Source organism: Anolis sagrei, chromosome 1 (genome assembly GCF_037176765.1).
Source record: "Anolis sagrei isolate rAnoSag1 chromosome 1, rAnoSag1.mat, whole genome shotgun sequence".
Classification (NCBI taxonomy): Eukaryota; Metazoa; Chordata; class Lepidosauria; order Squamata; family Dactyloidae; genus Anolis; species Anolis sagrei.
In genome coordinates, this window is record NC_090021.1 from 48,174,775 (window position 1) to 48,246,863 (window position 72,089).

Consider the following 72,089-nt stretch of genomic DNA (forward strand, 5'->3'; position numbering starts at 1 on the left):
ATGTTTGATTTTATACCTATTTTATAGGGCCAGGAAAATTCTTCACTTCACTTCACTTCACTTTATTTCTTAATTAGTCGCTCTCCACCAAGGTGCTCCGAGCAACTTACAGTCTAAAAAAGCATTTACACAATATAAAAACATTCAACATAAAAACATTCAACAGTGACTGGCAAATTAGATCTGATTACTTAAATGCACAAACAAACAGCCAAGTCTTGAGTGCCTTTACAAAAGGTCGCAACTCCGACATTGCTCTAATGTATGGAGGCAATTAGTTCCACCGAATTGTAGCATAGGTCGAAAAAGCTCTACACCTTGTAGCTTCCAGGTGTTTCTCCCTAGGGCCCGGTATATATAGGAGATTTTCCTGGGTGGATCGAGGTGACCACTGATGGAGAAAAGGAATGAGGCGGTCCCTAAGATATAAAGGTCCTTGGCCATTTTGAACTCTAAATGTCAGAATCAGTATCTTGTAAGAGATCCGATGTTTTATTGGTAGCCAATGCAGTTGTTGTTGTAATATGGGATCTTATAGATGATCCCGCTAGCAGCCTGGCCGCTGCATTTTGGACCATCCGAATCTTCTGGGTCATTGACTTCGGAAGGCCGGCATATAAGGCATTGCAATAGTCCAACCTCGTGGTGACTGTTGCGTGGATTATTGTTGCCAATGCTTCTACCGAAAGGTAGGATGCCAATTTCCTTGCCTGGCGAAGATGAAAAAAGGCCTGCTTACTTATGGCAGTGATCTGGGCCTCCATCGTCAGCGATGAGTCCAACACAACCCCAAGGTTTTTAACAGTGGCAGACGGAACCAGAGCTTCCCCATCAAAATCAGGCAGAGACTGGATTAATTCTGGCAGCTGGCCAGGCCAGAGTATCTCAGTTTTAGCAGGATTCAAGTAGAAACAAGTGGAAAAAGTTTCAGAAACCGAGACTAGATGACCCTCGTGGTCCCTTCCAGCTTTTTAGATTCAGGGTTACCATCCCCCATCCGAAGAAATGAGCATTGAAGGCCCGCAGCCACACAACCAGCACTTTCCCTGTCCGTTCGAATTATCTCCTCAAATAAATCAAGGTATTTGACTTGCTGCAGACAATTAAAGTTGCTGTCAAGGAGATGAGAGGAAGAGTCTCAAAGGGTCCATTAGTGGCCAAAATGAATAGATACGCTGCTGTGATGGGTAAATGGAAGCACACATAGGGAGCAGACCCATCTCGAAAAAACATTTTCCAGCAGGCAAGCAGAAAGAGGGCCTTTCAGAGGGACTTCCATAGCCTTTCTTACAACAGGTTATTCCATCTAACACAATCTCCTAAAGCCCCTTTGAAATGCACTCCTCTTCTAGGTCTGGAGGCTTCCAGTTTCAGAAATTATTTAGTGAATCTGAAAATGCCTTTATAGTTTCAAAATAGAAAGAAATCCAGCAGCACCTTTGAGACTAACTCGGTTGTTTTCATATGAGCTCTCACGCATATCAATTTGCTCCTTCAGATAAAATTTAGATTTCAAAGAAACCAGAATCTCATAGCTGGGATTCTTCAGGGCATTTTGATATATACCATCTGTGTTAACATCTATTGCCTGGTTACCAGTCAAAATAGTCAGGGCTCATATCCTGCCGTAAGGATTTCCCTTAATTGAGAAACAACAAAATACCAGTAATGATCATGGACCCCAGAAAGGTGGGGGCAGGTAGCCACAAGAAATATGCCAGCCATGGCAATTATCAGGCATCTTGGTCCCCAATGCTTTTATGTAATTGAGTGTTCTTAGGAATTATCAGTGAGAAATGTACTAAATGACCCAGTAATTTACCCTCTTCTTACTGTGCCTAGGGTCCCCTGGTGGCGCAGTGTGTTAAACCGCTGAGCTGCTGAACTTGCTGACCGAAAGATTTGCGGTTCAAATCCGGGGAGTGGGGTGAGCTCCTGCTGTTAGCTCCAGCTTCTGTCAACCTAGCAGTTCGAAATCATGCAAATGTGAGTATATCAATAGATACCACTTCTGCAAGAAGGTAACGGCACTCCATGCACTCATGCTGGCCACATGGCCTTGGAAGTGTCTACGGACATCGCTGGCTCTTTGGCTTAGAAATGGAGATGAGCACCACCCCCAGAGTTGGACACAACTAGACTTAATGTCAGGGGAAACCTTTACCTTTACTGTGCCCAATACCTGATTCTCTACGTTTCAAGCTTGGTAGATACACATGTTTTTTCTTTCAAAAGTATTATGTATGAGGTTTTGTATCTTCTAACCTATCTCCACAGATTTTGCTTTTAACATAGTGTATAAATGAGATTTAGTATTTTTTTCCTCATTGCTGATATAGTATCTGTATTTTTTAAATTTATTCTGTGCTGTAATGTGTATTTTCTTTTGATATTGTTTTCATATTATTGCTGCCTCAGATGATTATTGTTACTTATTTGCCATCCTTTCAATTCTTTTATATTGTTTCATTAGATAGTTTACACCATATTTTTATTTCTTCTTGATGGTGCAGTGTGTTCCCCTGCTGGTTGCAGAGAATCCCCACTTTTGGTTTAAAATTTTCTTTGATTTCTTGGTTCTTGCCATATAATCTGGATTATCCAATCAGATAGTCCACATTATCTGCTTTGAACTGGATTATATGAGTCTACACTGCCATATATTCCAGTTCAAAGTAGATAATCTGGATTTTATATGACAGCGTAGAAGGGGGCAGAGAAACAAGAAAGAGGTAATCCCAACAACACACACTGGGGAACCCTCAATATACAAAAATAGAAGTCATGAGAAATTTTGAAATTATCTCAAACAATGGTAGAATATAGGATGACAAAAAAGGATGGTTTTTGTCCCTTCTTAGTCCTAATTTTTTTATATACTGGTTTTAAACCACTTCACTAACTAAGATTAGTTTATACCTTATTTTATTTTTCTGGTTATTTAATATTTAATGTTTATTTTACTTAAGTGATATTTGTCTTTACTGTTCTAATGTAGCACAAATCCTATGTCAAATCATACTACGTATTTTTGACATTGATATTGAAATCTGAAATATATACAGATACTTTACTATGCTTGTGGTCCCTTCTGCACTGCCATATAATCCTGATAATTAAAGCAGATAATAAAAATTATCTTCTTTGAACTAGATTATATGAGTCTACACTATCATATAAGCCAGTGCAAATCAGATAATTCTGATTTTATATGGTAACGTATAAGGGGCCTGATTTCTCCTATTTAGAAATGTAATTTCATTACACTATGTAGTTGTCAGTCCATTTACATTTCTGTGTTGAACTGCATTATTCTTTGATACAATGCTTGTTTCATGTAATTTTTGAAGTTGGGCTTAATGTCCACACAGCCCTACATCCCAGAATATCAAGGCAGAAAATCCCACGTGACCTGATTGTGGACTCAGATAACCCATTCAAAGCAGATATTGTGGGATTTTCTGCCTTGATATTCTGAGATATAGGACTATGTGGAAGGGCCCTATGATTTTAATTGCATTTCACAAATATATGAAGATGTCTTAAATAAAAAACAGTTTAATTAAAGAATTAAACCATACTGTAGATATTTCCCCATATGTAAAGTGATATTGAGAAATAATGTTTATTCCTCTCCTAAGAAGTACTGAGTGAAAATGGTAGAGAAGGGGAATGTGGCTTCATGTCCCAGAAATCGGATTTAAAAATACGGTGCCTCTCCTTGGCAATTTCCTCACATTTTATTTCATTTCCTGGAGAGAAAGTGCTAAATTATTTAAAGAAAGGCTTTCCCTGGGAAGGGGAATGAAAATGAGGGCACATCTGGATGTCACCCCAATGCACTTTTATCACTTTCAAAGTGATGTGCATCCTGATGTGAGGGAGTGTCAATCTCTTTGCCATGGCAACATGGATGAGTCCCCACTGCCTCCCTCCTCGGCAACCTGAGAGCTTCTTTGCTGGACAAAAACTAACCTAATTATTCACCAAATGCTTTTTAAAATAGTAATAGATTACTGACAGAGCTTCTGCCCTCAGAAGAAACATGTTATTTCCCTTTCCTTTTCCTCTCCTCCTCCTCCTCCTCCTCCTTCTCCTCCTCCTTCCTCTTCTTTTTACATTTTGAGGAAAATATCCAAAAGCTCGAGGAAACATACTGTGAAATCATTGAGATATTCTTCACTGATTCTAATATAGGTGTTATTACGGTATTCCTGTTTGGATTTTTTTTCTCTTTGGCCATTCATTCCCCCCCTAATTTATAGGGCATTTTACTATTATAAGGAAGGCAGGCCTGGATTTAATCTCTGCCTTCCCAGCGTTTCCATGGGAACAGTAGCAAAACTGAGGAGCTTGTGAATTTCACAGTCTGCCACAAATCCACTTTCCTTCACCTAAGTAAATGCAGCCTGGAACATCAGAGGTAGAAAAAGAAGGATGGCTTCTGTCCTTAGGTGCCATGGACGCATTCATCCTGAAACAGAAAAATGAGGACAGACAGGAAAAGTTCAGCTGCTGACCTTTCCACCTCTGTTTCCTTAGAATCTGCTAATCCAAAAATGATTTTTATGAAGCTGTTGAAGTATTTTACATGGATTTGCTTAAAAAATGCATATGTCTGAAAATGAGCAAAATCAGATATTCATTCCCTCCATCATGTCCAATAAGAAAGCAAGAATAACTCTCCTAAATCGGACCAAGGGTGTGTGCAGCCAGGAAATCAGGAGACGCTTACTTCTTGGGAGGAGAGCAATGTCCAATCTCGATAAAATAGTAAAGAGTAGAGACATCACACTGGCAACAAAGATTCACATAGTTAAAGCAATGGTATTCCCTGTAGTCACCTACGGATGTGAGAGCTGGACCTTAGGGAAGGCTGAGCAAAGGAAGATAGATGCTTTTGAACTGTGGTGCTGGAGCAAAGTTCTGAGAGTGTCTTGGACCGCAAGAAGATCCAACCATTCCATACTTCAGGAAATAAAGCCTGACTGCTCATTGGAGGGAAGGATATTAGAGACAAAGTTGAAGTACTTTGGCCACATCATGAGGAGACGGGAAAGCTTAGAGAAGACAATTATGCCGGAGAAAATGGAAGGAAAAAGGAAAAGGGGCCGACCAAGGGCAAGATGGATGGATTGCATTCTTGAAGTGACTGGCTTGACTCTTAAGGAGCTAGGGGTGGTGATGGCCAATAGAGAGCTCTGGCGTGGTCCATGAGGTCACAAAGAGTCGGAAACAACTGAACGAATGAACAATGACCTCTGTACCTTATATCAGGCGTCCATCTACTGAGATTATGACTGGAGCAGTGTCTCTTTCTTTATCTTGTCCAACAAAACAAAACACAACGCAGCAGTTCTGGAGCATTTGGTATATGGCTAAATAACTTCAAATTGAATTGAACAGTCCAAGATTTCTTTCTGTTGCTAGCATGGTTGACAACCAGTTTGCCTTCTTTCAGCCCTCCAGATTTAAGTGAATGAAGCAAGGGGCATGTGAACCCTTTCCTTTGTAGTCTGAGGCAACATTAAGTAGTACTGGTGTCATAATAATGTTTAATAATAATAATAATAATAACAATAATAACTTTATTTCTTACCCGGCTCTCCTTGTGGTTTTAGGTAGGTTACAGTATAGCTAAAAACACATAATAAAAATGTAGTAATATGTTGAAATTAATTACTTGGGATGGCCATCAGCAATAATGGATTCAAAAGCAGCACTACTTTGAAAATAAATGCCTCTCAGATCTTTATGTGTCTAAGTGCTGTCATACAAAATAGATTTTATATTGGGTTTGTTGAATGGTTTCCTTAGTAACAATCTCATACATGACAATATGCTCCACTACCTACTTTAATAGGTGCATCTTAACCATTGTTGCTGATCTATATTTGCCTGTCACGAGCTATTTGTTGTGTCATTGTGCAAACAGCCACTCATAATATAATTGCATCTTGAGCTTTTGTAGATCGTTATTTGTTGATGGCAACCAGCCTAATATAACTGGCTAGAGCCCTGTGTAAGGGCGCACCTAGTGTAAAGGAATTTTATCTGTTCCTATGTGATATACATTATTAGCCCAAACATTTAAGAGACACTGCTGGTTCCATTACAGTAGTCTTTACTCCCAGCAAGGGAAATTTTTAAGAGAGGACCCCAAATGCATTGCTGGTTGTCTCCATGATGCTTGGGGATTTTCCAGTGAGTATTCTGGCTTTTCCTACCTTTATCTGACTTTACTCCATTTTTACCAGAGTATCCCGTGGCTTTTCAGCACTCTGGATAGCTCGATTGGGTCAATTTTAGCCCAATCCTTTGTCCAGATCAACACTGCACCAGATGGCAACAGATGGTTCATCCTCATTTTGCCACTGTCACTCCCTCCCGGCCACAAAATTATGTGCAAGCACCTGATTGTCGCCTGTTACATCTGCTAACGTCATAACAGGGCATCAATGCAACCAGCAAGAGAGAGATCCATCTCCCCTTCTGTGCCAAGAAGGATGTAATCCATGTGTCTACTGTCTGTAAAAAGAACCTGCAGTTTGACTCACATACACAGGAAGAGATATGGGGAGTTTTATTTGAACCCTATAAGCATTTGGAGCACCAGCTAGCTCCATGGAGATCAGGACAGATCCTACTATTAGAGAGAGTGGCAATGGCCTTTGCCAGACAGTCCTGTCAGGCAGTCGCAACTATCAATTGGTTGTGTCTCCTAAACTACAGGTAGTGAGGATCCTAATTCTTTGACATTGTTGAAGGAAGATTAAACTGTTTGGACTGAGGGGCTTTGGTGGAAAGCAACTACCTGTCACCAGTGATGAAGTAAGATTCAGCTACCAGACTAGTTGACTTCTATCGGTGGACTGAGAAGAAAATGACATGTTGCCCTTTACTACCATTAGCAAAATATCTTTTGTTGGAGCTTGTAAGGAATCAGTGAGCGTGTTTGTCAACTGTAAAATAAGATGCATGAAGCTGATTGGTCGGGCTATGTCCAGGGAACAGACTGAGCCTGGGACTTTTGAATACCATTACATTTTTGTTGAGGCTTCAGCTATGCAGGTGCTTGGAGCAGCAGAGAGAAAAAACAGAAGCAGAGAGAGCCAGAGTTTGGTGTGTGCTCCCACTTCTTGAGCTCCTGAAGGAGTTTAACTCTATGGACAAAGAAAGACTATCTGAATGAATTGTTTATTGTACTAGCCATACGCCATGACATAAAATATACAACCTTTAAAGATACAATAAGCACTTTCCAATACAAGTATTAAAACAAGTTCCATATACTAGCTCTTTAAAATTATAGTAGTGACATAATAACAATTACAAATGTCTGGTTTGTATCATCCCAAAGAAAGACTATTTTAAAATCCATTATTTTAAAAAGACATTATGTGAGTTGATACAGCTGATCACATTGTACATATGTTGTTCTGAACCATGAAGAGTAAACTACTTGTTATTCATTGTTCATCTGCGTGGCATATTTTCTTTCTCTGGCAAGGCAGTGTGTGGGCTGATCAAATGTGAACTACGTGTGGTTTATTTTACATTACGCCACACTTTTGACCATGCTCCTGAAAATCTAATGTAGAAACAACTGAATAGACTGGCTGTTAGAGGATTCAAACCGTGCTTCAGCTCTTCCAATGCTACAATTGTATATCTGTATATAAATGCAAATACTACCAAATACCAAGAAAATTTTAGCTGCCTTCTCACAAACGGGATAGCAAGCCAGTGTATGTAACTGCTATTTTCCTCGATCTTTTTCCAACTGAAAAAATCTCAGATGGCACACCTGGTAAGTCGTCTTAGAAAGAGATTTCAAATAAGTGATTTTGTCAACTAAAAAGCCCTTGTCCCTGGTTACCATCTCCCTCACGGGTGGTGCCAGTGGAAACCCGCAAAGAACTTTCTGAGACTGTTATTGCATCTATAAATTCATGTGGGAGAATGAAGACCTTACAGTACCTCAATCCCCAGTAGAGAGACTGAATAAAAAAATAAGCAGGCCAACCCAACCAGAATAATGTTCATGACTAAGACACGATAGCCGAGCTGCAAATAAAATGGAATAAAAACCCTGAGCTCCCAAAAGGCAGATCTGGGGAATGAGATTCTTTCAAGCACATGACCTCCTTCTACCTCCCCATGGGACTACTGTATGCACACACCTGCCAATGTGGTCAACACAGAAGCAACATCCTGGAGAATAAAAACACCAATGCCGAAAGCCCTTTAAATGGCATCAGTGCCAGGGAACAGCTGGTTACCTGGGTAACCCTGCACAGCTCATCACTTATTCATGGAGCCTTGGCGTGCTGCTGAGCTTTGGAGCCCATACTTAGCGTAGTCCCTTCAGCACCTCTCGGGGATAGCATCCTTCCGTCTTCACAGCTTCTAATTCCTTCTCATCTCTTTATTCTTTCAGGAAGCAGATGGGTATGCCTGCCTTCCTGCTTGCCTTCACTAAAGCAGTTCCTCTGCCCAGAGCTAGATTTTCTTGTTTCCTTTTATTTCCCAAGCCTTTGTTGGGAAATAAAAGTCCACACCTGATATTTTGAATTTACCATGGTGGAAAGGGGATCTTGTTGTACCTCAGAGACTTACTCAGAGAGAGAAAGAAGTTGATAGCACAAGTTTTCATAGGCTGAACCTATTTCCTCAAGTGTGTGGAGTAAAGTGCCTAAGAACAGTCATTTGTAGGCCAACTTGATTGATTGCCATGCATTGCAGCAAGGAAAAAGCCACAGGGAATTTATGAGAATGGCAGGGGAAGATAAGGGACAGGTGGCAGCAAAATACTAACCTGTGATTTAGGTAATTTATAGAATGGTGAGTTTACTCCTTCCAGTATCTGATTCTTCTTTGCTTTGTGGGGTGTTTTTGGTTGCAAGAGGCTGAGCACACTGCACCATAAGATGTGCTTTGGAGACCTGTGCAGGATCACCGATCCTGTGCAGGATCACCGAGCCAATGCATTTATATGCCAAGGAAGCTACACAGTCCAAAGATTGTGAGGATATCATGGGCAACACACATCTGTCAGCTGATATACTACTTCTGCCTGCATATGTTGTAAAACAGTTTCTCAGCCTGAAGGTCGGGACCCCTGGGGGGTCACGGGAGGCGGACGGTCAGAGGGGTCACCAAAGACCATAAGAAAACACAGTATTTTCTGTTGGTCACGGGGATTCTCTGTGAGAAATTTGGCCCAATTGTCTCATTGGTGGGGTTCAGAATGATATTTGATTGTAGGTGAACTATAAATCCCAGTTACTACAACTCCCAAATGTCTGTTTTTCCCAAACTCCATCAGTGATCACATTTGGGCATATTGAGGATTCATGCCAAGTTTGGTCCAGATCTATCATTGTTTGAATCCACAGTACTCTCTGGATATAGGTGAACTACAACTCCAAAACTCAAGGTCAATGCCCATTAAACCCTTTCAGTATTTTCTGCTGCTCGAGGGAGATCTGTGTGTCAAGTTTGATTCAATTCCATCATCTTTGATTGTAGGTTAACAGCAACTACAACTCCCAAATGACAAAATCAACCACCTACCCCCCACCAAATTTGGTCCAGTGAATGAAATACATCCTTTATATCAGATATTACATTATGATTCATAACAGCAGCAAAATCACAGTTATGAAGTAGCAACAAAAATAATTTTATGGTTGGGGGTCACCACAACATGAGGAACTCTATTAAGGGGTCACGCCATTAAGAAGGTTGAGAAATACTGTTGTAAGAACTGTGCCCCTGCACCTTCTGAGATGTCCCAAAGGACCTGCGGGCATGCTTTTCTTGGTTGTTACTATCTCACTGGTGATGAACATGCGTACGTCCCTCTGTCTGTACAGATAAGGACTTCAGTGTTACAGTTCATGGGTGGGAATCATGCAATCATCTGGGTGTCTTAGGATTGCAACTCCCAGCTATCCTAACCAGCATAGTCATTGTGAAGAAATAATGGGAGATGTGGTCTGGTAACATCTGGAGAGCTACAGGATTTCCATCCCTGTCCTAATCACTATGAACAAATAGAGCCCAGGAAATACTGTTTGGACTTGTGTGCCTTCAAGTGATTTCTGAGATCCTAAGATGGCCCAATCAAATGATTTTCTTGACAAAAATGGTTCAGAGTGGCTTTGCCCTTGCCTTCCTTCGACTGGGAGTGTGATTTGCCCAAGATGAATCAGTAGGCTTCCAATGTCCTGTTCCAACACACCACTACACCATGGTTCACTTCAGCTCCAATAAGTGGCCATGCTGGTTGGAGGATTTTCAAAACTCTGGTGGAAGTATACATGAGCCAGACAACCAGAAATGTAGTTCCAGGGGACCAAAATGATAGCATTGTCCCCCTCAAATAAGAATCATGTCCCCCAATGAAATATTCCTTCAAGTCTCACATGTATAGAATTGCACTATTTTAAAAATTTTGTTCGGCATTTTGGATATACAGTTTAGACTCCTGAAGAAAAGGAGTGTGCAAAGAGGCTGAATTGAAAAGTTCTAGATGGAAAGGATTTTCAGTGTCATACTCTGCAGTGCTGGAATTTTCAAGACTGAATTAAAATTTCATGGGGAGGGGCAGAATTCTTATTTGGGGAGAAAAAGGTTCTCGCCCCTCCACCCAAGGTATACCCTCCTGACATGCAGTGTCAAAATTAAAGGCATTTCTGCTTTTTCTTTTTGGTGCTCAAGTCCTAGCATGGAGCTCCATCTGCTGATGGGCTGTGGCATTTCACCGACACAAAGGATCTTAGAACATTCTCAAGCCGCCTGTCAATTTATGGTGGCCTCACAAATTTCATAGGGTTTCCTTAGGCAAGGAATTCTTAGGTATGTTTTGTCAGTTTCTTCCTCAGAAATGCAGCCTGCAGGTAGTTGGTAGTGATATCTTGTCTAAGTACTAACCAGAGCTGACTTTGCTTAGCTTCCAAGATCAGAGGGCATCTGGTGCATTTTCAAAACAGATGAAGAAATGTGTGATAGGCTCTTGTAATCTTCATGTTGGAACATCTGCAATGTTAGTAAGAGCTGTATTGCTGATCCATGCCCATTCCCCATAGCTATTTTAATTTAAATTTATTGAAATTGAAGGATCCCCTCCAGCAGACATTGGGTTTCTATTTGCAGCACAAGGCATGTCGATACTCAAACATAGTGCTGGTATAGTTCAGTGAGTAAAATACTCTAGATGTGTTTACTTCTGTAACAAAAAATTTGGTACCAGAGGCAAAAATAATATGGAAAGAGCAGAGATAGGCTCTTATCCACATGTTTCAGCAAACCTTTTATTCAAAATGTAGTATGTGTACATGGAAAATAAAACAACTATGTCACATCTATCTTTCATAAGTCAGAAAAAGTATTTGGAAACATCTAAAAGTTTTGAAGATAAATAACATTGTATTCTTTTTTAAGAGGCTGCTTAATTAGATACAGTGCTGCTGAACAAATTGAAGCTGTTTCGATATCTTCTTGGGAATGGCAATTTTCTATCACCATAATCAAGGAGGATGTATAAAAAGTTACCTTTTGAATTACAACTCCCAGAATCCCCCAGCCAGAATGACCACTATTTGCAGCCCAAAAACAATGTTTTTGAATTCTAGCATCAAGCTAGTTTTCCATTAAAGATAGCTGATTCAGTCAGGATAAAAAAGCCCAGGTATTTTAATTAATTAGTCATTAACAAAGTTATTGGAAGAGAGAATAATTTTAATGCTCACACAAAGCAATTTTGCTTCTTTCCTAGGTGAAAAATGTCATATATCTGCTTTATGTGATATATTTTTAAAACTTGGTGTATAATTAAGAACCATATGTTGTCGTTTGGAATATTCTATGTATTTAATCTTGGTTTTAATTTTTTTGTAGATTGGTAGTGCCTGTGTTTGTGTTTTACAGAAGCAATCTTCTGCTTACAGGCAAATTTCACAATCTGTTCATCAGTAAATCACTGAGAAAGTAACTATCGGAAATGCAGCCCTGAAGAATTATGTGGTCACTTTTGGCAGCAGCGATGAGTGTTTTCTCCAGAAGTAGCAGTGAGCATGACCCCACATAACTGAGTCACCTCAAGTTACATTCGGATTTCTTTTTCTTGGAAATGCAAAATACAGGCTGAAGTTTCACTCATAGCAGGATTTATTCCAGTGGTATATTGGAGCCAGGATGTAACAGAATCCATGCATTGCAACTTTATGATAAGAGAGAAAGCTAACCTTAAAAGCTGTGGCACAGACACCAAGAACTGGGAAGCCCTGGCCCTTGAGTGCTGTAGCTGGAGGCCACTATTACCAACAGTGCTGTGGAATTCAAAGAGGCATGAATGGAGAGCGATAGGGAGAAATGTGTCAAGAGGAAGGCTCCTCAAGCAAATCCCCAAGGCTCTACTGGAAGTCAATCATACTGGGCCAGGAGGGATTGCAGATGATAATGGTTTTATTTATCATATCAGGAGCAAACCAAAGGTACAGTTGTAATGTATTTTTTTTAAAAAAAAACACAGTTTAAAAACTTGGCAGTTATCCAAAACATAATCTAGGGCCGTTCCATTTGTCAATTACATTTATTCGTAGTCACTGCTCCAATTACTTGTCAAAATCTTGGTCCCAAAGCCATGTCTCACCACTGGGACCACCTTGACTGGCTTGTGCCAGAGTCTTAACAGTTCGATCTTTAAATCCTCATATTGTGTCAGCTTTTCCAGTTGTTTCTCTTCAATCCTGCTGTCACCTGGGATTGCAACATCGACAATCCATACTTTGCTTTTTAACACAATCGTGAGGTCAGGAATATTGTACTCCAAAACTCTGTCTGTCTGAATTTGGCTATAATAGCAGTTTATGACAGTTCGGTGTGTGGCGTTGAAAATTTCTGCCACTTCTGTAGTTGTTTTGCTTCCAGTTGCCCTACAGGCCGATGCCCTGGTTGCTCAGTAGCGGGTCCTGGTTCCTGTAGCCCACTTGTTGTCGGGTGCCCAGGAGAAGCACTTGTCGCGGTCCTTATTATCCTGGGTGATGACCAAGCCAGTATAGACTTCTTTAGAGTTTGTTTCACCATATTTAAATGGGTTGGGTGCACTTAGTTCTACTTCTCAGTTGAGACCACTCTGGCTTGGTTGAACCTGCTGGTAATTTTATTTACTTACTTATTTACTTAGGCCATCCCTCATTGGCCGAGTAGGATAGTCTTCCAGGATCAGTGTTCTGGTGGGTCTGTAGGTGACTGTGGAACCCTATTCTTGATCTGTATCTTCTCCCGCAGTGAGGGCATTAGTTTCCAGGTGGAAGGCGGTCTCGGTCGGGGTTGGCTTGACGTGTCTTCCTCTTGGCATGTTTCTCTCTTTCACCCTCCATTCGTGCCTCTTCAAATTCTGCAGCACTGCTGGTCACAGCTGACCTTCAGCTGGAGCGCTCAACGGCCAGGGCTTCCCAGTTCTCCGTGTCTATGCCGGAGTTTTTAAGGTTGGCTTTGAGCCCATCTTTGAATCTCTTTTCCTGTCCACCAACATTCCATTTTCTGTTCTTGAGTTTGGCGTAGAGCAACTGCTTTGGGAGATGGTGGTCGGGCATCCGGACAATGTGGCCGGTCCAGCGGAGTTGATGGCGGAGGACCATCACTTCAATGCTGGTGGTCTTTGCTTCTTCCAGCACGCCAACGTTTGTCTGCTTGTCTTCCCAAGAGATTTGCAGGATTTTCCGGAGGCGGCGCTGATGGAATCGTTCCAGGAGTTGCATGCGACGCCTGTAGACAGTCCACGTCTCGCAGGCGTATAGCAGGGTTGGGAGGACAATTGCTTTATAAACAAGCACCTTGGTCTCCCTACGGATGTCTCGGTCTCTGCTTCATTCGGAGAAATGCTGCACTCTCAGAGCTCAGGCGGAGTTGTATTTCGGTGTCAATGTTGACTTTGGTGGAGAGGAGCCTGCCAAGGTAGCAGAAGTGGTCAACATTTTCTAATGTTACACCATTAAGCTGTATCTCTGGCATTGGAGAAAGGTTGGCTGGTGACTGCTGGAACAGCACTTTGGTTTTCTCGATGTTCAATGACAGGCCGAGCTTCTCGTATGCTTCTGTGAAGGTGTTTAGAGTGGCTTGTAGATCTTCTTCTGAATGTGCACAGATGACATTGTCATCAGCATACTGAAGTTCTAAAACAGATATTGCTGTAACCTTGGTTTTGGCTTTACACTACTACCAGCACAGCTCCCAACATCATAGAAGCAGTTAAGCCCCCCCCCCCCCCCGCCAATGACAAGGTGGCACCCGATGGGGGGATTATTGTTGTTGTTGTTTCTCAAAACCATGAGAAAGAGTAGGTTCTTGTGGGTTTTTCCGGGCTATAGGGCCATTTTCTAGAGGCATTTCTTCTGACGTTTCGCCTGCATCTATGACAAGCATCCTCAGAGGTAGTGAGGTCTGTTGGAATTAGGACAATGGGTTTATATATCTGTGGAATGGCTGGGGTGGGGCAGAGAGCTCTTCTCTGCTGGAGCTAGGTGTGAATGTTTCAACTGACCACCTTCATTAGCATTGGAAGGCCTGGCTGAGCCTGGGAAAATCTTTTGTTGAGAGGTGTTAATCTGTGCCTGGTTGTTTCCTCTCTGCTGTTTTGCTGTTGTAATTTTAGAGTTTTTTAATACTGGTAGCCAGATTTTGTTCATTTTCATGGTCTCTTCCTTTCTGTTGAAATTGTCCACATGCTTGTGGATTTCAATGGCTTCTCTGTGTAGTCTGACATGGTGGTTGTTGGTGTGGTCCAGCATTTCTGTGTTCTCAAATAATATGCTGTGTCCAGGCTGGTTCATCAGGTGCTCTGCTATGGCTGACTTCTCTGGTTGAAGTAGTTCCCTTGATGTATAGCAGGAACACTTTTCCTCTGGGTGGACCTTCATCAGCCTGGACACAGCATATTATTTGAGAACACAGAAATGCTGGACCACACCAACAACCACCATGTCAGGCTACACAGAGAAGCCACTGAAATCCACAAGCATGTGGACAATTTCAACAGAAAGGAAGAAACCATGAAAATGAACAAAATCTGGCTACCAGTATTAAAAAACTTTAAAATCACAACAGCAAAACAGCAGAGAGGAAACAACCAGGCACATCTTAACACCTCTCAACAAGAGATTTTCACAGGCTCAGCCAGGCCTTCCAATGCTAATGAAGGTGGTCAGTTGAAACATTCACACCTAGCTCCAGCAGAGAAGAGCTCTCTGCCCCACCCCAGCCATTCCACAGATATATAAACCCATTGTCCTATTTCCAACAGACCCCACTACCTCTGAGGATGCTTGCCATAGATGCAGGCGAAACGTCGGGAGAAATGCCTCTAGAAAATGGCCCTATAGCCCGAAAAAACCCACAAGAACCTAGTGATTCCAGCCATGAAAGCCTTCGACAATACAGGAGAAAGAGACTCCTGGTGGTTCCAGCGTTGGCTCCCACTTCTGGCCGCAAGAGGGCGCGGGCGGGCCTTCCCTCGGAGGGAGGCGGGTCTCGGTGCTGCCTGGGCGGAGCCTGCTGGCGCTGGCTCGGCGGACCTGCAGCTTCGGTGTTTCCCTCCGCGAAGGCGCTCTTGTCCTCGGCATGCGGCGCCTTCCTGCTTTCTTTCCCGGGCCTTTCCTCCGCTGAGCGCCTTCCTCCCCGGCTGCCATGGCGTCGTCGTCGTCGTCGAGGGCGGCGGTCCGCTGCTCCTCTCTGGAGGACGGGCAGTTCGACTCGGGCCTGGGCTCGCTGCGCTCCTTGCAGGGCCCGCTGGGCGAGGGCGAGGGAGAGCCCCCTTCCCCGGCTCCCCGAGAGGCCCCTCCGGGCAAGGAGGCGCCCGCCGAAGCCGACGAGAGGCTGGACTCCAGCTACGGCTCTGCCTCCTTAGTCGAGGCCTTGGCGGCGCTGAAAAAGACCCCCGAGAAAGAGGAGGAGGAGGAGGAGGAAGGAGAAGAGGTGGATGGGCCCCAAGGAGAAGAACGCCTCAGGCAGCAGCTGCTGGAGACCTTCACCTTCGTCTCAGAAGAAGGAGATACGTGAGTGACAACACTCCCCTCTCCTCCCCAATTTTAAGTCCCATTGCCCTTGTCTTTCACATCATTGGGCATCATGGCTAGAACTGATGGGAGTTGTGACACAGCAACATCTGGAAGGCTGCAGTTTGTCCTGTAGACTCAGGATAGTTTTGACTTCAGATCCAAGGCTTCTGCATGGCCTGCCTGATGTTCAAATGGGCTTTAACTTTGCATTGTCGAAGGCTTTCATGGCCGGAACCACTGGGTTGTTGTGTTCCAGAAGCATTCATAGAATCATAGAGTTGGAAGAGACCTCATGGGCCATCCAGTCCAACCCCCTGCCAAGAAGCAGGAAAATTGCATTCAAAACACCCCCGACAGATGGCCATACAGCCTCTGTTTAAAAGCTTTCAAAGAAGGAGCGTCTACTACACTCCTGGGCAGGGAGTTCCATTGCTGAACAGCTCTCACATAGAATCATAGAATCATAGAGTTGGAAGAGACCTCATGGACTATCCAGTCCAACCACCTGCCAAGAAACAGGAAGATTGCATTCAAAGCACCCCCAACAGATGGCCATCCAGCCTCTGTTTAAAAGCTTCCAAAGAAGGAGCCTCTACCACACTCCGGGGCAAAGACTTCCACTGCTGAACAGCTCTCACAGTCAGGAAGTTCTTTCTCATGTTCAGATGGAATCTCCTCTCTTGTAGTTTGAAGCCATTGCTCCATGTCCTAGTCTCCAGGGAAGCAGAAAATAAGTTTGCTCCCTCCTCCCTGTGACTTGCTCTCACGTATTTATACATGGCTATCATGTCTCCTCTCAGCCTTCTCTTCTTCAGGCTAAACATACCCAGCTCTTTTAGCTGCTCCTCATAGGGCTTGTTCTTCAGACCCTTGATCATTTTAGTCATCCTCCTCTGGACACATTCCAGCTTGTCAATATCTCCCTTCAATGATAGTCATGTATAAATATGTGAGAGGAAGTCACAGGGAGGAGGGAGCAAACTTGTTTTCTGCTTCCCTGGAGACTAGGATGCGGAGCAATGGCTTCAAACTACATCTGAACATGAGAAAGAACTTCCTGACTGTGAGAGCCGTTCAGCAGTGGAACTCTCTGCCCCGGAGTGTGGTGGAGGCTCCTTCTTTGGAAGCTTTTAAACAGATGCTGGATGGCCATCTGTCAGGGGTGATTTGAATGCAATATTCCTACTTCTTGGCAGGGGGTTGGACTGGATGGCCCATGAGGTCTCTCCCAACTCTTTGATTCTATGATTCAATTGCGGTGCCCAAAATTGGACACAATATTCCAGATGTGGTCTATCCAAGCCAGAATAGAGGGGCAGCATGACTTCCCTGGATCTACACACTATATTCCTATTGATGCAGGCCAAAATCTCATTGGCTTTTTTTTGCCGCCACATCACATTGTTGGCTCATGTTTAACTTGTTGTCCACGAGGACTCCAAGATCTTTTTCACACGTACTGCTCTCAAGCCACGTGTTTCCCATTCTGTATCTTTGCATTTCATTTTTTTCTGCTTAAGTGGAGTATCTTGCATTTGTCTCTGTTGAAGTTAATTTTGTTAGTTTTGGCCCATCTCTCTAATCGGTTAAGATCGTTTTGAATTCTCCCCTGATGTTTCACCTGCATCTATGGCAAGCATTCTCAGAGGTTGTGAGGTCTGTTGGAAACTAGGAAAATGTGGTTTATATACCTGTGGAATGGCCAGGGTGGGAGAAAGAACTCCTGTCTGCTCGAGGTAGGTGTGAATGTTGCAATTGGCCACTTTGATTACCATTGAATGGCCTAGCAGTTTTCAAGGTCTGGCTTCTTACTGCCTGGGGGAATCCTTTGTTGGGAGGTAATTAGTTGGCCCTGACTGTTTCTTGTCTGGAGTTCCCCTGTTTTTGAATGTTCTTCTTTATTTACTGTTATGATTTATTTATTTATTTACTTTGCTTATATACCGCTGTTCTCAGCTCGAAGGCGACTCACAGCGGTTAACAAACAGTAAAAACAGCAGTAATTCGATGCAACATAAACAATTAACTTAACACATTATCCCCTAATAACAATAAGCAATTAACATACACAATTATTACAATAACCATGTCCAATCGTCTCATCATCCAAGCATAGATTTAGAGTTTTTTAACCCTGGTAGCCAGGTTTTGTTCATTTTCATGGTTTCTTCCTTTATGTTGAAATTGTCCACATGCTTGTAGATTTCAATGGCTTCCAGGCAATTAAATGTTAATCAAGGTGACCAACTGAAACATTCACACCTACCTCAAGCAGACAAGAGTTCATTCTCCCACCTGGGACATTCCACAGCAGCCGGGGGGGGGGGGGGGGGCTTGATGGGCTCCCCCCCCCCCCAAATTCTCAGGGTGGTCCGCGAGAAGGCCTTACTCTGGTACATTATTTAAACTGTTATGTTTATTCATATCATGATCTGATCATCATGCTCAATATATCCCATATGCATGGGGGTATTGGGATAATGATATAAAAGGTTTGCTAGGGTAGATCCTCAGTCCCCCCCAAATCAAACTCAGCCCCCCCTCCCCCGGAATCAAAATCCTGGCTACGGACCTGTTCCACAGATATCTAAACCCCATTTCCAAGTTTTCAACAGACCTCACAACCTCTGAGGATGGCTGCCATAAATGTGGCAAAACATCAGGAGAGAATGCTTCTGGAACATGACCATACAGCCCGGAAAAGACAACAACCCAGCTTTAAGCTTTCCCCAACCTCAGAGGCACAAGGCCACTTGAACTGCCATGGCTCAATCCTAGGAAATTCTGGGAGTTTGCAGGTTTACAAGGTCTTTAGTCTTCATTCGGGAGCATCAATCTACAACATCTTTGATTCCATTGCATTGAGTCCTGGCACTGTAAGTGGATCAAACTGCATTCAATCTACAGGGTAGATGCACCCTAAGGCTCTAAGGAAGTAACTCTGGGATTAATCTTTTGGAGTCCAAGTTTAGTCAAGTTGCATTTCCATGGCAGAATTAATGGCACTTTTACACCACTTGAACTGTCATGGTTTGATGCTATAAAATCCAAGGAGCTGTAGTTTCTCAAGGTCTTCAGCCTTCTCAGCCAAAGGTGAGGCTGGTGGCCCACTAGACTACAACTCCCAGGATTCTTTAGCATACAGCCGTGGCAGTTAAAGTGGTGTCAAAATGCATTCTCATGAATGAGATTGGACTGGATGGCCGAAGAGGTCTCTTCCACCTCTATGATTATATTGTGTAGATGACTCTTTGCTCTCCCCCCCTCCCCCCCGCAGAACGGATGGGTTTAAGGATCCTAAGCAGTTGGAATCAAGAAGAGGGAAATACACGTGTTGTTTTGTCAGTTGTCAGCACCCACCTGGAATTAATATATTTTGACACAAGCTGCCGGGGCTCAATGCTGTGGAATTCTGGGATTTGTAGTTTGGTGAGGCACCCATACACTTTGGCAGAGAAGGTTCAAGGTCTTGTGAAGCTACCACTTCCATAATTCTATAGCATAGGGTCATGGTAGTGAAAGTGGGGTCAAACTGCAATCCTTCTATAGTGCAGATATCCCCATACTGCAGGGTGAAGGAGCCTAGACAGTGTAAACACACACACACACACAAATCTCTTAAAACACATTATTTTGTCTCCTGCACACTTATCTGATCTCTATAAGAACATCTTGTTGGGGGAGTGGGCTTAATAATAAAAGACCCTCCTCATGAATGTATAGCAGAGTAACTTACCAGCAGCAGCGTGACCCAGCTAAAGTGATAAAATGAACAAAAACACACAGACCAATGTTATCTCATCCATAGGAGGCCTTTCTTTGTAGTAAAATAATATGGTTACACTATTTACAAGAACTAGGTTTCCATAACACACACAAAAAGCCTAAATACACAGTAGCATTACACACAGCCGCATTCACACTGGAGCTTTCTCACACGAGGCTTCTCTCACACAGAGGTTTGCCTCACACTCCTCAGGACGACACTAGCTTTGGCCTGCTGACTCTAACAGGCTTTGGCCTACTAACTCTTTGAGTGCTTGACTCACACACACTTTTGAAATAAAAATATCCAGTTAATTTTTAATATTTCTGACAATTGTGACGTTTTTCCAAAGTGTTATGTGATTGGGATCTGGAGCAGATGTCGGGGAGAGAGCACAATATTGTGAAATATCTGTTTCTCTCCCCTCCCAACTTCTCTTGAGTCGGCACAATTAGATTAGTGCAAGTGTTCTTTGGTTGGAGTTGTTTGTTTACTTATTTGTACAAATGCTGAATAGCTTGGCATATATATAACTGCTGGGATCAGTTGTTATCAGCTTTTTCATGGTTTTGTCTGCACTACAGTCCTGTGGAATAGGCTAGATAAGGGGAGCTTCTACACTGTAGAAATAATGCACTTTGACACTACTTTTTAACTCCTGTGGCTCAGTGAAATGGGATTCTAAGATGTCATTTCGTGAGGGACCAGCAATATCTGAATGGGGAAGACTTCATAAAATCACAGTTCCAGTGATTATGTAGCATAGGGCCATGACAGTTAAAGTGGTATCAAGCTGCATCCATTCTACAGTGCAGATGCAGGAAAGGAGATATGGAGACCAGAGTGAATTTGAATGGCTGTCTGAATCAGAGGAGGTCCCTGGCAGAAAGCCACTTTGTCTCCAAAAAGCAATAGATTGCTGTTCTTGTTTGTAAGGCTGTGAATGTACAGGGATGCAGAACCATTCCCCCCATTCCATGCTTACCCTTCGAAATTAAAATAATTTCCCCCTCCTTTTAAAAAGTAAAATTGGGGAATCCCACATAGTACAGCCTATTTTAAGTGATCTGTGCTTTTTATAGCCGCCCTTGTAAGCTCTAGAATGGTGTGGGGGGGGGGGGGGGAGCCTTGCGAATTAGTGTGAAATGCTGATGTCTTAATCCCACATGATTCCTACTTCTGTGATGTGGTGCAACTGAGTTTCCCTCATGCCTTCCCTCTGAGGCATCTGTTCCAAGTTAATGTGTGTGGTTTTGCATCTTGTGGCTTTCAGTTAGCTGTTTTTCCGTGGACTATAAACAGGCCAAATGTGACCTTGTACAACTGGAGGTGTGGTGGGGGAGATTCTTCTCATGAAGGAACCGCAAGCTGCTCTAGAAATATTAAGTAGACTCATGAGTCCTCTTTATCCCAAGTTTGTTGGTAAGCTTGAGGTCCATTTATACTATCCTAACTTTTTAAATTCCATGGTTTAATCCTGTTGAATCGTGGGATTTGCAGTTTAGGGAGGGGCATTTAGAACTCTCAGCCAGTGCCTCATGAAACTACAAATCCCAGGATTCCATAAATTGAAATCTTGGTGGTTAAAGTGGAATCATAGTGTTATAATTGTGTAGCAGCTTTTCTCATCCTGCGGGTCGGGGTCGCAAGGGGGTTTCAGAGGGGCCGCCAAAGACCATCAGAAAACATATATTTCCGATGGTCTTAGGAACCCCTTTAGCAGAGATGGCTGAAGATCTCTCCGCCTATCCTTCTCTTCCTTTTTGGAAACAGAAGGCAAATCCTCCTCCCAAAAGCCCTCCTCTGCTGTGATTGGCCAGCCTCTCAGCCAAAGGGAGGGTTGTTTCTGAAACTCCAAGCGGACAGGGGAGAGCAGGCGTGCTCGGTGTATGGCAGTATGATGCGCATGTGCGGGCGAGGGAGAGCATGTAATTGGGCCAGACTGGTGGGAGGCTTGCACCAGCGAGTGTCTTCGAGGTATGGGGGTTCTGTGTGGGAAGTTTGGCCCAATTATATCATTGGTGAGGTTCAGAATTCTCTTTGATGGTACGTGAACTAAAAATCTCAGCAACAACCACTCCCAAATGTCAAGATCCATCTCCCCCAAATTCCACCAGTTCTCACATTTGGGTATATTGAGTATTCATGCCAAGTTTGGTCCAGATCTATGATTGTTTGAATCCACAGTTCTCTCTGGATGTAGGTGAACTACAACACCAAAACTCAAGGTCAATGCCCACAAACCCTTCCAGTAATTTTCTGTTGGTCATGGGAGAACTGTGTGCCAAGTTTGGTTCAATTCCATTGTTGGTGGAATTCAGAATGCTCTTTGATTGTAGGTGAACTATAAATCCCAGCAACTACAATTCCCAAATGACAAAATCAATATCCCTCCCCCCCAACTCCACCAGTATTGATATTTGGACGCATCGCGTATTTGTGCCAAATTTGGTCCAGTGAATGAAAATACATTCTGCAGATCAGATATTTACATTACAGTTCATAGCAGTAACAAAATTACAGTTATGAAGTAGCAACAAAATTAATTTTATGCTTCACCACAACATGAGGAACTTTATTAAGGGGTTGTGGCATTAGGAAGGTTGAGTAACACTGTTGTGTAGTATGAATGGGTCCCTGTTCTTCTCTTTCTATCCTGTTCTTTGGGTACAAACTTCTAGGAGAAGGAATACCTGTCTGTGGAAAAGGAGATGCAGTGCTAATCTCTTGTGACATTCATACCTTGCCTCCTCAGCTCTTCTTCTGCTCTCAAGTGCTCCCCCTCCCCCCTATCATTTAAAATTAATTATTTTCTCATTCAACTCCCAAAAATGATCATACTAGCTGCAGGATTCCAGGTGCTATATCTAGAAAAAGAAACTATTCCAAGCTGTGTGTTCTCCAGAACTGGATGTGAGAGCAGAAGAATACCTTCCTTGAGTCTTGGGAGAAAAGTAGGATAAAAAGGTAGATAAGTGCATTCTGGGAGAAAATATAACACAGAGAAAGGTTTACTTCATCTCCTTTCTGTCTTTCCCTTTTCTGCATAACCCACCCGCCCCTCAGTTTTTCAGATATCTTTGGTGCGAACCTCTAAAATATGGACCTGGTGCCATCATGATTGTTACTGTTGGCTCTTTAGTTCCATTGGTCATTGTTGATCCTGGGTCTTTCAGTGCATCTGCATTATAGAATTAATACAGTTTGACACCATTTTAACTGTTGTGGCTTAATGCTGTGGGATTCTGGAAATTGTAGTTTTGCAAACTACAATTCCCATAATTCTATAGCATTGAGCATGACATTTAAAGTCATGTCAAACTATTCATTCTACAGTGTAGATGCATTATTATTTGCCATATTTACATCCTGCCCTTCTCATGCCGAAGGGCTGCTGGGAGTTGCAGTCCAAGAACATTCCACCTGTTGCCCAGGCTTGCTGCCTGGGAATGAGAGACCAGAACATTTGGAGTATGTGAGATTGCGGGTGTTTGTCTGTAGGTTGTTTTGTCCTATGGAAGTAACTGGTCACAGTATACGTTTGTCACATTTTGTCTTCCATAATGTGATGTCCTCGACCTGGAGGAGACGCTGTTGCTGCTCCATCTCCTTTTCCTTTAATTTAAACCCCATTTTCCCCCTCATCTTTGGACTCAAGACAGTAGTCCAGTATGTTGCTTTTGTAGTACTTTCAAGAAGAGAAATCATACTCATCAAGCTCATCCCCCGCCCCCTTTTTGGTTCCTGGTCTGTGGAAAGGAGGAGCTTCTGTCCTTGGACTAAAGAGCATTTCTCATGGAAGACCTGTGATTCTTTTATTAAGTTGTTTCTCAGTAGTCTCCACTGGGAAATATCACTTCCTTGTAACAATAGTTATGTTGAAACAACAGAAGTTTGTGGCTTCGGATTTCTACTTCCTGTTTTTTAAAGCAGCCATGAGGGGCTGGAGTTGGTTCTAGAGTGGATCAGTACTATTCTCCCATCCATGCTTTCCAATCAGTAAAAGGGGTTGTGCCTGCTGGATGATTGTGGAAGTTATAGTCTTAAAATGTGAATTTTGACTAAGCCAGTGTTTCTCAACCTGGGGGTCAGGACCCCTGGAGGGGTCACAGAAGGGGTGTCAGAGGGGTCGCCAAAGACCATCAGAAAACAGTATTTTCTTTTGGTCATGGGAGTTCTGTGTGGGAAGTTTGGCCCAAATCTATTGTTGGTGGGGTTCAGACATCCTCACTGTTGATATAAGAATACAATGTACAGCTGACTTAAAAACTTCAAAGATTTTAAAGGCACTTCTATGACATTGTTCTATCAGTGTGGTCATTTTTAGCTGAATATAAGGGAAGTACTGTTTGTGCTATTCTTTCCACTTGATTGCAAATATTCCAATAACAATGTTCATATTACGCTTTGAATGAGTTTGAATATATTTAAACAAAGTGTACTAACCAGATAATGTTATTTAAATCAGCGTGCTTTTTCCCTGGTTCAACGACAGCTTTTCTTTTTCCTCATCATTCTGCTGGTATGTCTGCTGGGAACTTTAGTCCAACATTATTTGGAGAGTTACATGTGGCTTATCCCTGATTTAGAGCTTATCCGTTTAACAGTTTTGACTAAGATTTTTCTTCATACAGGGAAACTGCATATAATGCAACAAAGCTAAATTACAAAGAAAGAAAAATAAAATAGGTGGAAATAATATACAAAATAATATGGATTGATAAATAAGAAAAAAGATAGAAAAAATAAAAGTGACTTCCAGTCTTCTTTCATTTTTAAAAAGTATATAATCTGTTCAAACTTTGCCTATCTATCTCAGTAAATCCTCCTCCTCCTTTCTATAACATATTCCTACTAAAAACAAATTCAAAACTTATAAAACCATATATATATTCTGTAGAAAGGCAATGCAGAACTAGTAATTTTATCAGCTACTGTTATTAATCATCTTTTTTGTGTGTCAGGAGCAACTTGAGAAATTGCAAGTGAGAGAATTGGCCGTCTGCAAGGACATTGTCCAGGGGACGCCCAGATGTTTTACCATCCAGGGAGAGGCTTCTCTCATGTCCCTGCAAGGGAAGCTGGAGCTGACAGATGGGAGCTCACCCCGCTCCCCGGATTCAAATTGCTGACCCTTTGGTCATCAGTCCTGCCGGCACAAGGGTTTAACCCATTGCAAAAAAAAAAAAAAAATCATCATCTCCTGAATTTACCTAAACAAAAGTATTCTCCCATTCTCATTCTATTTTTAACAATCTATCATATCAAATATTAATCTTTTCATCTTTTTACTAAGAGTTTTCCCAACTCTATCCCATCTATTTCTCCTTCCCTCTAATTCAGTGGTTCTCAACCTGTGGGTCCCCAGATGTTTTGGTGTTCAACTCCCAGAAATCCTAACAGCTGGTAAACTTTTTGGGATTTTTGGGAGTTGTAGGCCAAAACACCTGGGGACCCACAGGTTGAGAACCACTGCTCTAATTCTTTTCCAATTATGTCTCCCAGCAGCTGTTTCCAAAATACCACTGTCTCCTGCTGATATCCTTTAAAATTATCTAACCTTCCAGTACATATGTAAATCAAAGATTAATATAATTTGAAAACAGTTGCTAAAATTACATATACCAATTTCTTTTACACTAAACGAACATTAGACATTAAGCAACATAAATGACATTTTTGTTCCAATAAATCTAATCTTTATTTCCTTTTGCATTTATATCTCAAACTTAACCTTTGAGGTTTCCCCCCAAACTTTTGCAACTATACAAGCTGACCCAGAGTTTAGAAAAACCCCTTTTTTGTTCTTTCATGTTCAGACAATGTAGTTACTGAAGTTTTACTCCCCTCCCCCTTTTATATATATTGCAGTTCTCTCATGAGTTACATATTTCAGCTGTAATCTATTTCTTGGATGCCAGTATTCAACTACTGTAATAACTGCATTCCTTTCTGAACTGCTGAAACTAAAATGGCTGAGCAACTTATATCTCTCAATGAGCTGCATACTCAGATGTTAAATTATATGTCTTGGCTTTCCAGAAATTAGATTGCATTTTCGGGGAGGGGAGGGGGGTGAGGTTTGTGACTGCAATCATGCATTATGGAACCTGTTTGTTTTGGATAGAGCTCTCTAATCTACAACGTATTGGTTAGCAAGTTCAATGGGGATCTTCTTTACTATCTATAAAACAACAGTTGATTACATAACATGAGTAGAAAGATGGCAAGGAAGGTGATGATGAAAAGAGGAAGGTGAACGGGTTGACCATTGGGCAGACTGAGACAGTTGCTTTGGGTGTTTGATTTCAGGTGTTACAAAAACACAATAAATTATTTTCTGTTTTATTGCAATTCAATCACAGGGAGAGATGCTTGTGGAATTTTTCTCTTACCAGGTTTCAAAATAACTTGGCCAGCCTTGAGTTCTGTGGATCTAGACCAGTGGTTCTCAACCTGTGGGTCCCCAGATGTTTTGGCCTTCAACTCCCAGAAATCCTAACAGCTGGTAAACTGGTTGGGATTTCTGGGAGTTGTAGGCCAAAACACCTGGGGACCCACAGGTTGAGAAATCACTGATCTAGACTTAGGCAAACAATACTATTTCTCATTCTACCTGAGGAAGATAAATATTTTGGAGCTGGTTCTGGAAGAAAACTGCAATGGTCTCTTGCTCCAACCACTGTAGGAAGGCGGTTGCCCTGATTTTGCTGTTCAAGGATAGATTCAGAAGATCATTGGAGTCTGTCTGCCATTTTGCTTTGCCTCACACAAAAGATCAGACCTTGTAGGGTTCATTTTATGAAGTGTGGGATTCCCCCTGTGCTCCCTGCCTCCGATTAAGATGCAGTGAGAAAATAATGTGGAAACTGTGGTAGCTATTTTAGTAGTGCAGAATACACATGTGGTCTCCGGAGGGAGGCTGAGATGTCAGGGAAGCCTAAACTCTTATTATGTGGTTAGTACTGTGTACTCTCCTGATTGATGGGAAGTCATGTGTTGGTGACGTCTAGACCTGAGGCGTTTAAAAATAGATATGGGAAGGTCAATGAGTTTATTTAAAGGTTCTCTTGGAGGGGCTTTTACTCTTCATGTGGTGATGCCTGTAGGTGAGCAGTCATTGAGACTACTGAAGCTGATGTTCTCCACTTGGGCTTCTTGCTGATTTTTTTCCATATCAGGAGCAACTTGTCAGAGAATTGGCCGTCTGAAAGGATGTTGTCCAGGGGACGCCCAGATGTTTTACCATCTAGGGAGAGGCTTCTCTCATGTCCCTGCAAGGGAAGCTAGAGCTGACAGACGGGAATTCATTCCGCTCCCCGGATTCGAACCACCAACCTTTTGGTCAGCAGCCCTGCCAGCACAAGGGTTTAACCCATTGCAGCACTGTAGGCTGATGTGCTGGACTATAACTCCCATCAACCTCATCAACAAGGCCGGTGCTGGTTGGGTTATGAAGGATGTGGTACAATGCACCTGGAGAAAACTAGCCTGTGTAAGGTTACCATAACTTAAAATTTGAAGTACGTGGCTATGTTTAAGTCTAACTTGATGAGAGGAGGAAAATAAATTTGTGAAGCAGAACTGCAGCTTGTGATGCAGGGTAGATTGGTCAATTAAAATGTTTTAAATCACCTTAAAACATATACTAGAATAATTGAGCAGACCACTTTTAATAGTGCCCGTATGGTGCATGGTTTGAATCTTGGACTAGGACTCAAAGAGGTCACGGTTGAATCCCTGCTTGGCCATGTAAATGCACAGAGTGACTGGAAAAATCACTCTCTCTCAACAACCGAGGAAGGAAATAGCAAACTGCATTAAAAAAAACTTGTCGAGAAAACTCCAAAAGTCACTTGCCTTAGAGCAGTGGTTCTCAACCTGTGGGTCCCCAGATGTTTTGGCCTTCAACTCCCAGAAATCCTAACAGCTGGTAAACTGGCTGGGATTTCTTGGACATGTAAAATCTTTTCCTTCCCCCCCCCCCAAAAGTTTTTAAAACATCAGATACCTTTGTGACTTTTACCCCACCCTGTGCAATAGCAGGGCAGACTGCAAACATAGTTGAATAAACTTAGATATGCAGATAATACCACTTTGATGGCTGAAAGTGAGGAGGAGTCTTCTAATCAAGGTGAAAGAAGAAAGTGCAAAAGGTGGGTTGCAGTTAAACATTTTTTTATAAAAAAAAACCAAGATGATGGCAACCAGACTGATTGATAACTGGCAAATAGAGGGAGAAAATGTGGAGGCAGTGACAGACGTATTTCTAGGTGCGAAGATTACTGCAGAAGCAGACTGCAATCAGGATATCAGAAGACATTTACTTCTTGGGAGGAGAGCAATGACCAATCTCAATAAAATAGTGAAGAATAGAGACACTGGGAACGAAGGTCCACATAGTTAAAGCAATGGTATTCCCCGTAGTAGAGCTGGACCATAAGGAAGAATGAGCGAAGGAAGATAGATGCTTTTGAACTGTGGTGTTGGAGGAAAATTCTGAGAGTGCCTTGGACCACAAGAAGATCCAGCCAGCCCATCATTCATTAAATAAAGCCCGACTGCTCATTGGAGGGAAGGATATTAGAGGCAAAGATGAAGTACTTTGGCCACATCATGAGAAGTCAGGAAAGCTTGGAGAAGACAATGATGCTGGGGAAAATGGAAGGAAAAAGGAAGAGGGCAAGATGGATGTGACCAAGGGCAAGATGGATGTGACTGGCTTGACCTTGAAGGAGCTGGCGGTGGGCTGGTCCATGAGGTCACGAAGAGTCGGAAGTGACTGAACGAATAAACAACAGCATGGCATGTTGGTGAGGATATTCTGTAATTGAAAAACCATAAGCTAAAGTCTCAATCCTTCTTGCTGGCATAAATTGTACTTCAAAAATCTTAAAAGTTAGGTTTTTGCTCATTACTCATCTTCAAATCTTGGATAAGTTGGACAAGGGAATGGGGGGAGTAACCAAACAAGTACAGTAGTTCTCACAAACTCAAAATTTATCAAAGCCACTGGGAGAGAAATATCCTTCATAAACTTAAGTCATGGGCAGTCTGATATAGAAAAAGCTTCATCTTTCCTCCTTTATATGGGGCACAGCTCTATGCATAGGTATTAATACATGCTAGGGGTTCTTTGTATGTGCATGTGGATGTAGGTTGAGTGGAGTGGAGTTATGCGTGATTCTTCCCACATGCTTTCGGTGCTCAGAGAGGTATGTGAAACCCATTCTAGCATTTCTTGCACAGTTATGATTATGTAGGAGGCTGAGCAATCATCATGCCCACTATAATTTGTATATTACCTTCTGCAATTGAAGCGGGAGTTAAATGGAAAATTGTCAGTAAACTCAGGTTATATGAATAAATGTAAAAGCAGTAGAGCTCTTAAGAAAATCCTCTTGACATTTTGCAAGAGAAGGGCCAAAAGCCCTGTTGTGTCAGGGTTCGTTGAACAGCATGACAGGACTTCCCAAGTTTTCATGTGTTTTTAAGCTAAAAATCTTGAATCTTCACTTTTTCCCCCACAGTGCATGCAAATGTGTAGCCCTTGAGACTAAGATTGTGACTCTCTGGTGTCAAATGTAAGGTTCTTCTAAGCCCATGGCAACTCCTTGTAGAATGTGTTACAGTAATCCAAGTGGGATGTAATCAAGGCATGTATTACTTTGTGAGATCTGCTATCTGAAGGAATGGGCACAGCCGATGCACCATCTTTAGCTCTGCAAACACACTCCTGGTCACTATTGAAACCTGGATATCCAGGCTTAGAGTCCTTACTGCTATCACCAATGATGCAGTTGTTTTGGGAGGTCTTATATGTACCTTTCTTCCAGTAGGACTCAGTCTAGCAACTGTATAAAGGTTTCCTCTTGACATTAGGTCTAGTCGTGTCCGACTGTGGGGGATGGTGCTCATCCTCATTTCTAAGCCAAAGAGCTAGCGTTGTCCGTAGACACCTCCAAGATCATGTGGCCATGTGACTGCATGGACTGCTGTTACCTTACCACCGAAGCGGTACCTATTGATCTACTCAAATTTGCATGTTTTTGAACTGCTAGGTTGACAGAAGCTGGGGCTAACAGAGGGAACTCAACCCGCTCCCCACATTCAAATAGCTGATCTTTCAGTCAGCAAGTTCAGCAGCTCAGCGGTTTAACTCACTGTGCCATCGGGGACTCCAAGCAGCTGTATAGGATCAATTTAATGTGATTCAGATAAAGTGTGCTTGACCAGGATTTCCCCCAATTATTATACTCTGGATCAGGCCTGCACAACATGTGACCCTCCAAGTGTTTGATACTCCCAACTTCCAGAATCTCTAGCCAATGGTCAGGTATTCTGGAAGCGGATGTCCAAAACACTTAAGGGTCACAGGTTTTGTAGTTCTGCTCTAGAGCCTTGCCAATTTAGCCGTTGACAACCAATATTAACTCTGCAGAAGCTGTACTGGTTGCTTGTCTACTTCCATGCCTTGTTCAGGATGTTATTGTTTGTCACTTAATCTCAACAATCTCGTTACTTCTGTGAACCTACCTGTGTGGGAAACTGTTTCCTTGCATTCAAGGAAAGTGCTCCTCACATAACCCGTTGACAACAAAGAAGAAAACCTTCTCTGTCTTGGCATCCCATCTGTGAGGTACTCTCCCCATAGAGCTGGGGCAGGAGAAGGGTGGCACTCTGAATGTTGCTGAACTGCAGTTCCTGGTATTCCTGAACATTTGTGATAGGAGTCGTAGCCCAGTAATATCTAGGGAAGTGCACTAGGTACACTCCACTATTGATTTTTTACTGGCACTGATACTGTACTCCTTTTCAGTATTTTACATTGAATTATTTTGGTTTGTTGTCTTACTATTTTGACTGTTTCTCAGTTGTTTAATTATGGAAATTGTAAAAACAGCCATCCTCTTTTGTATTCTAATTCTAGTCATGTTAATTGTATCCCTCTTTTGTATCTGCTACAAGAAGTAAGTGCATTTAAAATGGAGTGAGGTAAAAGCACAATTGGAAAATAATGCCTTTCTTCTTAGCCTTTCAGATACCTACATTTTTAAAGAAATGATCCACAATTGCCTTTTTGCTAATATCTAACATCCACAAGAGCTAATTGTTTAGCAATGGGAAAAATATTTTTAAAAATTATGGATTAAAATAGCAAAGGTACTGTAAAGGTTACTTCTGGTCAGTTTTGGGGTTTTGTTTTGTAAAATAAATCAGCTTGGGCAGTTTAAGTAATCAGTACGGAGCAAGCATGGAATTCCCCTCTTTTATTTTCCTGGAGAGGAAATTGTTGATAGCACGCATGAACTGTTTCTCTTTCCCCCTTTATTTTCCACCCTTTCATAGCTCATGTTGGATTAGCAGTTGCTTTATCTGCTCTTCTTACCTCTACACTGAGAGTAGAGAGGAGAGAATAATGGATGATGGATGTGTGGTGTGATTTATTTCTCTTTATTCAGCTGGGTGGTATTTGTAATGGTACATTTTGTCTATTCTCTAAGCCAGGGTGGGAATTGTGCAGTCTTTAAGGTTATGTTGAACTACATGTCCCATTACCGTAGTCAACATAGCCAGTGGTGAGGAAAACTGTGGTATGCTGCTCAACACTAGTGAGTAAAATGGACAAAAACACTCACTGGAGGTTGAGTCATATCATTATTATTTAAATAGAATAAGAGTAGGAACTGTGAGGCTAGCTGCATGTACTCCATCCAGTAAGGCTCCCTCTGCAGCTCCCACCCATTGTTGAAAAATGACTTCAAAGTAAAGAATATGGGCCTAATTATCTATTTAAAGGCAACTTCAGGACTACAGGCTCATTCTTTGGGCCCAGATCACCTTCCTCACTCCCAAACTTGAAAGGTCGGCGGTTCAAATCCGGGGAGTGGAGTGAGCTCCCATCTGTCAGCTCCAGCTTCCCATGCAGGGACATGAGAGAAGCCTCCCACAGGATGGTAAAATATCCAGGTGTCCCTGGGCAACATCTTTGCAAATGGCCAATTTTCTCACACCAGAAGCAACTTGCAGTTTCTCAAGTCGCTCCTGACACACACACAAAAAACAAACAAACGTGAAATGACCATCTAACAACTATAAAGTTAAAAAAATGGATGAGTGCAGCCCTCAGGGGTCTGAGGTTGAAGGAGAATTATGTGGGAACAGTCCTTTGACTGCTTGTCACATAAGCAGAATAAGCAGAGATAATGACTCATATTTTTCCAGTTCCTATTCCCAGTATTGATCTCCCTTGCCTTATCGTTTGGCTTCCTATACTAAATGTAAGGCTGTCATAATGAAAAAGGTTTTTGCTTTTTCCTGGGATCTGCAGCTGAGCAGCAGACCACACTAAGGGCCCTTCCACACAGGCCTATATGCCAGAATATCAAGGCAGAAAATCCCACAATATTTGCTTTGAACTGGGTTATCTGAGTCCACACTGCCATATATTCCCGTTCAAAGTACTGCAACGCTCTCTACGTGGAGTTGCCCTTGAAGACTGCTCGGAAGCTTCAAATGGTCCAAAGTTCGGCAGCCAGGTTGCTAACAGGAGCGGCACTCAGGGAGCACACCACTCCTCTGCTGCGCCAGCTCCACTGGCTGCCAATCTGCTACCGGGCACAATTCAAGGTGCTGGCTTTAGCCTATAAAGCCCTAAACGGTTCTGGCCCTACTTACCTCTCCGAACGCATCTCCACCTATGAACCGACTAGGACATTAAGATCGTCTGGGGAGGCCCTGCTCTCGGTCCCGCCTGCATCGCAGGCGCGGTTGGCGGGGACGAGGGACAGGGCCTTCTCGGTGGTGGCCCCTCGGCTGTGGAACGCCCTACCTGTGGACATCAGACAGGCCCCTTCACTGCTGGCATTCCGGAAGAAGGTTAAGACTTGGCTTTACGAACAAGCGTTTGGCTAAATAGTGCAATGAATTCATGAAGATGGTACAACCGAACATAGGAATTGGTATAGGATTATGATTACGGATTCTGATTCGTTTGTTGAGGCTTATGATAATGATTGTTTTGATCTGTATATCTTGTATAATGTGTTTTTAATTGTCTTTTTTGATATTGTTATGATAACCTTTACTATGTAAACCGCCTTGAGTCGCCATTTCGGCTGAGAAAGGCGGTATAGAAGTAAAGCAAATAAATAAATAAATAAATAAAGTAGGTAATGTGGGATTTTATTCAGCTGTGTGGAAGGGGCCTATGTGAACTACAGTATTGGCAAGATGCTGTCTGGATGATATCCCTGCTAAAGTTATCAATATTATTTTATCTCTCAAAATTGAGTTTCAAGTTTTGACAACTAGTTAGAGCTTGGAAAAGATTTTTTTGGGGGACTTTGACTCTCCCAGTCAGCATGATTACTGCCCCAACTGGCTCTGGTATTCTAGGATTTGTAGTTCAGAAAAGTAACCTTTCCCAGGCTCTGTTTAGATACTTTGGTAAGGACATATACGAGTGCATGTTATGGATTTAATAGATTTCATTTTCCACCAGAGTGTCCGGATAGGGAATGACAGCTTAACACTTTGTTTACACAGTATTTGTAGGAATTAGATTGCAATAATGTCCAAGTTGTATTTGTGCAACTTTCTTATTTTCCATGTGAACACAAGGTTGTGTAATGGACCAATGGTTCTTTGTGTAATAGGGACTGAGGAGTGAATAAAGCTATAAAGAAAGCATCATGACTGAAATTGTGTTTCTTCTAATTACACCAGATGTAAGTGCTAGCTTTAGCTTATAAAGCCCTAAACAGTTCTGGCCTAGTTTACCTGTCCAAATGTATCTCCCCTTATGAACCACCTTGGAAATAAAGAGAATCTGGGGAGGCCCTGCTCTCAGTCCTGCCTCCTCAGTGACATTAGATCAGACCCCTCCCTCCTAGTCTTCAGAAGGAAAGTAAAAACTTGGTTTTAGGGTCAGGCTTTCAGAGAACAGTGTAGTGCAATAGCAAACTTGGAATATATACAATGACGATAGAATGGCTTGGACTACGATTATGGAACGTGTGATTTTAGTATAGAATGAAATGTTTTAAAATGCTTAATATGTATTAATTTAATTTAATTTAATTTAATCTTAATGTTATTAGAATTGTATGTGTTTTAAGGCATTGAATAATTGCCTATATGTAAGCCGCCTTGAGTTCCCTTCTGGGTAGAGAAAGGCAAGTATAAATAGGGTAAAATTCAAGGTGCTGGTTTTGACCTACAAAACCCTGTACAGTTCCGGTCCAGTGTATTTGTCCGAACATATCTCCCTCTATGTCCCACCCCGGAATTTAAGATCATCTGAGGGGGCCCTGCTCTCGACCCCACTGCTTTCCCAAGTGAGTCTGGTGGGGACGAAGAGCAGGGCCTTCTCAGTGGTGGCCCCTCACCTGTGGAACTCACTCCCGGGGGATATCAGGGCATCGACATCTCTCCTGTCCTTCAGGAGGAAGGTAAAGACGTGGTTGTGGGGCCAGGCCTTCGGGCAATCTGCTAACTAGGTAAGGACAACCAGACAAATAGGACCGAAAGGACTGATAAATGCGGAATGGAAACTTTGAACTATGAGATAGCGAACATGGACCGGCAATAAGGAGTAATTGGTTTGTATGAAAATTTTATTGGTTTTATTGGTTATAGATGTAATGTACTATTGTTGATTGCTAATTTATGCTATTTTGTTTTATTACTGTTGTATGTTATGGGCATCGAATTGTGCCTTGGATATGTAAACCGCCCTGAGTCCCCCTTGGGGTGAGAAGGGCGGGGTAAAAGTAAGCCAAATAAATAAATAAATAAAACAAAATAAGTGTAGCGGAATTAAAGATTTAGGAATCATTTTGGTATTTATTTCCTGTCAGGGATGTTCTTAGTTTTCTGTAAACTAAATAGAGAACAATGTAAAATCCAGGACAAGGGCAAGTAAACAGCTGCTGAAATGCCCCTTCCCACTCCTTCTTTCCTCATGGCATGCGTGGTCTGGGACTTCCCATTTTAGACACCAAAATATCCCTGTCCTTTCTTTTTGTAAATGCACAGGAGACACATTTTCCCCATTAATCATCTTCAGCACTGTGTGCAGCTCTGCACTAGATAAATACATAAAATTATGCACCAAGATTGCTGAGTTCTGCTCAAGAAAGTCACATTATGTGATCCATATAAATATTGCAAGTAAGTTTTTTGTGCATGTTTTTTCTACATAAGATTCTACCTCTCTTATAATAATAATAATGAATAATAATAATAAACTTTATTTATACCCCGCCACCATCTCCCCGAAGGGGACTAGGAGCGGCTTACATGAGGCCAAGCCCAGCAATACATTACAGCAACATAAAATATAAACAACAAAATAACACCACAGTGAAATAAATAAACCAATCAAGTAAAATAAACAGTACAAAATAATATAATGGAAAATAAAACACAGTGGGAGGGCCAAATGCACGACATAAAATGATAAAACTGGATGAGATAGCAATGAAAAGGTATATTTGTGGGGGAGGAGCTCATAGGGGATTGAACAGTGGAATTAGACTTTCAATAAGGTGGGGGAAAGTGCAATCTGAGGGAAACAGTGGAGAAGGAGAAAGAGCTAGGAATTATGAAAGGCAGTGGATCCATCTTACCGAGGAGTTCGTCTCCCCTCCTCCCCAGTCCCAAAAATTAGTTTTGATATTCCACCATGTGTTGACCACACTTTTTAGTTCTTGCTTTTGTAGCCAATAAAAAAAAACCATTATAATATTTTTTTAAAAATAATAAAACTTTATTTATAGACCTCCCTATCTTCCCAAAGGGACTTGGGGCAGTTTCCAATGAATATGGAAAACATTAAATGCCAGAAGGAAAGCCATACAAACAATTTACAACAAGACAAGGTACATTAGACAATATAAAACAACAAACTATAACTTAATAAACAAAATAGCAAAAAAAAAACAACTTAAAATACAAAACCCTAATCAAACACACTAAAAATAAAAATATAAAACCAATTTCACTGGGGCTTCATCAGGTGAGGTTCAATATTACAAATAGTACAAACATAGTACAAACAACATGTCATAGGGTCGGGAAAGTGAATGAAGTGCAGAACTATCTGGCAACCTAGGGACTGGGCCTAGGGACTAGACGTTCTTGAAAGCTTGCTGGAATATCCAGGTTTTCAGATCCCTATGAAAGGAAGACAGTGTGGGGGCTTGCCTTATCTCCCTGGCGAGGGAGTTCCAAAGTCAGGGGGCCACCACTGAGAAGGTCCTCTCCTTCATTGCCACCAACTGCACTTGTGACGGTGGTGGAAGCAAGAGGAGGGCCTTCCTGGACAATCTTGGAGCCTACACCAGTTCATAGGGGGAGATACGATCATGAAGATAGGCAGGGCCTGAACCATTTAGGGCTTTAAGTCATAACCTGCACCTTGAATTGAGATCGGAAACTTATCGGCATCCAGTGGAGCTGCTTTAATAGGGGTGTCGTGTGCTCCCTATAATTAGCTCCAGTTAGAAGTCTGACTGTTGGAAGCTTAGGTTCTCAAGGTTTTCTTCATTTTGGGCCAGCTTTTATACTTCTGTGCTGTACTTGTGTCCCTTGTTCGTATCTGTGACTTAATATTCATGATGGGCACTCTCTCAATTGCAGAAGTTTAAAATGTCTTAAGTTTAGCACACCCATCTATGCCCAATTTGCTTAGTTGATGATGCAAGGTGCTATGCATTATTTCTTTTTCTCTGCAGAAAAGCAGGAACTCTCCTCCTCTTATCCACTTTTGAGATAATAAAGTAGCATATGGTTGACAAAGGGAAATCTTATCAGTGTAAATATGGCCCTTGACATTGTATCTCCCATCTCTATGTATGGCTGTAAAGGCTGGACAGTGAAGAAAACTGATAATGAAAAAATTAAATTATTTGAAATATGTTGGAGAAGGGACCTGAGGATATGATTGCTAAAAAGACACATAAATTTATCCCAGAACAAATTAAACTAAGGACTTTCAACAAGGAAAAATATAGGATACTTCACTTAGGTAGAAAAAATGAAATTCAGAGATATAGGATCCACAATCCATTCGAAAAAGATTGTGGAGTCTTAGTGGATAACAAGTTTAACATAGGTCAACAGTGTGATGTAGCATCTAAAAAAGCAACTGGGATTTTGAGCTACATCAAAAGGAGTATACTGTAGTGTCTAGATCACGGGAAGTCATGGTGCATCTCTATTCTGCTTTGGTCAGACCTCACCTGGAATACTCTGTCCAAATCTGGGCACCACAATTTAAGAGGAATATTGATAAGCTGAACGAGTCCAGAGGAGGGCGACTAAAATGATCAAAGGTCTGGAGACCATGCCCTACGAGGAGTGTCTTAAAGAGTTCGGTATGTCTAGCCTGTAGAAGAGAAGGTTGAGAGGAAACATGATAGCCATGTATAAATATTTGAAATAATGTTATAAGGAGGAGGGGGCAGGCTTGTTTTCTGCTGACTTGGAAAATAGGACTCGGAGCAATGAGTTCAAATGACAAGAAACAAGATTCCACTTGAACATTTGGAAGAACTTCTTGACCATAAAGCTGCTTAACAGTGGAACTCTCTGCCTCAGAGTGTTGTGGAAGCTCCTTCCTTGGAGGCTGATGTTTCGCCTTGCTTGTGGGAAATTTGGTGGATTAGTGGTATGGTAAGAGTAACAGAGAATCCTTTTCTCCCTCTCACACAATTGAGCTCAACCCTAGAAGATAAAATGCAGCAGTGGTTAAAGTTCAGATTGCCTTGGAAAGTCCCTGTTCTTGAGAGCACTTAATCTGCTGCAGATTTGCTAAACAACATGGAACGGCACACCTCTAGTCACACTGAGAGACTGTAAAAGAGCTGCAAAGATAAGCTTATAAAATGTGTGTAAACATAAGAAAGTGAAACCACATGAATCTGGTGCCAGATGGGCCATGGATAAGAACATTGAGAGTACCCTGCCAGATCTGACCAAAGGTTTGTGTCTAGTCCAGCATTTTGCAACCCCAGAACAATAATGCCCAAATACTTTTTCACCTGAGTTCCTCAGAGGCATGTGTCTCTAACATAATAAGTTATTTCCAGAAGAAGTGGTTGGCCTCCCCTTGCAAGATTTTTTCTAAATCTTTTTTAAAGCTCTGTGTAGAGATTGACAGTCATTGCTACATCTTATGATCGTTTTTGTTATGGAATCAGCTTTCAGTTGAGCCAGGAGTCTGTCCTTTGATTCTTCTTTGGGAACATTTGAGTACATGTAATACCTGATATTTTAAACTTTTCATCTAACTAGGGATATTCAGTTATCTCAGAGGCTATTAGTTCTAATAAGCTTTTTATGCACAGAATGTGTTACCAAATTATTGGAACGTCTTAAACTTTTTTGATAATACTGTTTGTATGAAAGGAATAGCACTATGTGTAAAGTTTTTTTCTGTAAAAATTAATGTTAAAATAACATAGCTGAAATAATCTGTTGAATTTTGAGTATTAAATAATTTTTGAGGTTCCGTTTTGTATTATCATAGAATCATAGAGTTGGAAGCGACTTTGTGGGCAATCCAATCCAACCCCCTGCCAAGAAGCAGGATAATTGCATTCAAAGCACCCCCGACAGATGGCCATCCAGGCTCTGCTTAAAAGCCTCCAAAGAAGGAGCCTCTACCACACTCTGAGGCAGAGAGTTCCATTGCTGAACAGTTCTCACAGTCAGGAAGTTCTTCCTAGTGTTCAGGTGAATTCTCCTTTCCTGTAGTTTGAAGCCATTGTTCCGCATCCTAGTCTCCAGAACAGCAGAAAACAAGCTTGCTCCCTCCTCCCTATGACTTTCCCTCACATATTTATACATGGCCATCATATATCCTCTCAGCCTTCTCTTCTGCAGGCTAAACATGCCCATCTCTTTAAGCTGCTCCTCATAGGGCTTGTTCTCCAGATCCTTGATCACTTTGGTCACCCTCCTCTGGACACATTCCAGCTTGTCAACATCTCTTCAATTGTGGTGCCCAGAATTGTACACAGTATTCCAGATGTGGCCTGACCAAGGCAGAATAGAGGGGTAGCATTCCTCTCCTATAGTAGTTCCTGTAGAAAAGCAGCGGGTGAATGGTGTTCCAGAAGGTGAACTGGAAGGCCTCTTATTCCAACCGTTGATTGTGTTTGCACAATATCTGGGCCACAATTGTCCACCCACTTTATGCAATATTATATAATCAAGAGATTCCTGTTATATTTGTGAACCATTATTTTCAGAATGAGACATACATACCTTCCCACTATCCTGATTTGGTCAGGACAGTCCCAATCCATTCTCTACCTTTCCAGTCTTTCAGCTGCTTTTAAATTTCCCAACTTTCTTCCACTTTTTCCCACTATTCCACTTTCCATTCCTGCAAACTGAGTTCAAAGTGCAAAAGTAATTTGCATTGAATTAATTAAGCAGTGGGAAGAAAAGAGGAAGGAGGGGCATCTTGCCCTTCCCAGTAAGCAAAAGCAAATTGTTGCCCCCACTCCTAGAGTGAATGTGGTGTCTCTTTAAGAACTTTAACTCTGATGTACATCACTCCACAAAAACTTGCAAATTGCTACAAAAATATATCAAACTAATGTTGGAAATGTGGGGACCAGATGGGCACGCTCTTCCATGTATGGTGGATGTGCGAAAACGTCAAGAAGTACTGGAGAGAAGTACATGACAGAATACAAAAAATGCTAGATGTTAAAATAAAAAGGGAACCAAAATACTACCTCCATGGAATCCTGGATATAGAAAAAGGAAAAAAAGAGATATTATTCAACTACTTGATAACAGTGGCAAGGATAGTCTATGGTAGAAATTGGAGAACCAAAGGAATACCTTCAATTGATCAATGGTTACTCAAAATAATGGAGATCATGAGTATGGATAGATTGTCATATTTGATAACACAGCAAGAATAACCAAAAATTCAAACAGTGGCAACCAGTTAATGACTATTTGAGAACCGAAAAGATGACAATAATATGAATTAGAAAGAAGATACAAGAAAAGCAGCTGTTTCATAAGTGAATTTAGAAGAAAAGGGGATGTAAAGAAGACACATTAAGTTTATGTGAACTATGAAAGGACTATGCAACATGAAGTAGATGGAAGTCAATATATCTTTATTTTCCCTTTTTACTTTTTTCTTCTTTTTTTCCCTTTATCTTTTTTCTATATATGTGTCTTCTTGTTCTCTTTTCTATATTTTTCGTAGTATTTTATTTTATATAACCAAAGCTTTCTTTTATTATATGGTAAATTCTCTATATGTTTTCAATATATTTTTTTAAGAAGAACTTTAACTCTTGTAGAATCATCTCAGTTGTGGTTCTTACAAAGGTTTTTCTTCTGGCTGTTTATTTCACTTAAGTTTATGAGCAAAAATATCAATCTCATGTAATATTTAAGTTTGTAACAAAAGTACCTATCTCATTTAACAAATTACAGTGGACTCTTGGCATCCACTAGAGCAGAGTTTTCCAAACTGTGTGTCATGACACATTAGTGTGTCAGTTGCAGTCTGTTGGTGTGTTATGCAAACATAAGAAGAAACCTCTGTGTCTTTGTGAAATGAGCAATAAATTATATATTTTTAAGAATACAAATGAAAGATTTTCATGAGATCTGCTGTGTCCCATACATTTTCTAATCATGATTTATATAGGTGTTCACATCTCTTATAAGGAGTTAATTTAACCTCTGGTTTTTTAGTGAAGCTGGATTACTGTGTTATGAAATGATGCATATCTTAAAAAAATGTGTCACCAACATGACATGTTTGGAAAGAACTGTACGAGGGTTTGGTTCCAGGACCACCACCACATGAATATCAAAATCAGTGGACCAGTGGCGCAAAGGGTTAAACCCTTGTGCCGACAGGACTGAAGACCGACAGGTCGCAAGTTCGAATCCGGGGAGAGCGCAGATCAGCTCCCTCTGTCAGCTCCAGCTCCCTATGCGGAAGCATGAGAGAAGCCTCCCACAAGGATGGTAAAACATCAGAACATCTGGGCATCCCCTGGGCAACGTCCTTGCAGATAGCAAATTCTCTCACACCAGAAGCAACTTGCAGTTTCTCAAGTTGCTCCTGACACGAAAAAAAGTGGGTGTTTGAGTTCAATTATATGCAATGCTATAATAAAATCACAAAACCAAGGTCTGGCTTTTAGATTTTTTTGAAAAGAATAACCAGACCTGGAAGGTTGACTCAACCACAGATATAGTGGGAACACAACTGTATTTGTGTTTCTTAGCCTTATTTCTTTAACAGAAATTTGATACCAGGTGCAGAAATAGCACGGAAAGAAGGGGATGCATGGAAATAGCATGGAAAATAGGATTCCTGCACCACAAAAAAGATAAACAGGCAAACCTGCTTCAATAAGTGTTATTCAAATCTATAAATATACATATTGTATGTGAAATGAAATACCAGATCAAGTAAGCTTTGCCGAAGTGAACAATGCTGTTTTGAGCCTTTGAATAACAATATGAAGGCTTCTTTCAAAATGTAAAGGGTGATTTTTTTTCCCTTTCAGTAAAATTAGAGACTGCGGCTCTTTCCAAATTCAAATTTTGTTTATAGACGTGCTATTGCAACCTAACACTTAAAATCTGGGTTCCCTCAGCTTTCCTTCACCATCCTCCCAACACAAATGGTCCAAAACAAAACAAACATTTTTGCTAGATAGAGGTTGAGAGAAGGGAGGCTAGGTGGCCTTAAACTACTTTGGAAGATTGGATTTTGTTAGCTGAGTTATGCTTGCAGTCACTTGCTTCATTGCCTTGTCAGGAGTTTCTGTAAATGATAGCAGTCTCCTTTTTTCTCAGACTGTCAAGTGACAATGTATAATTATGTAGGACAGGGAGGCTATTAACGGTTTCTGTGATCTAGTAATGTGAGTACAAACCGATATAATGACGTAGGTGCTTTACCTTCCTGAGGAAGTCACAACAAAAGTGAAACTTTGTCAGTGAGTTGTCCTTAAAATCAGGTGCTTTCCATCAAGGGTGGGAAGTTTGGGGCCTACACTTAACTCTGTGCAAACAAGGTTAGGAACTCACCTGAATTTAACACGCAAAATACTTTAATAGAGAAGAGAAAAGAGAGTTTCTATCCATAGAACCTTTTAGGCTGAAATATGCCCTTCTTTTTCTACACCATTTCCTGTTGCTGTTATGCTCGCCGATTCTACTTTTCCACATCTCACCTGTGGTTTAACCATGTGCTATCAATAGAAACAGGCTGGCATGACTTTCATATGTCAACACCCACCCATGTTGAGGTGCTTTGCTGTGCAGACCAGTCCTTACATGCTTCTCCAGAAGTGTAATTGCCAGCTTTGTTTCTTCTAGTCACAGTCCAGTGCCATCTGCATCAGTCAGAAACACGGAAATGTAGAAGGTGAAGCTTTGGGGGTTAGTTAAGAAGTAGTGTGTGTGTGGGGGGGGGGGGGGGTTGTTGTTTTATTTTATTGTTGCTGCTTTATAAAAAATAAGGTAATATAAGCTGCAAGAGCAACTGAGACGCCTTCTTTCCACCTGCAGCGGTTGCTGAACACATTCTCCTTTGGCCCTGCTTTTATACTTGTTGCTGAGGCAACTGTGGTGGCAGGGAAATTCCCCAGGCGCATGTGACCCTGGGCTTCCCCGGAGGCCTTGCCTACTGCCTGAACCACAGCCGTTCCATAAAGCATGCAAGCACTCTGAAGAGCCCAGGAGCCATGAGGGTTTCTGCTGCCAGCTGCCACACTGTAAACCCACATTTTCAAAAAGCAGGGATTGTTCCCTGCTTTAGTACACAATCCCCCAGGCAAGGGGCATTCCTGGGCATTTTGGTGCCTTGGGGAATCCTTGGGGGGTCAGGATTTCTCTCCCCTTTCCTCGAGCTTCCAGCATAATTTTTGATCTCTTTTCTCCTTTACCTTTGTGGAAGTCCCCTTCATTAGTCAACCCATTGAATGAAAAAGTGCTTTGTGACATACAGTAAAAATAACTTTCTTTTTAAAGAGTCAATATTAAATGCATCATAATTTTGAATAAGTTGGTTAGGTTACTGGAATATGTCATAAACTTACTAGTTATGTGTAAGACTATTTTTAATAGTAATTTTATTCATTTTATACAAACATAAAACCAAAATACTACACGATAGGTAAAGGTAAAGGTTTTTCCCTGACATTAAGTTCAGTCGTGTCTGACTCTGAGATGTGGTGCTCATCTCCATTTCTAAGCCGAAGAGTCGGTGTTGTCTATAGACACCTCCAAGGTCATGTGGCCGGCATGACTACATGGAGCGCTGTTACCTTCCTGCTGAAGTGGTAGCTATTGATCTACTCACATTTGCATGTTTTTGAACTGCTAGATTGGCAGAAGCTGGGCTAACAGCGGAAGCTCACCTTGCTCCCCGGATTTGAATCGCTGACATTTCGGTCAGCAAGTTCAGCAGCTCAGTGGTTTAACCTGCTGTGCCACATATACTGGCCACTGTATTATATGACACAGCAAAGATGACTAGAAACTTGCCTTTGTGTTGATTTATATATGGCATGATCTGTTTGTTTCTAGTCACACTATCAGAGTGACTATATCTTCAATAGATAAACCTTGACTATATTATCTATGTCTTCTGTTGTGGCTATATTTAGTTCCATCAGCTGGTGGCTAGATGCAAGTAAAAAGGTATAAAGCAGGGATCCTCAAACTAAGGCTCGGGGGCCAGATTCAGCCCTCCAAGGTCATTTATCCGGCAATCCTATTACATCAGCCAAAAGCAGGTCCACACTCCCTATTGAAATACTAGTAAGTTTATATTTGTTAAAATTGTTCTTCATTTTAATTATTGTATTGCATTTAAATGGTTTTTTTGCACTACAAATAAGATATGTGCAGTGTACATAGGAATTCATTTATGTTTTCTTTTAATTATAACCTGGCCCTCCAACAGTTTGAGGGACTGTGACCTGGCCCTCCGTTTAAAAAGTTTGTGGACCCCTGGTATAAATGATTTCAGATCTTAGGTATAGTATGTTGGGCAAGTGGGGTTATTAACAAAATGCCATCTTCATAAATGTACAGCAGAGTAACTTATTAACAGCAGTGTGACCCAGCACCAGTAGCTTAAAGTGATAAAAAGAACAAAAACACACAGACCAGTGTTATCTCTTCCACAGGAGGCTTTTCTTTATAGTAAAATAATATGGTTGTACTATTTACAAAAACAAGATTTTCATAACACGAACAAATTTCTTTACACTTCCTTCTTTGCTTCCACGCTGGGCTTCTTTCTCATGCAGATAAAGAGCTTCACTCTCACAGAGTCTCTTCTCACGCCAAAGTTACACAGGAGCTTTTTACACACAACAGCCTTCACACACAATGGCCATCAACCTGGGGCTTCCTCTCATCAAAGCTTCTTACACCAGACCTTCTCATACTGAGGCCTTCTCATACTGAAACCTACTAATACACTGAGGCCCTTCTCCCACTGAGGCCTTCTCCCACTGAGGCTTCTCAGACTGAGGGAAACTAACACTGAGTTGTACTAAGCTACAGGCACACCTACGTATAGTGAACTGCAGCTTTTCCTGAGTCATTGCATCCATTTAACGTTTTCAGTGCTTGACTCACATTTTTGTAATGAAAAATACCTAGTTAATTTTAAATATTTCTGACAGTATTCCCAATTAATGTGTTCCTTAGTTTTGTCAACCTCCTTGGTCACCAAATCAGCAGTCTTGTTTCTCACATCAGCTTTTATAAATCTATTTTCTAACCTCATGATGATGAGGGTGCTTGCTTCTGCTTTTTGAATTTCAAGGAAGTACTTGAGAATTGCAAAGGGGACAGAAATCTTCTCGGACCTAACCAGCCACGAAGGGAATTGATGACTTATTCTGATAGGAAACCTTGACTGGTAGAATTACAAACCAGGAATTCTGATTCTTGTAAGGTTTTCCATCAGACTTTTGTTCTGACAGCATAAGAATTGGTGAGGAATAATGTAAAACCTTTATCACCTGTCTGGGCTTTGCTTTCTGCTTTTCCTTCATGGAGGAATCTGAAAAAAAGTGCTCAAACACAAAAACACAATTGCAACTTTTTAAGACATTAGGTAGCATGCTGAAAAGTTTATGGGTAGCAATTCATAACCACTGAGTCCATGGACTAAAAGTGTTATCAGAATGGGCCCTGGCTTCCAGAATATGGATTGGCTGATTCTTGATCGATGCTCGGCTATTTCATAGTGGCTAAATGAATAATATTTTGTTTTGCCTCCTTAGTGTCTTGCAAGTTTTTGTGGAGGAGACATGCATAAATATAATAGAGTGATCTATGGGTATCCATTGTCATTTGGTTCTAGAACCCCTTACGGATACCAAAATATACAGATGCACAAATCCTGTTATATATAATACTGGAAGAAATTACTAACCCTTATATAAAATGGCAAAATCAAGATTTGCTTTTTGAAATGTTTGTGTGTGTGTATGTGTGTGTGTGTGTGTGTGTGTGTATTCAAACTATGGTTGGTTGATTCCCAGAATGCGGGATTTGTAGATATGGAGAGTTGGTTGTATCTGCGCAAGTGAGTTTTCTAATAAGCTGGTGCGTTAATTTGCCCATTTCCACTTAAAATCTTGGAACAGAAATCAGCAAAGGATTTGTTCTTCAGGAACATTTTGCTCTCTTCAAGACAGTATGTTCTTCACAGTTGTGGGCTGGCATGGCGGAAGCATTGTATCACTAACTAAGCTCTTTTGTTTCCTTCAGGTTGCTGCACTTGGCCATCATCCACTGTGTGCCCTCGATAGCACTCTGCTGCATCGCTGAATTGCCTGTTGAGGCTTTGGAGATTCAGAATGACTTATTCCAGGTATGTTGTCTTGCTTCATTTTTATATTAACTTTATGGAATGAATATTATGTTTATGGAGTGGACATATATAGATTGGGTTGCTGTGAGTTTTCCAGGCTGTATGGCCATGTTCCAGAAGCATTCTCTCCTGACATTTCACCCACATCTATTTCAGGCATCCTCAGAAGTTGTGAGGTCTGTTGGAAACTAGGCAGTTGAGGTTTATATATCTATGGACTGTCCAGGGTGGGAGAAAGATCTCTTGTCTGTTTGAGGCAGGTGTGTCTGTTGGAATTGGCCACCTTGATTAGCATTGAATGGCCTTGCAGCTTCATACCTGGCTGCTTCCTGCCTGGGGGAATCCTTTGTTGGGATGTGTTAATTGGCTCTGAGTGATTCCTGTCTGGAATTCCCCTGTTTTTTGAGTGTTGCTCTTTATTTCCTGTCATGATTTTAGAGTTTTTTAATACCTCCCAACAAAGAATTCACTCGGGCAGGAAGCAGCCAGACTTTGAAGCTGCAAGGCCATTCAATAAGTGGCAGTTAAACTGGTATCAAAGTACATTGATTCCGCAAGGTAGATACAGCACCAGATGATCACCTGCATCTGCAAAGCATCAGGAGATTTCATTCCATGTTTGCTGAAACAGAGTCTGTCAATAAAAGAGTATGCCATCTTTTAAACGGAAAGCTAGCAGACAACCACCATTTGAAATTTAAGGTTGTGCATTAGTTGCAAAATAAAACTTAATCAGCATTCTCCATTCAACAGCTTATGTTATTTCCTTTCAGTCGTTAAGTAAAAGCTATCTACTGTGGCATCTTTTGGCTTACTTTACATAAGCCCAGAATTGAACATCATCACAATCTTAATATAAAGATTGTCTAGCTGCTCCTTGTTTTCTACTGAAGTGGTGAGCCTAGTGTAAAATGAAGACAAATCTAAGTTTAGAGTGGAGATTTCTGCTGTTGATATTTTATTTTGCTGTAATGTATCACTGGGCTTGGCTTCATGTAAGCCGCTCCAAGTCCCCTTTGGGGAGATGGTGGTGGGGTATAAATAATAATTATTATAATTATTATTATTATTATTATTATTATTATTATTATTACTATCTTCAGAATCAAGAATTCTTATGGGGACTGGATTTTTCTTATGGCCCAGTTGGCTATCCTGCTTTCTATATAAATTATAACATCTGAGAGAACTATTTTAAAAACGTCGTCTTGTCTTAATCATGAGGGATAAGAGATGGTGCAGAGAACCTATGCTCGCAACAGTTGGCAATTCTGCTATGCCTCCCACTGTTATCTTTGGAAGCATTACATTCTTTCTTCAATATGACATTTTCAATGCACTATGTTCTACACCTATTGCTAAATTCTAGGCCTTTGTGGTGTAAGTTTCATCATACAGTGGCCAAAATCCTGTTGGCATACATATATTGTGATATACACACATAATAATTTTATTGACATTGCACCATATTCGTATCCAGTAGACAGGGAAAGGGATATAGGTGGATCCTTTTCCAGTGCCCATTGGTAGGGCACATTCCACACTGGACTTCTGCTCATTCCACAATAGGACTTAATGCCCACTAAGAAAACAGACAGAGGCCCAGTAAAGAACACTTACTGACACACGTTGCGTTGTGCATTGCAGTTGAAAAACAAGTAGTCAGCCATTTACATTTAGCAATGATCCACATGCATTATACTACAGGGATATCTATTTGTAGGAATGTAAGTAGAATGTAACTTTGCTGGCGGTTGTTTACAGTATGGCAATGTACACTTGGCCAGTCATTTTATTAACTTTATTCTTTCCTCTCTGAGTTTCTCTCAACCTTTGTCCCTTTCTTTCTCATTTGCAGACTCCACTTCATTTGTCTGTGTACCTTGAGCAATCCTTGGTGGTGCAAGCATTAGTTCTGAAAGGGGTGAACACAGCCTTGCAAGACCGCAGTGGAAACACCCCCCTGCACTTGGCCTGTGAGCAGCAGAGTCTGGAGTGCACTCAGCTGCTACTGATTCAGGAACCAACCTCTGACAACAACAGGGTGGCAAGGGAGGCTCCGCAGGAGCTGCAGCTTCAAAACTGGCAAGGTGGGAAGGACGAACAACGACTGATCAGGAGTGGTGTTTGTATGTGTGTGTCTGGTGCATGTTGAGCTTGGTATGCAAATTCAGTGCTTGAAGTTAATGCAAGAGTATTGAACTCCAGGTCCCTCTCATCTTCTTCTTCAGGGTTGACGTGCCTACATATCAGCACCTTGAAAGGAAACCTGCAACTCATGACACTGCTGGTGAAGAATGGAGCTGACATTAATGTTCAGGTATGTTAAGCATACCAAACAGAGTACCATATCATATAGATGTCAAAGCCACACTTTCTCTGTACATTTTGTGATGCAACCGTACAAAAAAGACATTGTAGAAATAAAGAATAATACTGGAAATATGAAAGCAGTGTCTAGTGAATTCTTGAAACATTAAGAGGAACTTGTGCAGGAATGAATGAGCAGAGGCTTTGAATAGCTTGTTGAACTTAACTATGTCTAAAAAGAAGATGAAATCTTGCATGCAGTTGAGACAAAAGTATATAAGGCTAGGTTGCTGTGAGTTTTCCAGGCTGTATGATCATGTTCTGTAAGCATTTTCTCTTGACATTTTGTCTGCATCTATGGCAGGCATCCTCAGAGGTTGTGAGGTATGTTGAAAACTATGCAAGTGTGGTTTATATATCTGTGAAATGTCCAGGGTGGGAGAAAGAACTCTTGTCTGTTTCAGGCAGGTGTGAGTGTTCCAGCATTGATTAGCCTTTCAGTTTCAAGATCTGGCTCTTTACTTCCTGGGGGAATCCTTTGTTGGGAGGTGTTAGCTGGTCCTGATTGATTCATGTCTGGAATTCCTCTGTTTTCTAAGTGTTGTTCTTTATTCACTGTCCTGATTTAGAATTTTTAATACCGGCAGCTATATTTTGTTCATTTTCACAGTTCCTTTCTTTCTGTTGAAATTGTCCACATGTTTGTGGATTTTAATGGCTTTTCTGTGTAGTCTGACATGGTAGCTGTTAGAGTGGTCCATCATTTCTGTGTTCTCAGATAATATGCAGTGTCTGGGTTCATCAAATGCTCTGCTATGGCTGACTTCTCTGGTCAGGAGAAAATGCTTATTGAACATGTCCATACAGCCCAGAAAACTCACAGCAACCCAGTGATTCTGGCCATGAAAACCTTCAACAACACATATATAAAGCTACTTGGTTTGTATAACTTGTTATGCATTGTAGAATAAAACCTTTCTCAGAATATTTTTCTTTCTTTAGAGCAGATCACATATAATCTTGAACATCTCATGCTATACTAGAATATTAAAACTATGAAACTGCCCAATTCTATGGAGCAGTCACCAGATTTTAAAGCAGGAACACCCATGTGTTGATGTTCTCCACACAAGCTCTTCTATATTCGTGCAGGTTGCTTGAAGCCCTTGGCTATTTAAAGGCTCAGAAAGAACATTGTTCTGAGATTCTTTCTGGAATTTCTGGGAGATGGGTTTAAGAGCACGGCATTTTCATGTTATCTGTTTTTGTTTCTAAATGCATTTCTGGGGGCATTCTGTCATTTTGGGATTCTGCTTCTCAAGCTTCCTGCAATGGCTGACCCAGTGCTTTATTCTCTTGGTGCCAGGATGGCACAAGTGGGAAGACACCCCTGCACCTGGCCGTGGAGAACCATGATGAGATGGCCGTGAAGCACCTCCTGCGAATGGGAGCCCAGGTGGATGCTCAGATGTACAATGGTTGCACTCCGCTGCATCTGGCTGTGGGCAGGAAGGATACTACAATTGCTGCCGTTCTCTGCCATTCAGGAGCTGACACCTTGCTGCGCAACATGGAGGATGAGACAGCCCAGGACCTGGCTGATGGCAATGATGATGTGAGAATCTCTGTGTGTCTCCAAATGAAGACATTGTTGGGGAGAGGGTTGAGCAACGTAGAAGCAAGGCCGAGCGTATGCTAGGTGTGGCAGTTCTCTTGGCAGAGGGTACCCCATCAACAGAGCTTGCAATTCACTTTCCCTGCTGATCTTAATACATACAGTTTGCTGTGTACAGATGGATTTGATCTTTATCTGTAAGTCCATCCAGAAGGGAGGAGCTGCTAAACTAGCTAGTCTGCCTTTGTGGCACATCGCCCTATTGCAGCATCATGGATGGTAATCAAATGGAAAAGGTGGAGTAGAAGTAGAAAGTCTGCAGCATTTTTTTTTTTTTTTTTGCAGTAAAGGCATCTAGTAGTGACCTCCATTCTTGTTTGGCGAGGCGAGGACCTAAACAAAGCCAGGGTGACATGTAGGTCAAGATGAGGCAATATATATTTACTCGGATGGCTGGCTTGTGCATGTTTTCTCTACCAACACATAGCATTAACCATGCTTGGAAAATTCACAGATGAATAGACATGGAATTAAAGTCTTTTCTCTCCCACTCTGTGAACCCTGCTATATTTGAGAGAGCATGGTCACCGTGCTCTGCTCATGTGTTGCAGGAAGCAATTAGCATTGAACTTGAGAGAAATGGGTTCACATCATCATTAGATCATAAATGTGTATTACCTTGGGCTTATATGCTTTCAGCCTAACGTACTCTGCAAGATAGCTGTGAAGGTAAACCAATATACACTCTGGCAAGCTTTTTTAAAGAAGACAGAAATCAGATATAGTATTATGTGAACTGCCCACAGTTAGGAACAGGATTGCTGTGCTTATTTATTTATTTATTTATTTACATTATTTCTATCTCGCCCATTTCAGCCCGAAGGCGACTCAGGGCGGTATACACAGTCGGCACAATTCAATGCCGAAACAAAATACATACACACAAAATACATTCTTTTGTGTGTTAAATGAATAAACCTCCATGTTCTCAAACTGGAAGGAGCTGCTACACTCTCGTATATTATGGTGGGCAACTGCTAAAAGAGTTTTATTCAAATGCTAACTTCACATGCATTCCTTTTTGCCTTTGCAGATCCTGACACTTTTGCCCTTTGATGATCTGAAGATCTCAGGGAAGCCTGTGGTGTGCTCCAGTTAAGCATCCCAAGAGTTTGAAGGTTGATAGTGAATCATATGGGAGGTGGACCACGATCCACTTCCTGTTAACAACAGCAGAACTGGACTGCTAGTAAACAGTTCCCTTTGCTTCAGAAAGCAAGCCTTTGTACTTCTTCAGACAATTTTGAAAAGTTTGCAGAATTGTGGGAGCTCCTGCAAGAGAAAGCTGCTGTCATGGGTTTGATCCCTGGATAGTGACATGGATGAGTCTTGTTTTTGAAGGACTAAAGACTGGCCTATATTTGCTATGCTTGCATTGTGTCCTAATTATGAGAGACAGAAGTCTTAAGAGGATGACTATTTTTCCTGACTATGCAGTGAATAGAGGCAAGCATAAACCTCGTTCTTCTCCCTCTCTCTGTGTCCCAGCTTAAGCCAATGATGGAAATCTGCCAGGAGGGGTTGCTCCAGTCTTTAGCGTTTTCGTTTTGAAGATACTTTTTCTCTACCCATTTTTCTGACCTAACTGCTACTGCTTGTTTCCGTCAGTAGTTCATGCTAAGGCTGCATTGTTCGCCAGGCTTCTAGATGCAGTGTCCAAATTCAGAATAGCTTCAACTCTCATGTGTTGCCTCCTATGGAGGAAAACCCTCACAAACAGAATTACAGGACTAGAAATTGTCCTCATTTCAATGCTGCTTCTGGGACAGACATAACCTATGGGAATAAGAATGATCTCAGGAGTCTGTCATATGAGAAAACAGTGTTCTTCAGGAGTGACCCAAGGAAGGTCCTGTTTTGCTTCAGCACTGTTTGGGTTTTCTAGCTGTGCTGCACAGGAAAATTCTAACTTATTGAAATTCTGTCTTTCAAATACTGCACTTCCCTCCGGCACATGTAACTGAAGGTAAAGTTCATGAAGAGAAGGGAAATGGCAGGGGCTGTCCCTCTTTGACAGAGATTATAGAATGTCATTTTGTACCTTGCTTTTTTCGTGTCAGTAGCGACTTGAGAAAATTGCAAGTCGCTTCTGGTGTGAGAGAATTGGCCATCTGCAAGGAAGTTGCCCAGGGGATGCCCAAATGTTTAATGTTTTTTACCATCCTTGTGGGAGGCTTCTCTCATGTCCCTGCATGGGAAGCTGGAGCTGACAGAGGGAGCTCAATGTGCTCTCCCCGGATTCGAACCACTGACCTGTCTGTCAGTAATCCTGCTGGCACTGGGGGCTCCTTGCTGTTGTTCGTCTTGAACATAAGGATGCAGCAGATGTATGACAAGCCACAGGGGATAATGTTTCCAGCTTGTCTTACCATAGAAGAGGGAAACATTTTAAAGGAACTACTTGCTACATCTCAACTCTTAGCAACTAGAACGCTTACTTCAGGTTTTAAACTGTTGACCTCAGTCACTGGGTGGTCAGGTTTCGTAATCCAAAACCACCTGTCAAGAGATAACTACAAAAACATGTTTTGGAAATAATACGGGGACTCAGAATTGTGATGCTTCCATATACATTTTCCCTGTTGATGGTTATTGCGGTCCATCCTGGGGAGGGGATAAAGCCTTTCTGCAGCTGATGAGAGGTGCATTTAGGTCATTGAATGTCAGGAATGAAAGTTGCTTACATGTAAACCTTGCTCCAAAGGGGGGGGGGGGGAATTTCCCAGTTCCCTCCCTCCGTTTGCTGCCTGGGAGCGGCCCTTTGTAATGTGGCAAGTCCCAGATGGCGCAATCAGTTGGGATGTCATAAGCATATCTTTCCTTCTTTCCTTCTTTCCTTCCTCCTTACTTTCGTTCCTTCATTCCTTCTCTGTTTGTAAGAGACAGAACTAGAAGCAGCAGCAGCTTTACATACAATTGTCCACGAAATGTCTGTTTGTTTTTTTGTATCATGCTCCAGCTTGAAACCTTTGCTTCTCTTTTCTCCCCTCCTGGTCATTCCCCCTCCACCCCATAATTTTATATTTTCTTAAGACCAAAATAAAGTTCTTAAACTGGAAAAACATATGATTTTGCAACTGCATGGTAGTTATTATTCTAAAAAACAGCTCCTTTGGTCAAAGATTTTTTAGTGCCTCTGAGAGATCTTCACCTTGTATAACAAGGTGGGAGTGCAAGGTAGGTATGCTGATAACAATGTCGTCTGTGCGCATTCAGAAGAAGATCTACAAGCCACTCTAAACGCCTTCGCAGAAGCATATGAGAAGCTCGGCCTCTCATTGAACATCGAGAAAACCAAAGTGCTGTTCTAGCAGTCACCAGCCAATCCCTCTCCAATGCCAGAGATACAGCTTAATGGTGTAACATTAGAAAATGTTGACCACTTTCGCTACCTTGGCAGCCACCTCTCCACCAAAGTCAACATCGACACTGAAATACAACACTGCCTGAGCTCTGAGAGTGCAGCATTTTTCCAAATGAAGCAGATTATGTTTGAGGACCGGGACATCCGTAGGGATAACAAGGTGCTTGTCTATAAAGCTATTGTCCTCCCAACCCTGCTATATGCCTGCGAAACGTGGACTGTCTACAGACGTCACATGCACATGTTGGAATGATTCCATCAGCGCTGCTTCTGGAAAATCGTGCAAATCTCTTGGGAAGACAAGCGGACAAACGTCAGCGTGCTTCAAGAAGCAAAGACCACCAGCATTGAAGCGATGGTCCTCCGCCATCAACTCCGCTGGACCGGCCACGTTGTCCAGATGCCCAACCACCGTCTCCCAAAGCAATTGCTCTGCTCCGAATTCAGGAACGGAAAATGGAATGTTGGTGGACAGGAAAAGAGATTTAAAGATGGGCTCAAAGCCAACCTTAAAATCTCTGGCATAGACACGGAGAACTGGGAATCCCTGGCCCTTGAGCACTCCAGCTGGAGGTCATGGAAGACTATCCTACTCATCCAACAAGGGATCGCCTAAGTAAGTAAGCAAGGTAGGTTTGAACCATAGTGCATAGGGTGCTTCTGTATAGAAATAACCATAACCAGTTGGGCTGTTTTAAGGGGTTAGCCTACAAGAAGAGTGTACACTTTCAAAAAGAGCATTTTTCAAACATGGATTTGTTGGGTGCATTGGCTTAAATTGTGCTGCCACCTTGTGGTTGCTCTTAATTGCAGTTTCTTGTGATAGCAAATCTTCAGGAAACTAACTTGATACAGAATACAATGAGTATTTATTAACTGCTTACAGTTTGTGAGAAGGAGGAGTAAGATTGGCATATTCCAGTAGGTCCATGTTCCTCTCATTGCTCCTTACTTCATGAAACTTCTTGTTGTTCTGTGCCTTCAAGCAGACTATGTTTTTAGTGACCCATCTGCCTTTGCGCTTTGCTACTCTGCTGCTGAGTATGCATGCCTAGTATGGAACACATCTCACCATGCTAAAACAGTGGATGTGGCTCATAATGAGACATGCCGCATTATCACAGGATGCCTGCACCCTACACCACTGGAGAAATTACAGTGTTTTGCTGGTATTGCACCACTTGATATCTGTCAGGAAATAACAGCCAATAATGAAAGGACCAAGGCAGTGACATCTCAGGCCCATCCCCTGTTCAGATACCAGCCAGCACGTTAACACCTTAAATCAAGAAATAGTTTTCTAAGATCTACAGAGATTCTCGCAGGAACACCTCAGCAAGCAAGAGTCCAAAAGTGGCAGGTTAAAACCTAGAAACTCAATCCATGGCTGATACTCCCTTCGGGTCACACAGAAGACTGGGTGACTTGGAAGGCACTGAACAGACTGCGCTCAGGCACCACGAGATGCAGAGCCAATCTTAAGAAATGGAGCCACAAAGTGGAGTCCTCGACATGCAAGTGTGGAGAGGAGCAGACCACAGATCACCTACTACAATGCAGTCTGAGCCCTGCCATATGCACAATGGAGAATCTTCTTATAGCAACATCAGAGGCACTCCAAGTGGCCAGCTACTGGTCAAAGGACATTTAATATAATACCAAGTTTTTTTTTAAACTTTGTGTTTTTAAATACATTACAACTGAATGCTGTTTTGAGACAAGATGCTTTTTTAGTGGCAGTCCTTTCTGTGGGTTGGCTCCCCAATGTCAGGTTTCTGTTCAAAAGCCAGACTGAATATGCCAGTGAGGAACCGTGTGGCAGCAGTACTTGAAAGAGGTGGTCCTGGCAGAAGATCTCTCGGAGACAATCACGGTAGCTAAAGCTTGTTGGTATTGCACAGAAAGAGACATGTGTCTTCTACCATGTAAACCCTATGGGTTTGTTTTTTTTCATAACAGGAGCTATTTGAGAAATTGGAAGTTGCTTCTGTTAGAGAATGGGCTATCTGAAAGGACGTTGCCCAGGGGACGCCCGGATGTTTTACCATCCTGTGAGAGGCTTCTCTCATGTCCCCGCATGAAAAGCTGGAGCTGATAGAAGGGAGCTCATCCCGCTCCCCGGATTCGAACCACTGACCTTTTGGTCAACAGTCCTGCCGACACAAGGGTTTAACCCATTGCATCACCAAGGGCTACTAATCCTATGATAGAACAATCCAAAATTAAACAAAAGAGTACCAGAAGAGGACACTCCCAAGTTGGAAAGTACTCAACAAGCTGCTGGGATACAGCAGAGGACAGTTACGTGTAGCACTGTAGCTAATGACACAAATGAACTCCATCAGAAAGAACCCTGAACTACTGACATGCCTGTCAGAGGGGAAAGGAAAGTCCAAAGTGACACATCATATATTATAGAAACATGGCATGTGAGAACCATGGATTAGAGGAAAGTGATGGAATAAAATAAGAAATAGAATGCATACACATTGCAATACTTGGGATGAATGAGCATAAGTGGCCATGAATGGGAAATTTTGGATGACATACTTTATCGAGGAAATGATAATGTAAGAAAAATGGAAAGGTTTTAATAGTATGGAGAGATGTATCTGTTTCTTTCAGGCACATTGTCAGAAATGACCCACATATTTTCACATGGTGCATCTACGCCAGACATGGGCAAATTTTGATCCTCCAGGTGTTTTGGACTTGGGGGCCAAAATTTGTCCTGGCTGTTAAGAATTGTGGGAGTTGGAGTCCAAAACACCTGGAGGACCAAAATTTGCCCATGCCTGATCAACACTGTAGAATGAATGCAGTTTGACTCCACTTTGACAGCCATGGCTCAATGCTGTGAGTCATGAGAGTTGTAGTTTGGTGAGGCACCAGCAGTCTTTGGCAGTGAAAGCTAAAGACCTTGTAAAACTACAAGTGCCATGATTCCATAACACTGAGCCACAGCAGTCAAAGTGGAGTCAAACTACATTCCTAATGTAGATGCACTCCTAGAATCATAGAATCAAAGCGTTGGAAGAGACCCCATGGGCCATCCAGTCCAACCCCCTGCCAAGAAGCAGGAATGTTGCATTCAAATCACCCCTGACAGATGGCCATCCAGCCTCCTTGTCTGTATATATATATATGTGTGTGCGTGTGTGTGTGTGCATTTTGATTCCTAAATGTTTCCCTTCTTATCAGGAAACCTGCATACAGACAATCCCTGAGTTACAAACATCCAACTTACAAACAACTCCTACAACCTCATCACACTAGAGAATGAATCCACTAAAAATCTGGTTTCTGCCTCCTGCAGAAGTCTGGGGTTTGTAGTTTAGTGAGGCTGTTAAAGGTTCTTCCCTAAACTACAAATCTTCCCTAATCTTCATTGCTATGATACTTCATCTTGTTGATGGGAAACTTCCCACCGGATTGGAAATCATCTGTCAGACAGATGGCAAGCTATTTAACCTTAGCAGACTGAAAGCCAAAATCAAGGTCACAACATCTGTTATAGAACTTCAATATACTGATGATAACGCAGTCTGTGCATTCAGAAGAAGAGCTACAAGCCACTCTAAACACCTTCGCAGAAGCATACAAGAAGCTTGGCCTCTCATTGAACATTGAGAAAACCAAAGTGTTCTTCCAGCAGTCCCCGGCCAATCCCCCTGCAATGCCAGAAATACAGCTTCCAAAAAAAGCTTCCAAAGAAGGAATGTTATTTGGAACATTAGGAAGAACTTCCTGACTGTGAGAGCCGTTCAGCAGTGGAACTCTCTGCCCTGGAGTGTGGTGGAGGATCCTTTTAAACAGAGGCTGGATGGCTGTCTGTCTGAGGTGCTTTGAATGTGATTTTCTTGCTTCTAGCAGGGGGTTGGACTCTTCCAACTCTATGATTATATGATTCTAAGGAACCTCTACCACACTCCAGGGCAGAGAGTTCCACTGCTGAACGGTTCTCACAATCAGGAAGTTCTTCCTAATGTTCAGGTGGAATCTCCTTTCCTGTAGTTTGAAGCCATTGTTCTGCGTCCTTGGGAAGATGTGAACTCAACGATGGACAGGGTATAGGGATTTTATCTTTGAAGATCCCCACCGCTATCATCAATTGCGAGGAGGTGCTTGTGTGTTGCTGAGATTGGCAACCGCAGGCCCTAATAATGGAAGTATTTTACCTTAGGCACTTTTTAATCTCACCGCTGCCACCAATTGTACAGATGTGGATGTTATGGAGGGAATTTACCTCAGGCCTCAATTGTGTAGAAGAGTATATTATGGAGGAGGCCAATTATTATTAGTAAATTAAGGTAACTGCCACCAACGTGAGGTATTTGAGGTACCACCGATGAGATCTGGCTCTACAGACGCAGATTAGTTGAGATGAGACGGTTTTCAACAAAAGATAACAAGTTTATTGTGTACAAAGCTTATAGTTGCAGGCTGTTAAATAACTTATGGAACTTTGAATATCACATGGTTTATAATACAGTCCACTCTTCCAGATAACACAGCTTGTGGCTAACTTTCACTGAGGTGAAGCTCTCCAGTGAACAATGTTTCACTACTATAAATAGCCTTTCAATTTGATCTTCCCTCGATCAAATCTCTGATCTCTAATCCTTCCTTAACTAGGGATCTTAACTAGGCTTCCTTAAGTCTTCTTTGACTAAAGAATCTGGCCAGGTTTCTTTCTTCAGCCCTCCTAGACTGATAAAACACCAGCCGCTCACACACAAGTCTCTCTCTCAGGCCTTTTCAAGCCTCACTCTCTGGCCTTTTTAAAAAACGCACATAACTTTTCCTGCTTGGCTCCCCCCACTCCTCCCTCTCATGAGCTAGCCAGCCTCGTCTCCTTGGCAACGCTCACTGTGGATTCAAACCAGATGCCTCCACAAATACATACTCAAATACACAAATACATACTCTAACAGTTAAACACAAACATAATAACGACTTCTGCACAGTCCTAGTCTCCAGAAAACAAGCTTGCTCTCTCCTCCTATGACTTACTTTCACATATTTATACATGGCTATCATGTCTCCTCTCAGCCTTCTCTTCTTCTGGCTAAACACGCCCAGCATTTTAAGCCGCTCCTCATAGGACTTGTTCTTCAGACCCTTGATCATTTTAGTCCCCCATTCCAGCTTGTCAGAATCTCTCTTCAAGTGTGGTGCCCACTCGTTTGCTGGAGAAAGTGGAAAACAGATTATCTCTTGCTGGGATGTCTTACAATGAGGTATGGGCAAAGTTGGGCCTTCCCTCCAGGTGTTTTGGACTGTGGCCCAAGTTTGCCCTGGGTTGCTCCACAATGTCAGGATGCACTCCGAAGGGAGTCTTCCGGGCCAGTAGGTGGCGCTGTGTGCTGCCGGAAGTCCCGCCCAGTGGCGCTCGAGGGAGGCGCGGCTCCGAAGTCGGCGGCGGGGGAAGAGCGGCAGAGCAGCCGCCGGGGGAGCAGCAGCAGCATCTGGGCGAAGGCAGGCGGGGGGCCGGCCGGCCGGGAGGAGCCATGGGCCGCAGGTGGGCCACGCTGGAGGCGCGGGGGGTGCAGGGGAGCGGAGGAGGGAGGGAGGGAGAGAGGCCCGAGGAGGGAGCCAGCCAGCCAGCCCTCGCCTCTCTCTCGTCAGAGGTCCAAAGCGGATGGATGGATGGATGGGCCCAAGGCAAAGAGGGGCAGCTCTGAGGGAAGGGCCCCCAAAGGCCTCCCTGCCTTCCCTCCCTTCCCTCAGGACTCGCCCTCTCGAGGCCGGCCTTCCCACCCTTCCTGGCTGCCCTTCTCGAAATCAAATAGATACAAATACAGGTTTCATGGCGAAATGTTAAACGATGCTTTCAAATATTAAGTCACATATAATTATGGTTCAATATGAAATAAAGAAACGAGGATGTAAAGACTAATTATGAAATATGACACCATGCTTTGAAATACTAAGTTCATATTATTATTATTATTATTATTATTAAATATTAAATAAATGAGCGAGGCTGTAAATACTAATTTAATTATGAAATATGACACCATGCTTTAAAATACCAAGTGCATATTATTATCATTATTATTATTGTTAAATATTAAATAAGTGAGGCTGTAAGTACTATTTAATTATGACACCATGCTTTAAAATACTATGTGCATATTATTATTATTATTATTATTATTATTATTAGTGTTGAATATTAAATAAATAAGTAAGGCTGTAAATACTAATTTAATTGTGAAATCATAGAATCATAGAATCAAAGAGTTGGAAGAGACCTCATGGGCCATCCAGTCCAACCCCCTGCCAAGAAGCAGGAATATTGCATTCAAATCACCCCTGACAGATGGCCATCCAGCCCCTGTTTAAAAGCTTCCAAAGAAGGAGCCTCCACTACACTCCTGGGCAGAGAGTTCCACTGCTGAACGGCTCTCACAGGCAGGAAGTTCTTCCTCATGTTCAGGTGGAATCTCCTCTCTTGTAGTTTGAAGCCATTGTTCCGCGTCCTAGTCTCCAAGGAAGCAGAAAACAAGCTTGCTCCCTCCTCCCTGTGGCTCCCTCTCACATATTTATACATGGCTATCATGTCTCCTCTCAGCCTTCTCTTCTTCAGGCTAAACATGCCCAGCTCCTTAAGCCGCTTCTCATAGGGCTTGTTCTCCAGACCCTTGATCATTTTAGTCGCCCTTCTCTGGACACATTCCAGCTTGTCAATATCTCTTCAATTGTGGTGCCCAGAATTGGACACAATATTCCAGGTGTGGCCTGACCAAAGCAGAATAGAGGGGTAGCATTATTCTGCTTTGGTTCAGTCCACACCTGGAAAATAGTTAATAAGAAATATGACACCATGCTTTAAAATACTAAGTGCATATTATTATTATTGTTATTATTGTTAAATATTAAATAAGCAAGGCTGTAAATATTAATTTGAAATATGACACCATGCTTTAAAATACTAAGTGCATATTATTGTTGTTGTTAAATATTAAATAAATAAATGTGGCTGTAAATACTAATTTAATTGTGAAATATGACACTATGCTTTAAAATACCAAATCACGTATGATGATGATGATTATTATTATTGTTAAATATTAAATAAAGAAACTAGATTGTAAATACTAATTCAATTTTGAAATATGACACCATGCTTTAAAATACTAAGTGCATATTATTATTATTGTTATTATTGTTAAATATTAAATAAGCAAGGCTGTAAATATTAATTTGAAATATGACACCATGCTTTAAAATACTAAGTGCATATTATTGTTGTTGTTAAATATTAAATAAATAAATGTGGCTGTAAATACTAATTTAATTGTGAAATATGACACTATGCTTTAAAATACCAAATCACGTATGATGATGATGATGATTATTATTGTTAAATATTAAATAAAGAAACTAGATTGTAAATACTAATTCAATTTTGAAATATGACACCATGCTTTAAAATACCAAGTCACATATGATTATTATTGTTGTTAAATATTAAATAAGTAAACAAGGCTGTAAATATTAAATAATAGTTTAATTATGAAGTATTAAACTATATGTCAAATGTTAAATAACGTATTATTAAATATTAAATAAATGATGCTGCAAATATTAAATAATAATAATTGCATCAAATATAGTAAGATGTATCAATCTGTTTAATCATAAAATATTAAATGAATATTTTAAAATATTAAGGAGTAACACATTCAGTGCCCCCTTTGTTAGGACCAGCTTCTGCTAACCTAGCAATTAAAAAACGATCAAATGTGAGTAGATCAATTGGTACTGTTTCTGTGGGAAGGTAATGGCGCGCTATGCAGTCATGCTGGCCACATGACCTTAGAGGTGTCTATGGACAACGGCGGCTCTTCAGCTTAGAAATGGAGATGAGCACCACCTCCCAGAGTTGGACACACTTAGACTTAATGTCAGGGTAAACTTTTACCTTTACTTTTACTAATACATTCAATGTTACTTAAATAAATAATGTTGTAAATAGTTAATAAGAATAAAAACAATGCTTTATTTGCTCCCCTCCTCTACCCATGTGTTGAAGCAGGGCACAACAGTTAAAATGCATCATCAACAAATACATGATGCATGTATTAAAACACATTTCTATTTTTAAAATCACACATATTAAAATGCATGGTACAAATAATAAAAGACAGCAAATTTAAAACCCATGGGTTAAATGTATTTAATATTAAAAATTAAATAATGTTGTAAAAGATTGAATACATAAACATAAACCCAGGTGTATGTTTAAAATGCTGCTAACAACACCACAAAGCAATGCGAGAATGGATGCAGATTGACATCATTTTAACTGCCATGGTTTAGTGCTATGGAATCTAATCAAGAAATGTATTGATGTTTCTTATACAGATAGCTTGAAAGTAATTTTATAAATATTGTATTTAAGAATTTGGTGTGTCAAACGAAGCTTGTACACATTTAATAATGGGCAAAAGTGTTGCTGTCTCAGCAATTTTGAAGGGTTATTGGATAAGGGATATCCAGCTTACAATTCAGAGGAGTGAACTGTCAAAACCACCTCTTAAGTATTCCTTGTCTAAGAAAACCTTATGAAATTCACAAGGTCGCCAAAAGTCCACAGGCATCTTGAAGGCACTTACACACGTAAGGTGTATTATTAAGCATGTTTCCGTATTTTGAATTGAATATCTGTGTTTTTTAAATTTCTAATTGGTTCACTTTGGGATTCAGATTCAGATATATGGGTTGAGCTTCCCTTTTCTGAAATTCTAAAACCTGAAATATTCCAAATATCAAAATTGTCTGCAACCTATTTACTTTTTGATGTTTCAGTATGCAAACATTCTGATTGGAAGGGACTGTCAGCCATGCATCCAAGAGGAAATTTAGCTGTAATGTCCAAAATGTCTTCAGCTGTGATTCTTTTTCCATCTACTTGTTGGGAAGCCCAACTGATAATCAGTACCATTTTCTTGTCAACAGATTTCTTTTCTTGCTTATTGTCACAACTGCCCTGTGAGGTTGGTTACTTCTAATTGCACCCCTTTCCCTTTTTTCAGACCAGAAACTTTAAATCTTATATATAATTGTTTCTCCGAGGTCATGTAGTGATTTCACATTGTAGTAGAATTAGCATTAAGGTCTCATTATTCTGGAGGGATATAAAGATATGAAGAAATGATTTTATTCTGATATTACTAAACTGGAACATTGAGCTCATTAAAAGAATAAGTAACCTATATCTCTTTAATTAAACCTTAGTCTAGTTACATTCAGTTGGATTTACTAAGTACACATGTACAAGATTGTATTGTTAAATTCTGTATTAATTAATCTGAAATAATTGTCAGATTGCTTTTAAATTTTAATGGCACACATGCAAATTTATGCAGACCAGTTACGCCTTGAAGCTGTCATAACTGTAGCAGGGGTATTGGCCTGCATCAATAGGAGCATAGTTTCTAGATCTAGGGAAGTAATGCTACCCCTCTATTCTGCTTTGGTTAGACCACATCTGGAATATTGTGTCCAATTCTGGGCACCACAATTCAAGAGAGATATTGACAAGCTGGAATGTGTCCAGAGGAGGGCGACTAAAATGATCAAGGGTCTGGAGAACAAGCCCTATGAGGAGCGGCTTAAGGAGCTGGGCATGTTTAGCCTGAAGAAGAGAAGGCTGAGAGGAGATATGATAGCCATGTATAAATATGTGAGAGGAAGCCACAGGAAGGAGGGAGCAAGCATGTTTTCTGTTTCCTTGGAGACTAGGATGTGGAACAATGGCTTCAAACTACAAGAGAGGAGATTCCATCTGAACACGAAGAAGAACTTCCTGACTGTGAGAGCCGTTCAGCAGTGGAACTCTCTGCCCAGGAGTGTAGTGGAGGCTCCTTCTTTGGAAGCTTTTAAACAGGGGCTGGATAGCCATCTGTCAGGGTTGATTTGAATGCAATATTCCTGCTTCTTGGCAGGGGGTTGGACTGGATGGCCCATGAGGTCTCTTCCAACTCTTTGATTCTATGATTCTATGATTTCACAATTAAATTAGTATTTACAGCCTTACTTATTTATTTAATATTCAACACTAATAATAATAATAATAATATGCACATAGTATTTTAAAGCATGGTGTCATAATTAAATAGTACTTACAGCCTCACTTATTTAATATTTAACAATAATAATAATAATGATAATAATATGCACTTGGTATTTTAAAGCATGGTGTCTTATTTCATAATTAAATTAGTATTTACAGCCTTGCTCATTTATTTAATATTTAATAATAATAATAATAATAATAATAATAATAATATAATAATATGAACTTAGCATTTTAAAGCATGGTGTCATATTTCACAATCAAATTAGTCTTTACATCCTCGTTTCTTCATTTCATATTGAACCATAATTATATGTGACTTAATATTTAAAAGCATCGTTTAACATTTCGCCATGAAACCTGTATTTGTATCTATTTGATTTCGAGAAGGGCAGCCAGGAAGGGTGGGAAGGCTGGCTTCGAGAGGGCGAGTCCTGAGTCTCTGCCCCAGAGTGTGGTGGAGGCTCCTTCTTTGGAAGCTTTTAAACAGGGGCTGGATGGCCATCTGTCAGGGGTGATTTGAATGCAATATTCCTGCTTCTTGGCAGGGGGGTTGGATTGGATGGCCCATGAGGTCCCTTCCAACTTTTTGATTCTATGATTCTATGATATTCTAATCTTTTTCCATGCCTCCGTATGGGTAGAATGGGGACTCTGATCCATATTATCGATTGGGATTTGAGATAGGAGTAATCCCAGTATTGTCATCACCTGGTGTAAATGGAATGTTACTGTGATAAGAATCACAGACTCTGTTGAAACAAGGATAGGAAACATGCAGCACTCTAGTTTTTGTTGGACTGCAGGTCCCAGCATCCCTAGCCATCACATAGCAAATGGTGAGACATCCTAAGAGTTGCATTCCATCAAGATGTGGAGGACAATGGCTACCATTAGTGTGAGTGAGGTCTTTGGCTACTTTTGGATAAGGTTAAAAGTCAAAGGGTAGTTAAATTGCATTTTAAAAAATTAAGCAGTTGTATTTTTAATCAGAATTAAATCCCACATTAGTCACTGGAGCTAATCCCCAGGTAAATATGCATAGGGCTGCAACTCAATACATGTTTTATTTGTCTGCCATCAATAACCCTCAGGGTTGACAATGGAGTGTCTGTATTTTGTCATGGCAAACATCAGAAGGTGGAAGGATGGTCTCTCTACTGAGCATTACTTGACCAGATCCACCCAGTTTGTGGAGGGATTTCATTGCCGATCTCCTGGAGCAACGCCTACAGTTTGACTGTTTGGATACCACAGAGTCCATTTGAATTGGTGTGTTTCCCCAGCTCCCCACCTTGAAGTAGTTGAGTGGGAGAGAAACAGACCTGCACTGGGGAAACAAGCTCTGGATTATTTGCTTGTATATGGGGCATTCTCAGTTGAAGTAAAAAACAAAAACAAACAAACCACAAGATCGACAGGATTGGCATTAATGTTATGTGTTCAATCAACATTTCCGTTCTCCCAGCCCTGCAAAAAATTTAAGGATATTTCCATTCTATTTTTGTACTAAAGCACACCTGCAGAGCATCTTGCATAATTAAGAAATTTCTTGTACTAATAAGAAGCAGATTAAAAGCAATAATAAAAGAAACAACCACCTCCAGAAATTTAAAAGTGAATAGAGAAGGGGCAAGATTGTAGAGAAACTAACAGAGCAGTTTCCATAACCTTAATGCCATCAATGAGAAAGCCTGCTAAGTCTCATTGTACTCCATATTTTTTATGTAGGAGGAATATGAAAGAGGACTTCCACAGAAGAGTTTAGTATATGAGCAGAATTGGGCAAAAAAGGGTATTCAAATTTCTAATTGTTTAAGATAGGGGGCTTTTGCCTGTTCATGGGAAGGAGATGGCTTTGATTGCCTTGGTGGGCAACCTACATCAGGAACTGGATGGGGAAATGTGTCCCTGTTGGTTCTGCTAGACATCTCAGTGTCCTCTGATGCCATCAACTATAGGAGCTTTCTGGACACTCCTTTCCATTTTGGATCTGTTAAAAATGAATGAGAGTTGTGTTACTGGTGTATAGATGGTTTCATATTCCTTGCCTTAGATGCCTAAGAAAACACTGTGAAAGTCATTGAAGCACCTTAAATTAACAGGCAGCCATAGGATATATACACTCACACATCGTATTCTGAATCTGCCAACATAGTAGTTGAGCTCATTGTTTCAAAACCATGTCCACCTCTCCATCTATATAAATAAAAATGTCATGTTCGTTTGTGGGATTAACATAAGTCAAAAAGCACTGGACAAAAAGCACTGGACAAACTGGAGAAATTGCCCCACAAGACACATACCAACCCAAGGAGTGACCATCACTCAAAAAACTGATTTTGTCATTTGGGAGTTGTAGTTGCTGGGACTTATAGTTTACCTAAAATCAAAGAGCATTCTGAATCCCACCAACGACAGAATTGAGGCAAACTTCCCACATAGAACCTCCTTACTTAAGGCCATCCAATTCAACTCCCTTCACCAGGGCAAGAAAACGTAATCAAAGCCCTCCACCAACGATGGAATTGAACCAAACTTGGCACACAGGACTTCCATAACCAACAGAAAACACTAGAAGGGTTTGGTTGACTTTGAGTTTGGGAGTTGTAGTTCAACTACATCCAGAAAGCACTGTGGAGTCAAACAATGATGGATCTTGACCAAACTTGGCACAAATATTCCATATGCCAAATATGAACACAGATAGAGTTTGGGGAAAATAGACCTTGACATTTGGGAGTTGTAGTTACTGGGATTTATAGTTCACCTAAAATCAAAGAGCATTCTGAATCCCACCAACGACAGAATTGAGGCAAACTTCCCACGCAGAACCTCCATACTTAAGGCCATCCAATCCAACTCCCTTCACCAGGGCAAGAAAACATAATCAAAGCCCTCCTGACAAAGAGCCATCCAGCCATAGATATAGATAGATATATATGATTCACACACACACACACACCCAGATATGGTATCATAGATTTGAAAGGGACCCCTAAAGAAGGACAATTATATGTTGCATGTTCCAGAGTAGGCAAACCAGACAATCTCCACATCAACACTGGCAAAGAAACAGCTAGAAATACTGTTTACCCACAAGCATAAATAAATTACATATATTAGAAAGCAACACTTTCCAATTACTTTATTTTCCAGATCACCAGACTGGGCCACAGCAACGCATGGCAGGGGACGGCTAGTCCTCTTATATTTTGTCATTGTAAATGAAAAGCACCTAAAGGTATCTTGTATCCCCATCAATCTGCTTTACAGCTCTAGTAATACCTCATTAAGTGTTTTTTGTTTGCCTTATGGTGTTTGGTAAACTAAAGATAAGACATTTTCTGTAGCTGAGTTTACTTAAATTCAGAGAGCCTGAAATTCAACCGTTAAATGCACTTGAGTGTAGTACGCAAATTAAAAAGATGGTTACAGTAGATTAAATCATTAACCATATTGACTTTCTACAGGAAGTGTGGTAGTTTTACACATTTCAAATTCAAGTTCCTTGTTCATGTGAGAGCTTTAACATATTGTGTTGACTATGGCCAGTTGTGTCCTGCTTTGTAAATGATTGTTTGGCATGAACACTTACAATGTTTCATCTCCTGATAAACACAGAAAGCTGGTTAACCAGCAACTCCTGTATGTCCCTGGTTCTGTGCACCAGGAAGACCTTCGGCTGGAGATGCCAGATTTAAAAAGGGTCTGGATTTTAATTTGCACTTGCCCTCAGGTTGGCATTAAAACTGCCCTTGGCTTTTAAAATCTCCTTTTTGTTGACCATGAAAGTTGGCAAGGATTAACTTGACTTTATAATTTGTAAAGTACAAGGCAGTAAGAGGTGGGTTACTACATACATGACTGTTAGCTTTATTCTTCTCGTCTTCCTCTTCCATTTTCATACATATTTCCCCATGGAAACAACATATTAAAATAAAGCAGTAAATAAACATTTAGCATTTTAAGACAGTTAACCATTAAGGTGTTGTGGCACTCTATATTTTTTCTGTGTTTACCACATGCACAGACCAAATGGATAAGGTTAGAAACCCTGAGATCATACATGAACTGCTGCTATAAACCAAGTACAGGCGGTCCCCAAGTTATGAACATGATAGGTTCTGTGGATTTGTTCTTAAGTTGAATTTGTTTGTAAGTTGGAACAGGTACATTTTTAAAGTGTAACTCCAGCCCAAAGTATGTAATTTTTTGAGCTTTCGATATCATAGGGAAGGGCTAACACTCCTGTGGTGTTTGTTTTGCTGTCTGTGCACCTGTTCAGAGGATTTCACCCCACTTTCTATCCCTTTGATCATTGGATTTTGAAAAATGTGGCTTGTTGTGCAAACAAGAATTGGTGAGATAGCCTCAGTAGAGACTCCTTTCCCCCATGATAACTCTTTCAGGAGTGAATTTCCCTTCCTAAGAATAGATTTCTCTCACTTCCTGTTGTCTCACCTCCGTTCTTAACTATGAGTCATTTGTAACTCGGGGACTGCCTGCAATTTATAGAGTGAATTTATAGAGTGAAGAATGTATCAAAGACAAACAATTGGCAATCGTGTTATGTGAGGTGATTGACTGCCAAGCTATATTTGAATATCAGATGAATTAAAGACAAGTTGGGCAAGATCATAGCACATAGGTATATGTTGCAGAGGAGTAAATATACCCTACTACAAACAGTGCAGAATTAAATAAGACATACGAGTAATAGATGCCACCATGAATCTCTTTTCAATGCGGATTAAGCGAGTTCATGGAGCACAATGTTGGCAAGGGCTGCTAGTAATGACGTCTATATGGTTCCAGCAGGATTATATGCAGAAAGTGTGTTGTTACTTGGTAGATGATTTTGATAGTGTACCCAGAAAATATAAGCCCTGGAAACATAAATTTAAAAGCTTTTCCACAGGATAACAGTTATACTAGCACTCCTACAAATAGTATGAGCAAAAGTGGCATTTGCTTTGAGGCTTATACTCAGTTTTGTGGGTTCATTGCCATTTTCACCTAGACTGGTCTATAAGAAATATTCCTTTTCCTCTTTTAGAACTATATTTTGAATTGTTTGAAGGGTTGAGGTCTGCCAATGAGATTTTGTCCCAAGCTTCTCTTAACCAAGCAGAGAGCAGTTTATCTTTGAGCTTGTGAGTGTGTGTGAGTGAGTGAGTGAGTGAGAGAGAGAGAGAGAGAGAGAGAGAAGCATGCCTGTCCAGTGTGAATGGAAACAGTAGATGTATAGATGAGCTCCAACTTCCTGGCTGCTTTGTGGGTTTGAAATTATGAAAGCTCCTTTCATGCCCAGCAGTGGTGCTGATGTTCCCTGTCTGGCAGAAGTGAGGGCATACCTGCAACACTGGTGACCCTGTCTGAAGTAATTCAGATGAGAAAACAGGGTAAAAATACTTTACTGAGTAAGGACCTGCTAACCAAGGACACGGGAGAACTGACATTTGGCCGCCTTAGTCTTTGTGCTTAGAATAACAGTAGAGCTCCTGAGCTGTCCAGATTTCACCTCATTGGAGCTGGTTTGAACAATGTAAGTGCTGCAACTTTGGGGTAGCCAAATATTTGGAAATGTGCCCAAGCAGTTGGAAGAAAATATGTATGAAAAGATATACTATAGATGTTAGGTATATTATTGGCTTGGGGGTGGTAGGGCCTAATCAGTATGGATGTTTTTATAAAAAACGGCTTGATTCCTTTTTAAAGAACAGCCTGCTTCCTTGATGAAATATCCTGGGTTCAATGCATTCCTAGTCACATGAGGAAATGTACATAATTGGTTTTTAAGAAAGCGCATATTGCAACTTGTTAGCGCATATTGCAACATATTAGCGAATCTTGCATTTCTCGGAAACTTCCAAACTTCCAGCATTCCACAAACTTTGAAGAATATAATTGAATCAATTTTCTCAAGCTATATATTTGACTTTATAAGGTATATTTTGTTTCTATTCTCACAACAGTCTTGTGTTAATACTTGAAAGCTGTTCTGCCTAGTGAGTCTAATGCAGGTCAGAGATTCAGATCTCAGTGTTTTGTATCTAAGACCGACTTATTCTGTGTATGCAGCACATTGGTCCAGATTTGGACATTAATCAAATACCCTGTTTGCAGTATCAGGCCCCAAACGCGATGGTGTTTGATTCCAGGTTTAGGACAAGGATGCAACAATTTGTTAAATGCCTTGGTCTGGTGTTTGGAAAAGCTTCCCAGAAGTATGTAGTGTTAGTTATGTTGATCTTACAACAGAGAAAGCATTTCACAGTTTTTGGTATTTATCTGGAAGCCTCTAGAGTATTATATATGCGGAGTTCTAATTCCTGAGTGCAGTGCCAACCATACACTTTTATGCAACTAGACATGGGGCTTTTTCTAGCAGTTATTTCTATATGTTTGCTCATGTCTGCCACAGTGAACTATTTACCATGCAATAGGACAAACCATTGAAATTGACCTCAGAACAAAATAGGCTTCCTTTGGAACTTACTCAGAACCAGTTATCTGTGGTTTCATATCTTGGAAATAATCTTGCAATGCTTTCTTTGGGCTGTTGGTGGGTGGTGGCAGGTCAAAGGAAAGGGTTGAGGAGTTCAGCCATCAGTTTGAAGAGTGCTAATTCTCCTTTGGAAGCTGGATCTGGTTTTCCTTATGATGTAATTATTAATTATGTAGAACTCCGGTACATGCTTGGGATTTAATTCTTTTCAACAAATTAGGTTGGATCCAGCTTCATTTCCATGGTGGAGACATTCTCTGAATTCATCCGCCAACAAAAAAGGAAGGGCCATTCTCTGAACTCCCCTTCCCTTGGCAAAACCCTACCCCATTTCTCCTTTTTTGAAGAGTTTTCCAACACCAGCACAGATGGTGAGTGGTAGATTGAGGATTGCAGTAGGAACAGTGGATCGGCGAGAATTGATGCCTCCCTCATTCTGCCTGGGAACTTCTCCTCTGGATCAGAGCCTTTTGTGAATGGAAGGATATGCAGGTTCGGGATTCAGCTCAGAACTGTGTAGGGTTTGAGAGGTTTAATACTGACCATAGTAAATGTGCGAGGAGGGAACATCTACAAACCATGTAAAATGTAGTATGTTGATAATTGTGGCTTTTTTTGTTAGAAGAAGGGAGAAAAATATTCATATTTCTGTGAAACAATTTGCTAGTGTGTAAGCAGCATTTTTGAAGCTCAAGAAGCACAGTGGCCAGGGTGAGTGACTGTACAGATGTTTCCACATCCAAACCTTAGAGCAGTGATTCTCAACCTGGGGTCCCCAGATGTTTTTGGCCTTCAACTCCCAGAAATCCTAACACCTGGTAAACTGGCTCGGATTTCTGGGAGTTGTAGGCCAAAACACCTGGGGACCCACAGGTTGAGAACCACTGCCTTAGAGTTTTGTGTAGGTCCTTATTTATTTATTTATTTATTTATTGCACTTATTAACCACCGCTCTCAGCCCTAGGGCGACTCGTGGTGGTGTACAGCACATAGAGGACAATTTACAATAAGCCGAGACAACAAAACAACATAAAAATATGGAACGCTTCACGAATTTGCGTGTCATCCTTGCGCAGGGGCCATGCTAATCTTATCCCTCCTGGACTTCCCTCTGCCTCCTCTTCTGATTTTCAGTATTCCTCTTCAGCTCTTTGCTTTGTTCCCGTATATACTGCTCTTTCCAAATGTTCATAACGGAGACCGTTTCATAACCTTGCAGGGAACGTTTCAGTTGGGACTATGTAATTTCCTCTTCTGTGAATAGGGTGAAATGTCAGTCATTGAGCTGTCTGCCCTTTTTTGATTGGTGTCATTTTGGACCTCCATAGCCCACTCACATGTGCATGGTAAATTTCTACATGACTCCTTGGCATTTACCCTGATGTGTGAAAATGTGTCCCAGTGACGTCCTCTAGATTGGTATGAATGATCCTATTTTGCCTTTTCTGCCCAACAATTTTTTACTATATTTTCTACCTGATGTTTCTAAGAGTTTTCTGGATTTTTTTCGACAAAGTGTTTATTTTGTAGGAAGGACTCTGTGGTTGAGCAATACCAGGATCTGCTTGTTCCTGTTCATGTCAGGAAGATGATATTTAGAGTTTATTCTTGTTTGCCAGTGGATACAACATCCTCAGTTTATTATGTTTATATTTTAGTTTATGTAAAAAGTATATGGAGGTTTGACAAACCAGAGCTTGTAATTGCTTCTGCCCTTGGTAGTATGCCAGATCAAATGAAAGGGTCAGCAGAGTTTCAAATGAATGTGAGAAATACATACACAACAATGGCTTCACTTAGTCCTGAATATGCAAATAGTTTAGCACATTTGCTTCTAAAATCCTGTCCATTTGCTCCATGTTTTGCCTTGTATTAGTCCTTTTGGATCCAATCCAATGCCCAGTTCCTTTAGCATTCCTGTCCCACTGCAATATACAGCATTATACCTATTGGAATCTGAGTCCTCCAATATTCGCATTCATTAGATGACTCCAGGTGCTGGCATATAAAGGATGAAAAATACCCATATGTGATTTTTGCACACCATACAGTAATTTTATATACAAGCAGTCCCCAAATTACAAACATCTGACTTACAAATGACTCCTAGTTAAAAATTGGGGTGAGACAACAGGAAGTGAGAGAAGGAAAATCTACTCCTGGAAGAGTTGTCATGGGGAAAAGAGGTCTCCACTGAAGCTTTAGCAGCAATCTTTGCTTCCACAACAAGCCAAACTATGCAAAGTCCAATTTTCACAGGAACAGAAAATGAGATGAAAACTTCTCAACAGGGGCACAGGCAACTTGGGGACTGCTTGTATCCTGCTTTTTCCAATATGAAATCTAAACCTTTCAACATAGTTCTAGCATTTGACTCATTCTGGTTACTTTTTCTGTAGTCATTTAGAA

At 41.3% G+C, this 72,089-nt stretch overlaps 2 protein-coding genes and 1 pseudogene across 2 annotated transcripts in view; 2 read left to right on the forward strand and 1 right to left on the reverse strand.

Moving 5' to 3' along the window:
- The first annotated feature begins 15,539 nt into the window (after positions 1-15,539).
- NFKBIE (NFKB inhibitor epsilon) lies at positions 15,540-52,782 on the forward strand. The gene is made up of 6 exons (XM_060754065.2): positions 15,540-16,061; positions 45,631-45,733; positions 47,592-47,823; positions 47,965-48,053; positions 49,410-49,658; positions 50,752-52,782. The coding sequence occupies exons 1-6, from the start codon at positions 15,694-15,696 to the stop codon at positions 50,815-50,817; spliced, it is 1,107 nt and encodes a 368-aa protein (XP_060610048.2). The 5' UTR covers positions 15,540-15,693; the 3' UTR covers positions 50,818-52,782.
- A 5,620-nt stretch (positions 52,783-58,402) lies between these two features.
- SLC35B2 (solute carrier family 35 member B2) overlaps positions 58,403-72,089 on the forward strand; it is a 19,906-nt gene continuing 6,219 nt past the window's right edge. The window contains exon 1 of the mRNA XM_060754063.2: positions 58,403-58,603. Within this exon, the coding sequence (XP_060610046.2) occupies positions 58,593-58,603 (11 nt within the window). The 5' untranslated portion in view covers positions 58,403-58,592. The remainder of the gene's footprint in view (positions 58,604-72,089) is intronic.
- LOC137095979 (U6 spliceosomal RNA) lies at positions 70,712-70,776 on the reverse strand (annotated as a pseudogene).

Coding starts and splice junctions, on each gene's coding strand:
- NFKBIE (XM_060754065.2), top strand. CDS start 15,694: ATGGCGTCGTCGTCGTCGTCGAGGGCGGCGGTCCGCTGCTCCTCTCTG. Junction 47,824..47,964: donor GCAGCTTCAAAACTGGCAAG/GTGGGAAGGACG, acceptor CTTCTTCTTCAG/GGTTGACGTGCCTACATATC. Junction 48,054..49,409: donor GAGCTGACATTAATGTTCAG/GTATGTTAAGCA, acceptor TCTTGGTGCCAG/GATGGCACAAGTGGGAAGAC.